Consider the following 64,585-nt stretch of genomic DNA (forward strand, 5'->3'; position numbering starts at 1 on the left):
CTAGATTTGGTAAAATATATTGAGTTATACCTATCATTGTTTTGTTCTGCTTGTTTCACTATAAGCATATGCAAATCATGGATATCATACACTGATGCATTAAGTTTCTTTTTTTTTTGTTCCTATTAAGTTTATTTTTTTGGTTTCTCTCTATTTATGTTGTCCCACCAAATGAATATTGAACACTTCTTTTTCCATTGTTTAAAAAATAAAGAAAAAGGATTGTGTATACACTATATGACTTAACTGCTGCACCTTTTCTTGCTTACCTTTTTTTTGTCTTCTAAGTAATTGCCTAAATAACGAAGTAACGTATATAATAATTAAGAATAAATTACATATATAAGAAGACTATATTACATATGTGTGTATGATTAACAATGTCGTTTAGTAGTTAGGATCATGGAGAAATTGAATCGAAAATGGATGTATGAGAGATTAGAAGGTCGACTACTAATAAAGAAGTTCACAATTGGCGTGCGAGGGTTTATTGATTTTGCTAAACAACACCGTGATTTTCAAGAATCTTCAAAGATCAGATGCCCTTGTTCAAAGTAATGTTTCATTTGTGAGTATAAACTTAGGTTACATCTTACTAGAGTATTGATTCACAAGTTGCCCATGGTTTTCGTCATGCCAATATTTTAGTGTATCTTAATGAGATAGATCGTTAAACTTTGGTAGTTAATTGAGCTTTGGCTTACTATAATGTGCTGTTGTGTAATATCCTGCACTCCTGCAGCCATATCAGGTTGTAAATTAGAAATAAAATTATTTATGTATAATATGCTATTTTGAGTTAAATTATAAACTTTACATGTTAATTCTAATGCAGCGTACATATACTTGGAGACCTGAGTTCGATGCTAAGGCTAGGAGAGAATTTGACAAAAAGGTTGGGGACCGACTTAGGGGCACATTGAACCAAGTTTACAAAATGGCTCTCCATAAGCAAGTTAGTTTCATGACTGACACTGTTCGAGCTGAATTCATAAATAAGCGTAAGCATCTTGATTTTGTAAAACGTTCTAACCAAGCAAGAGATAATCGGTTATTTGGCCAAACATTAGAGAAGTTTGACCCTGGCCATCGCCAAGGTAGCGTATCTACTCCTCAAGTGGTTAAAAAAATGGTAAGTGTATGATTTTAGCAGCAAACTTATGATTTTTAATATAAGATAGAAGCATGTAGAAACTTTTTAGCCACTAATATAGATAACTATAACTGGTCTTTATTACAATTGCTCTGTAGTCTATGTCCCCCTATTTTTTGTTGTTTTTCTTTAAGTGCTAACAACTTATTCTAATACAAGGCAAAGAAAAAGGATGGAATTTTACCAACTGCTGCTGAAGTTTATGAGAGCACTCATTCTGTTTGTGTGGGCAATGATGAAGTTGAATTGATGGGTGACAAGTCTCAAAAAGTCATGGTATGAGTATACTTCTATATTTTTCTAAGATTACAAAAAAATATATGGTAGTTAATGTTTGGAGATATTATGGATTGTTTATTTGTTTGTGTGATTGAGTTGGAGGATGAGAATGATTTGCCGGCATTAATCATATGATTAATGTAGTATGGCATAATGTGAATTGAAACAGGTTTATTTTGAAGCCATACCCTATAGGAGGGAATTCTTCAATTTACAAAGGAGACTCTGTCGAAATTTTTACTAATAACTGCTTACATAAATTATTTTGCTATAAGTGTTGCATCTTTTATTAAAAAAAACAACGATAATAAAAATACCCCTGATCCTCTGTTCCCCAATAGTTATACCATTGTAATCTGGAACATCTATTAAGAGGTAAAATGACACTTTTACCCCTGATCCTCACATTCAGGAATTTCCAAACCATCACCACCCACCCTCAAATTAAATTAAATTGTGTTTTAGAAGTCCAAACTAGTTTTAGGCCCGGACGATGTCCCAAGTCATTGCTTGTATTTTTATCATAGTTGTTTTTATTTAAATGTATTTAGTTTATTTAAGTTTTAACATTTGAGATCATAGTTACTAATACATATCTTAATGCAGGGAGAATATATGGAAAAACTTGAGGAATATAAGAACAAAGGAATTGAGATAAACCTCGACAAAGTTTACTTGGAGGTTGTAGGTGGGCAAAAGAAAGGAAAAGTCTACGATTTAGGGAGTGCTTCACAAATGTATTACAAGAGCGATCCTACTTCTCAATCTACTGCATCATCTTCCACTCCTTCGATGATTTCTCAATTAAGTTCTCAAGTTGAAGAACTAAAGAAGATGGCGGAAGAAAACCATAACAAGGTGGAAGAAAGCCAAAAAATAGCGGCAGAGAGCTTAAAATGTGCTAAGGAATTCGTCGAAAATCATGAGATCGAAAAAGCTACATGGAAGAAGGAAAAATTAGCTATGCAAAAAACATTGTAGGAAATGGCATCACTTGTAAAACAAGTTTACCGTCCTTATAAGCCTCCTACGCCTGCAGTCACCCGCTCTCGTGATACAACTAAGCGATTTTTATTTTGTTGGTGGTAATTTTATGAACAACTGGTCTTTTACATTGTCATTAGTTCTTATTTGAAACAACTTTTTTTATATGGGAGGTGACTTTTGGAACAATTAGTCATATGAGTTAAATATTGTTTTTTAATACATTGATACAAAATTGATTATATTTTGGATATTTGAATAAAATTAACATTTTGGTTATTTGAATTTATGCGTGGGTACCTTTTTTTTTTGTGATTAATATTGGTGGTTGCTTGATTATGGTCTCAAATATTGATAGTTAGTCGCAAATATTTAGCGACTGCAAATTTGGTTTAGAGACTAATTGGTTAGTTGCAAAATCATTAGTCTCAGTAGTCGCTAATCTGTCACAAATAATTAGTTTTGTAGTCGCAAAAATTTGGTCTCGTATGTAGTTGCTAATCCATCGCAAAAACATTAGTCTCAATAGTTGCAAATCCGTCACAATAAAACTAGTCTTCGTAGTCACAAAAGTTTAGTCTCGTAGTCGCAAAAATTTGGTCTTGCAGTCGCTAATCCGTCGCAAAAGTAGTCTTAAAACATTGATCTTTATAGTTGCTAATCCGTCACAAATAAATTACGACGGACAATAATTTAGTTGCTAAAATTTGAAATTTAGTCGCTAAATGATAGTTGCAAAGGAGTTGCAAATCTGTCGCTATATTTGCGACTGTTCAAAAATTAGTCGCAAAAATGGATTTGCGACGAGGTCTTTGGCAACGAACTAAAGTAGTTGCAAATCTGTCGCAAATCCATTTTTGCGACGGATTTGCGACTACTTTGGCCGTCGCTAATTACCATATTTCTTGTAGTGGAGGAAGTTCAAAACTTCTTTCCTTTATTCGCGTCTTTTCTTTTGGGGAAGTTTAAAAAAACTTTTTTCAAAATTTTCTCATCGAGGGAAGTTTGAAAATAAAAGTTCAGTTTTCACATCTTTCTTTTTCGGGAGAAAGTCGGTACCCTCCACTCATGACAAAAATTGACGGAAAATTTTTGCTTTTGCATCTTCGTTTGCTTGTGTCTGCACACACACATATACACACTCACAAGTCATACACATGTCATGTCACATCAACTCAAACTTGGTCAAGTTAGTGGTCAAGTCAATCACAATATATACGAGTCCGATCCATTGGAAAATTTATTTTTGCAGGTCTCATCTACAGCCCACGTTCGGGGACAAGCGAACAAACTACAACCCACGTCCGGGGACAAGCGGACCATCTACAGCCCACGTCCGGGGACAAGCGGACCATCTACAGCCCAGTTCGGAAACAAGCGAACCATTTACAGCCCACGTTCGGGGACAAGCGAACCAACTACAGCCCACATCCGGGGACAAGCGGACCATCTATAGCCCACGTTCGGGGACAATTGAACCACCATCATTTCATGACGCAAGGTTCTCGATACACAGAGACTTGCAATCTCATCATCTGTCGACTTACCTCAAGCATGTAAAGTATTATCCGGTGGATTTCTTCAAGCATAGAAAATCGCCAAATTCCTTTGTCGGCTTTCCTCAAGCATGGAAAGCATTATCGGTGGATTTCTTCAAGCACAGAAAACCGCCAAAATCATAAGTCGACTTTCCTCAAGCATAGAAAGTGTCATCCGGTAGGTTTCTTCAGTTTAGAAAGCTACCAAACTCATCTGTCGGCTTTCCTCAAGCATGGAAAGCATTTCAACAAACCTCATCCGGTGGATTCCTTCAAGCATAGGAAAATACCAAACTCATTTGTCGTCGATATACTGGTGTCAGATAAGCGTTCTATCCCTTTATTCTTTTATCTGTGGAATTAACATTTTTTGTAGGTATCGGTGTATACAGAGTGATTTAGGATCGCAGAACGTCTTAAATCATTCTCCGTCCCTATCGACTACTTTGACTATCGTTTTCAAAACTAACGTTTCTACAAACTCAGTCAAAGTGGGGGCTTCTGTAGACACCTAAAAATGTCTCCCCAAAACCAAACCCGATGATGAACAACCTTTCACCGCCATTATTAGTTGGGTTGAGTATTTAATCTTGGAGTGCTTAAATCCATATTTTCATTTCATAAACCAACCCAACTTCAAGCCCATTTCCCCAAACCATAACTTATTTTCCTCTTTTCGTGTCTTTAAACCCAAAATCATTCATTTCGTGTCCTTTTTATAAAAACGTTTATCTAGTTTATTTTAGCCCATAATCTGGGTCCAATGATTGAATATTTGGATGGGGCTTTAAAAGATCTTTCCAACGATTATAAGGCCAAATCCGAGTTATAACGAATAAGTTATGACAAAAATAATAAATTGAGCCCAAACCGAACCTAAGCCCAGCTTACCTACGACCCAATGATCATGTGGAGGGTCCAAATTATTTAATCCCATTCCTAAACCAATTAGGATTAATTGGAATCTTCTACAAGTTTCTACAAGATCTGAATTATCCTTTTTGAAAAGAAAAGATTAAAGAGTTTGAAATTGAATAAAACTTTTCTTTTTGAAAATCCTATTTCTATCCGAATTGAAAGACGTTCAAAGATAGACAGATATTATTTTCGTTCCTCATATTTTTTATCCAAATTTTATATGGTTGGATCAAACTCTATCCAAAACTGACAGCGTCTCACTATTTCGGCCATATCTTTTGTTCTACAAAATATTTTAATTTGATTTTAATTGAAAAAACTTTTGTATACATCCGATTTACACTAATATTAGTGTACATTGAGCAGTATAAAAGTAAATTTTAACTAATTTTAGGGTAACTTTTTGCTTGTTTTTGGGAAACTTTAAACATAATACAATTTTTATTTAATTAGACAACAAGAAAAGTTTTATAAAGGTATTTTAATTAAATTCAATCACTAATAATTGATTTTTAGTCATTTAAAATGTGATTCGTTACTAATAAAGTGTAGTTAGTTTTTATTTGAATTGAGTTACTTTTATGCATATTGGGGTAACTTTTATTTATTTCATAGGTAACTTTTAATCACTTTAAGCTATCTTTATAATGGATGTACAATAATTATTGTACACCCGATTTTTTTAAAAGTTTGTATTTTAATTGGTTTAGAAAGTAGACTTCAAGATCTTTCCGACATATCTTGTTCATCTTATTCCGATTTCTGGATCAAAAGATATGATAAAAACAAAAACCGCAAAAACTGATGTCTATCGCAAGAGTTTTATCCGATTCGCATTCTTATCTTTTCTTCATTCTTCAACCCCTCTTTTTTCCTTATAAATAGAGGTCATATCTCCCCTTTTTAAATCATCAACAAGCTTGATCATCAAATCCTTCTCTCTTTCTCTCTTTTACACCAAAAATCATTCTCTTCTCTCTCTCCCATATTCTAAGCCTTAAACCTATATTCCTAATTACACCATTCTTCCCTTAAGCACTCCAAGGAGTCTATACTAAACCCGAGGTTCCGTCCTTAAACCAAGTCGTGAAAGGTATAAATAACTGAGGGTTTGGACCAAATCAAATCTATATTTATTTAATTTAATTTTCATTTGCTTTATATTTTTATTGAAGTTACTAACAGTTTATTCATGATGTAGCAATTTAAAGGAACGCGCGGAATGTGAGTAATTAATTAATTTAATTACTCTTATTTTATTTTAATATTGCTAGCATCATGATTAGGTTATTTTATATTTGATTTGCCTAATGATATTATGGTTAAATTGCTTCCAATGCTAATGTTTATTTTATTATATTTATTGATCACAACATTTCATGTTAAAGGGAATATGTAATTGAGAATCACGCCTAATAAGATAATTTGGACAACCGGTTTAGGTTCCTTTTTAATCTTGTTGTTTAATCAAGTGATCACAATATTTTAGAATAATATGTTGCATTAATATTAAACCAATTTATCTTAATAATAGTTTGGAGCAAATTGAATATTTTGTTTGCATGCCTTTGAGATCGCAAGAATCACTTTTCACTATAAGAATCGAGTAGAGGCCAATACGGGCGAATGTGACTCCATGACTAACTTCGTACCATCATCCTCGATCCTCCTTTCGTGGTTCTTGACCATATGGAGTTAGTAATCTCATGGATTATGAATGGGGTGTAACCTTCACGGGTCAATCGTTGTTGCCTTCGTTGTCCCTTTATCGTGGTTGCCTTTTATGATCCGTGAACGGTTTACAAGTTCCCTAAAAACTTGTTGGCGACTCCCTACTTTCCTTGTCCCTAATCTTATTATGTCTATTCCCACTTCCTATGAGTGCCAAGCATATTCACACAAGCTTTAACGTAGGCGCAATTCAAGCGCCGCCTACACAGACGAAGAGGTTCCTTTAGACGAAGACGGTCTAATGCTGAACTGAAAGAGGACCATTGTCAACCCTGGGCAATTCCAGGAAGCTCCTATTCCGAAGAGACCTTGGACTGAAGAGGTGGCTGCTGCTGAACCTCAGGTGGTCATTACTGTAACACCCCCAAATATCTCTCTACGAAAATACCAGTTTAATACGTATAATTATACCGTAGAGATAGACTTAAGCGTATTTACCGCCGCGTGATTACGCAAGGCTACTCAACTTACTTAACAAAACAATACTTTGAAGCGGAAACTTCAAAACTCTTCTTATTAATAATAACTATAAATAGAAACCATTGTCATGAGTACTCAAATTAAATATTAGACCAAGATTCCTAATTTAGTGAAACCAAATCCCGGGACTCCAATGCATCACTTTATTCACTCCACCTGAAATAACACTGCTTACCGTTATGGTAAACAGGGAAAACCAAAACAAATAAGAAGTATGGGTTAGCAAAATATGCTAAGTACGATAAGTGCAAGATAATTAAACTCAATTTATTTGCAAACATGTTTTTGAAATCAATTCCAATAATTAATTCAATAATTCCAACTCATGATTCAAAACCGATTCTCAATATTCCAATATCAATAATCAATAAAACCAATACCAATTATTTTAAAACCAATTCCTCATATTAAAAACCAATAAAACCAATTAAACCAATTCCTCTCCCAAGTGTGCATACCCTCAAGCTAGTATCCTTATGTTACAAGGCTATTTTTGAGGAAAGACCCGGTCATACAAAGTCTAAGGCCTTATCAATAAACCAAATCCGCATAGTGGGATTACTAACATGCTTATAAAGCATAAATAATAAATTAATTCAATGATTCAATAAATCCTCTTTCAAATCCAATAATTCAACCTTTAATGATAATAATTCCAAAACTCCTTTTTAATAAATTCAACATGCTTTCAAAATCAATCCATTTTAAACATGAATAATAAATTAATTAATCAAAACATGTTATAAAAATCAATACTCCAATTCAATTATTAAAACAATCTTTTAAACATACTTTTATTTCATAAACCATGATTGAAGTCAATTTAATTCAAGCAACATAAATCATTCAAACGTGTTCATTCAAATCGATCACTTTCAAGGTATCTAGCCACCTAACGTACCTTGATCCTCGCTTAGCCAAAACACTTCAAAAGAACTCTCAAGTAGCTTGATCAAAAATACCCTACAAATAAATATAACCTTAATTAATATAAGGTTAACAAATAATCACAAATAATTAAATTAAACCCTCCCAACTATGTGTACATGAACCTTTTAAATTAATTCAACATAAACATATTAAAATCTGATTTTAAAACTACTCATAATAATTTTTATATAAATCTCCCATAATAACAATAATAATTGAATAAGAGAAAAAGGACAAGAAAGATAAGAAACTATGGAGAAACACTAGGTGAAAATTAAAACGAAATTGGCACTGGTTCAAAACCCCTCAATGCCACTGGTTTTGAACCGGTGCCAATGTGGGGGGTGCCATTTACTTGGATGAAAAGCCACCGGTTCAAACCGGTGGCAAAATAGGTTATTAACCGGTGCCAAAAATGACCCAAAAAAAATTATTCATTGTTTAACCGATGCCAAAAAAATTTTTTTTTGTCTTTTTCACTTAAAAATTAAATAAACTAAAATAAATAAGAACACAAAATGTAAATTGAATATCAATCAATATAATCGAATCTCTACAATATATAATCAAAAAAAATTTACAATATAGATCAATAAAATAGATCAATTACAACATATAAATAAAATAAAAAATTACAATATAAATCAAAAAAAATTTACAACATATAAATAAAAAATAACCCCATACAACATCTAAATCTATAAACTTGCATCTTGATTCTTCAATCAATATACTTGCACCAATTAAAACAAAAAAAAAAATCGATTAAAAGAAATTACAAACCCAGAAATTCAAACCCATAAATCGATTAAAATAACAAAAAAATCCAGAAAATAACAAAGAATTTAAATCGATTAAATTAAATCCAGAAAATAACCCAGAAATCGATTAAAATACCAAAGAATTTAAATTGATTAAAATAATAAAAAAAAATCGATACAAATAAAAAAAATGATTAAAATAAGTTAAAAATCCCATAAAATAAAAAAAAATCAAATTAAAATAAGTTAAAAAAAAAACCAGAAAATCGAAATCAGTTAAAAACCCAGAAATAAAAAAAATCGAATTAAAATCGATTATAATAAAAAAAATCGCTTAAAAAATCAATTAAAATAAAAAAATCGATTAAAACAAAAAAAATCGATTAAAACAAAAAAAATCGATTAATATAATTAAGCTTCGAGAAAAAAAAAAATTCCAACCCATAAATTTAATCCCAAAAATTCAAACCCAGAATTTTTTTTAAAATGGAACAAAACCCAAAAAAAAATTGAAATCGAAAAAAAACTCAAACATCGAAAAAAACCCAGAAATCAAAAAATTGAAATAAAAAAAACCCATAAAAATAATTGAAATCGAAAAAAAAATCAAAATCGAAAAACAAAAATCAAAATCGAAAAAAAAAACAAAATCAAAAACAAAAAACCCTGAAATTGAAATCGAACGGTCTTGGTGTTGCATGTTGCTGGTCTTCAAATGAAAGAAAGAAAGAAAGAAAGGAGAAGGAGATGAGGGAGAAGGAGAGCGAGAAAGAGAAATCTCAGGAGGAGAAAGAGATTGAGAACGAAAGAGAAGGAGAGGAGAGAGAAAGAGGAGGAGAGGAGGAGAGAGAAAGGGAAACGACTGTGAGTTAGAGTTTTCTAGGGTTGGGGGGGTTATAAAGCTAAGGGCCTTTTTTTTTTATTAAATAATGGCACTGGTGCAAATCGGTGGGCTTTATTTATTGCCACCGGTTTGAAGTGAACTGGTGCCATATGTCTTGGTTCATTAAGCCGCCATTTTTTAAGGCCATTTTTGCCACTAGTTTGGACAGAACCGGTGGCAATTAGGGGGTGCCTTTTTTTTATTTTTTCTACTAGTGAAAGAAGAATTGAATTTGCGTTGGAAAAAGTAGGCAAAACTTGCAGAGGCTATAACTCCTTTGATATAACTCTAAATTGGGTGATTCTAAGCCTAACCTTAAGGATTTTTCGAGAGGAACAATTTCTGTGCAACATCAATTCCCCAAAACTGACTAGAAGTGCCCGAAAATTGGCTTCAAAGATAAACGGGATGATTTGTGTAAAATTGAGGAGAAGAAAAGAAGATAATTGGTGTGAAGAATGTGAGAGGTATGAAGGGGTATTTATAGGCTAGTTCATGCAAGAATTATGGTAGGAAAATGTAGGAGGAATTATGTTAAGTAGGGTTTAAGGGATTACTTGGAGAAATGAGTAAAGATTTAAGGAAAGTTTTGATATTAAAGAGATTGTATATAATTGAATATGAAAGGTATGTATGTCATAAAAAATTAATACGGTAAAAGGGATTACTTGGAGAATAATCAGGGAGAATGAATGACAAGAAAATATGAGGATTAGATATTAAAAAGATGGAGAATTAGAATTTAGGAAAAATTAGAGATTTTAAGGAGATAATACAAATTACCAAAACAATTTTCCTAGAATCCACTTGGGGTGGCCAAAAATTTTGAGCTTTCCTAAGCTCATATTTTCGGCCCTCCTCTTTAGTATTTAGGAAATTATTTTGCTAGTTTTAAGGAATTAAAAATAATTATGTAAATAATATTTATTGTATAAAATAATTAATTAATAAAATACCAATTATTCACCAAATAATTAACTAATAAACTCAAATTTGCAGACTAGGAAATCCGAAATTATTAGTCCATTAAATGGGATTTTCGGATCTTATTAAAATAATAATAAAATATAGCTTTTGCCTTAATTAAAATATCCGAAATATATAAATAATCCGGTTTTTAAAATAAAATAAATGGATAATAAATCTTATCCAAAATAATAATTTGTTTTTAAAATACTTTTGGCGCCAAAATTCAAATATCATTTTGGCTCCAAAATTTAAATAGTAAGTTGCATTACTAAAATACCCTTTTTAGAAAATAATAATTAATTAATTAATTAATTAGGAAAATACGTATGAAAATACGGGGTATTACAGTTTACCCCCTCTCTGAAGACTCTTCCTGCCGAAGGAGGTAGTGCAGAGAAGACTCCTCCCCGAAACGAAGTTCATGGGGAGGACGAGGTTAGCCAACAAATTCTTGAGCCAACAGTTGAAGCTCAGGGTGATCTAGAGATTGTGCTTTCACCTCGGCACACAGCTAATTCTTTCTCGACTGAGATTCAACTTCAAGCTGAGAAACTGGGGCCCTTGGCCAGGGGGGAGAAAGACGATGAAGACGTGGAGATTCTACCTGAACCTCCACGCATTTTTACAGTTAAAGAGTTTCAGGAAACTGCTGAGGAACAATGGGCTGCTGAACAACGCAAGACTTACATGCCCTCTTCCTCAGCAGATGGCTCCTTCGACACCTTCCATTTTCGGATATGGAATTTGGCTCTATCCCAACGGTGCCCCTGCTTCAGCGCACTCGGCTTGTCCTGGACGAGTGGCGCCCTCATGCCTTCTCCTATTTCGACGATCCTGCCAATGCCTCTGAGTTGGACAGGCTAAAGTTTTGGACTTACGGAGCTGCTGCTGGGGCTCCTGAAGTTTCAGATAGGGTGCCTGACCCTTTCCTTGATAGCCAAAGGCTTCTGATGCAAGTAACTCTGTCGGCCTTTCATTCTCAGACTTGATTTCATCATTTTCATTTAATTTTTTTTCACTTTCCTTGTTTTTCGCAGCTATCACATAATCATTTAGTGGCCATTGCCCTGCGTGATGAGCTGGAGGCTAAGCTGGAAGCAGCTGATAAAAGGAAGGCTGAAGCTGAAACTCAATAAAAGAGGGTTAATGCTGCCTTCGATATTTTATGCAAAGAGATAGAGAAGGATGTCCTCCCAGCCTTTGATGAAGGAGAAAAACTCAATGAGTACGGGGCAGTTGACATTCCAACTTTCTAGGCTCGAATTGAGCGAAATATTGAGGCTGAGGCGGACTCTCGGATGGCCAGCCGAGAAGAGAGACTTGAGCAAAAAATTAAAAGTTTAGAGGCAGACATAACGCGTCTGGACCAGGCTGTTGCAAATAGAGATAATCAACTCTTGAATGCTCAACTCGCCGCTGAGGCCAATGACAAGTGGCTGCAAGAGATGGAAGACCAGCTGAAGGAGAAAGAGACAGAACTGACTCAATTAAGCTGCGACTGCAGTAGGCCTTGTCCAAGATCAATTGAAGAATCAAAGGGATGAGGCCACTAAGGTTCAGCTCCAGCTCGATGAGGCAAAAAAGCAACTTGCTAATGCTCAGGAAAAGTTGCAGGCCAAAATTTATACTCAGGAGGAGTACAACCAGGGCTACAACATTGGCTACAAGGTGGCTTGGCGCCTTGCTATTCATGTCAACCCGAAGATAAATTAGGACCTGTAGGGAATACTTCAAGCATTACCCAAACTTGAACCCCACTGTGATCATACACTAAAGTACGGGGGCGTCCAAAGGGAAGGAAGATAGAGCAAAAGAGTCGCCAACAAGTTTTAGGAACTTGTAAACCGTTCACATGGTGAAGGTTACACCCCTTAACGATCCAAGAGATCGTTAACTCCAATAGGTCTGGAACCATGACTGGTAGTTCGGGGATGAAGGTACAAATCCAACCTAAACGAGATTGAACCTGCCCTAATAATAGGCCTCTACTTTAATCTGATCGTATTCATGTGCGCTTTCTGACTAACATGCAATCAATAGGTTTACCCTAAACCTGTTTATCTATGTTGGTTGAATATTAATGCACAAATAAATCTATTATTAATCAAATTAACCTTAAACAAGATTATTAATTATCTTATTAAGCGTGATTACAAGTACCAATTCCCTTTAAACATGCATAAAAGATGTGATCAAGCAATACAATAAATATAACAACATAATAAATCATAATCAATTAATCATCATCAAAATAATAATAATCAAAATTACAATAATCATTATAATAATATTCATGTTAAAGTATAATAATAATAGCAAGACCCTAGGCATGATACTAACAAGATTAATAACACACCCTAACATGTCACTAAACAATAAAGATCAAGGCTTTAACCCTAACATGATACTAACATGAATAAATATTAGGAAGAACATAAAAGACATCATACTTTTAATCAAATTTGATATTAAAGTTACCCTAGCCTAGACATGGTACTAGGAATTTATTGTTGTCACTCTAAACATCAAATTAAGGAAAACATCCTAACATGATACTAGGAATCATAACAACCTAAGCATGATTTCTACATCATAATATCAATAAATCAATTAAAGTACTTACTTGGATGCCTCGTACCTCTTTCTAATAACAAAATACACACGTTAGTAACTTCAAGGAAAATAATAAACAAACAATTAAATTAAAAAACTGAAAGAGATTTGGGACCAAACCCTCAGAAATTAAACCTTTCACGTCTAGGGCAAAGACAACTTTAAATATGGCTAGGTGTAACTAAGTATTGCGAATGCGGAATTTTGTATTTGAGAAAAGGCTAGTTTAGAAAAGAGAGAGAGAGAATAATCAAGAAAATCTTGATGAGAGTTGGTGAATGAAAACGGAGTTTTTAGAAAGCTATTTGTAGAGAAAATCAGCCAAAAAGATAGAAAATCGAGACAGAGTTCTGACGCGCATAAAACTTGATTAGCGCAAGGCGCTAAAGGTTAGCGCCAGGCGCTAATTCTTAGCGTCCGGCGCTAATAATCAGTTTCACGCGTTTTTGTTTTTATCATATCTTTTGATCCGGAAGTCCAAATAAGTCATATAATATATCGTTGGAAAGCTCTTGAAGTCTGCTTTCCAACCCGATTAGAATCAGATTAAAATATTTTGTAGATAAAAAGATATGGCCGAAATAGTGGTAGAGTATCAGTTTTGGATAGAGTTTCATGTCTCATTCATATCTTTTCCGCTATAGCTCGGATTTAATATTATAATATATCATTGGAAATATAAATTCAAGATCTATTCAACCATATAAAATTTGGATAAATATTATGAGGCACGAAAATAAAATCTGAATATATTCCACTTCGTACAAAATAAGGATTCTAAAATGGAGTAGTTTTATTCAATTTCAAACTCTTCAAAACATAATTATCAATCCTAACTCCATTAGGATTTAAAATAACCTTCTAGAATATTCTAGAAGACTATAATAAATCCTAATAGCTTTAGGAATGATAATTAATAATAGGCCCTCCTCTAGATCATTGGGCCGCATATAAAAACCAAACCGGGCCCAGTTTAGTATTTTGGCCATAACTTTCTCATTATTCATCGAAATTGGGCTTATAATATATCGTTGGAAAGCTCTCTTCAAGCCCTATCCAACTATACTACTATTGGACCCATATAATGGACCAACCAAACTGGATTGACTGTTTTCTTAAAATAGGTTTTCAAAAACTGAGAGAAGAGAAAAGAAATTAAAACTATACGCAACACTAAAATTTCCACACTTTCACTTCATTCGATTATGTTTGACGTGAAAGGTACTCATCACTGGGTTTGGTTTTGGGGAGACACAAATGGGTGTCTACAGAAGCCCCACTTTGACTGAGTTTGAAGAAACGCAAGTTTCGAAAATGAAAGTCAAAGTATCGATAGGGACGGAGAATGATTCAGAACGTTCTGCGATCCTAAATCATTCTTGTACCGCCGATACCTGCAAACTAGCGTTAGTTAAACAGATAAAAGAGTTAAGAAACGTGTATCTTGCACCGTCGAGCACACGTCTCTGAAAGTAACCGATTTGCTGCTGCTTCTCTGTTTTGACAACTTTCCACAATCTAGGGAACGCCATCTTGCTGTTTTGATGTTCACTCGTCTCTGAACATTGGAGCTTTTTTGAATTTGCCCACGCGTCTCTGAACAAAGAGCTTTTGAATGATATGCCCACGCGTCTCTGGAGCAAAAGAGCTTGATGATATGTCTACGCGTCTCTGAACAAAAGAGCTTGAATGCTTTCTGAAGACCAACGCTTGTCGATCTCTAAAGCTCGCTTGAACTTTGCTTCCGCTATGCCAGTACGTCGGCGGTTTGCTGCTTGTGAACCATTATGTCGGTGCCTCTGCCGTTTATGAACCAGTATGTCGGTGTCTCTGTTATTTATGAACCAGTACGTCAGTGTCTCTGCGATGAGCCAATGCTTAGGCGCTTTAAGCCAAGTGAGACGATCTTTCGTCAGGTCAATCACTTATTGCAATCGTAATCAAGCTGACTACTTAATCACGTCAAATTGCTTATATGGGCTAACTGGTGTACCAAGGAACCCAAAATTGCTGAAAGAGGTTGAAATAACTACTCTGAGAGGCTTTGAGCTCTGTCGCCGCTGCAATGCTTCTGGCGCCGCGATTTGGCTCTATCACCGGACACTGGGATCTAGCGCCAGGCGCTGAAATCTGTTGCCAGACGCTAGATGTTGTCGTCTGGCGCTGGAGTCGGGTCTTCCCTATTCTGCTGCACCTGTATTTATTTTTTACTATAGAACTTCGCTAATTTCTTTAATCATCTTAGGGTTGACCTTAGGCTTAGCGTTGACTCAACTCATTGACTTGACACGACTCAAGGTATAAACTTGACTCACTGTGATTGACTCGAGGTTGACTCGACTCAAAGTGTTTGACACATGTGTTAGACTCATGACTCGTGTGTGCATTGTATTGTGATCGTGCAACTCGAAAATGCAAAAAAGCAAAAAATTTCCGTCATTGAGGGTACTGACTTTCTCCCGAAAAAGAAAGACGCAAAAAAAGAAAGAAGCGAAGTTTTTGAAGGTACATGTTGAATGAGCTTAGTCAAATGTCATTTGATAGTATCTCTCGAGGTGCAAGGATTAATCCATCCTAGGCTATCTCGATGGTTAACTCAATGATGAAAGTATTTGGGTAACTTAGACACGGAGGCTAAGCACTTCATACTTCGTGATGCAATGACAATTATGATTGATGAGTGATGTTGATATGACAAGGCATGCTTCAGCGTTGTGTTAAGATTCCATGACAAAGGGTTCCTAAGGGAAGTATATTTGGTCATGTATGTGTGGTGTGTGTGATAGTGACACTAAAATTAGGCCAGAAGGGCTAAGTGTGTGGGAAGATATTATTTTTTAGAAGAGTCGAATTATGGTGACTCTTAGGCTAGGTAAGCTAATGATGTAAGGATCAAGCCCCCAAGTCTAGCTCTAAATGAATAGGGATGAGCATAGGGGATCCCTTGATATGATCATGGTGTGAGTGTGTGAATGTGAATATGAATGCATTTTTATTACGGCCGCACCTCGATGTGAGGTTGCCTACGTATCCGTTAGGAATCAGGCCGAACGTAGCTCTAGCCGAACCTCACACAAGTATGTGTATACCTCTAAAAGGTCTTTTTAAAGGTTGTAACGTGGTTAGGCTAAAGGTTATAGAAGAAGGGGATAAAGGCTCAAGACCCTCGATAAGCCCCCAAGGTGTGCAACCTTGCTTTTGAATATTTGTATTTTCATGCTTGAGGTTTTCTACTCATTTTTAGCTCTTTCTTTTGCTTTAGCATTTATTTCATTTTTATAAGTGTGGGCAATCCCGATCATGCGGTCTATCACTCACTTGGCATTCATGTTTCTCAGGCACGGTACCGAGCACTCGATAAGAGACGCAATCTAAGACGTATTCATATCAAAGACATGTTCATGTCAAAGACATTGGAACACTTGCCCTTTTGTACACTTTTATTATTATTTTTTTTTGCTTATTTTTTTTTTGCTATTTTAATCTTTTGAAGTCACTCAAGCTTTTTATGATATTGAAAATTGCATAAGTTGCACACTATCCCATCCCAAGATTAGGTAGATATGGGTTGAAAAATGAAAGGTCTGTCATTAGACAAGGCTCAAAGTGGTTTATAAAAAAAGGATTGTATATTTGAAGGGGGAAATGTGATATGATGTGGCTACAAGAGGTGCCTCAAATCATTGGTATACCTTGTACTTAGTTTGACATGGATTTTTTTTTTTTTTTTTTTATGCAATGCAATGTGATGATCATATGTAAGAGAATAAAATGCTCATTTTATTTAAGGAAAAGAAATAATGATCCTACAAAATAAATCTAAAGAGAATAGAAAGGTGCCTATGCTAGACTTATTGGGGAAAAGGTGAATAAAAAATAGAAAAAAGATCATGAAATCTTGTCGTTGAAGCTTTCTTCCTGTCCCTTGGCTCATCATCACTTGGTGTTCTTGCTGACTGGAGGTATTGGAAGCCCGTTATTGTCGATCAAATATTGGATTGCTTCCTTTAGTTTCCAACAGCTCTCAGTAGTATGACCCCTACCTTGATGGTACTTGTAGCGTACATTTGGGTTCCAACTAGGCAATCTCTTCTCAAGTGGGGGATCTTGAATAGGTCCAATAGGAGTAATGAGTCCCTTGGCATGGAGTCGATCGAAAGCATTATCGTAGCTAGTTCCAGTAGGGGTGAAATCCTTTCTCAGTTGCTTTCTAAATCCTCGATTATCCATGGCTAAGATCTCATTAAGGTCGAAAGTACCAACACTGTTACTAGAGTAGGTGTTTTCGGAAGAAAAAGTATAGTCATTCTTCTTTCCTTTACAACCACTGTTTTTATTGTTACTAATCTTGGCCTTCTTGTCGCGCGGGGGAACATGAAAGAGATTTGAATTAATGAGATCTTGAACACGATATTTGAGGGCGAGACATGCTTCGGTGGTGTGACCACGACCTCTATGGTATCGACAGTAAGAATTTGGATCCCAATTGGGAAACCGTTTTTCGGGCGGAGGGTCTTGACTGGGACCAATGGGGTGAATAAGACCTTGATCGTGAAGATAGTCAAAAGCTTCATTGTAAGTCATTCTATTGGTGTGTATTCTTCAATGGTCCGTTTTGCCCGTGGCTTAGGAGCATTGAGTTCTTCATTAAAACCTTGGCGAAAATTTTGTTCGATAACCGTCACCCGATTTGCTAGTCCTTCTACCACATTCAAGAGCATGGCAACGACATCTTGCAGTTTTCGAACATCCTCTTTTAGACTTTACGAGTCTTCCCTGGTATTATCTAAGAAAAGACTTTCATCCTCCTCAATTATGGCCACTTCATCGAGAGAGGTTATATAAGTTGTCTCGATCATGGGCTCACCTACAGGTGTGATAATAAGTGATGGATCGAAGTATGTTTGATCTTCTTCAATGGCTAGAACCTCGGAAGTTTTATTGTCATCGATCAGATCTTGAATAGCGTCTTTGAGTTTCCAACACTCCTCAGTGTCGTGACCCTTTCCTTGGTGATATTTGCAGTGCTTATTAGGGTCCCACTTGGGTGGCCTGGCTTCTGGAACTGGATCTTTGATGGACCCTATGGGCATGACTAGTCCTTTGTGATGTAGCTTCTCGAAAGCTGTTTCATAACTCATACCGAATGGAGTGAACACTCTTTTTGACCTTTGGATTCGCGATTTAGAGGCGTTCGTAGCATGTACCTCATTAATGGGAGAGGAAGAAGAAGGATGGTCGTTCTTCTTTACTCTCGCACTATTATCTTTTAGAAGGTCATCTTCAATGGTAATGCCTATATTATACACAGCCTTGAAAGTATTCAAGTTGTGTTGGTATTTTAAGTGCTTTGAATACTTCCCTTGGAGATTCTTGATAAACATCCTCACAGATTCTTTTTCGGTAAAAACCTTGACCATATTAGCAGAAGTTTCCCTCCATTTGTTGAAGAAAGAAGTGAACCCTTCGTTTTCTTTTTGTTTTAACATCTCAAGTTGTCTGTGGTATGTTTCGTCTTGGATGTTGCACTTATATCTATCTATGAAAGCATTTGTCATGGAATCCCAAGAAGAGGTTTTCTCTTTGTCAAGGGAAAAGAACCATTGTTGACAAACAGTTTCAAGAGATAAAGAAAACAAGGAATGAAAGACTTTCCTATCGATCCCCTTAATGCTCATTATAGTTTCAAAGGCTCTTAAGTGCAGATAAGGGTTATCTGTTGCCTTGAATTTTGGGATGTCGTTGGCATTGAACTTATGCGAAAGAAGTTCCTTATCCAGCGAGACCCCTTGTGAACTAATGCCCTGAAATTTATAGTCACTAGATAGCTTGCTCAAGCTTTCTTGCATGATGTTCATTTGTTGTTGCTTCACAAGGTCATCAATTTTGAGGGTTAAAGCCTTTAACGCCTCAGTCACGTCAGTCAATTGACTCCTAAGTTCATTGACCTCTTCTTGACTTGCCATTATCTTTTTAGCTTTCTTCTTTTGACGGATCGGTTTATCAAAAAGTAAGACTTGAATAAAGAGGTTGTCCTTGATTAATCGCCCTTCTCTCCTCGACCAAATACTGTGGAAAAGGAATTTGGGGATATTCATTGTTAATTATTTGACTCAAACTCTATTCAACATGAAATGGATGGAGGAAGGTAGGAAGAATAAAGGTTGTAATGTGAATAAAGCATGTAGAGAACGGAAACATGATGTAGATGGAGAAATATGAAAAAATAAGGAATAGAATGTACCCCCAACTCAAATGACGGAGAAAACCGACTCATGCATAAACCTAAGACATGGTCATGGTGTATATACATATTAGTGGGTGCTTTATTGTGAGTGCAAGTGACATGTTAAGACTCGTGTCATGACCATGTGGCTAGACTATGTGACCACACTCGAACAAAGACTAAGTTAAGACCTCACGTATATGCATTAAACTGGACAGGCTGTGGTATTTTAGTCATAACTTTTTATCTGTGACTCTGATTGGGATGGAACCAACTCGAAATTAAAGATAAAACTCGGGGCTATAGATCCATAGGTTGTACTACTCGTAGTTCTTCCTAGAACTCCATCTATGACCAAAACAAGTTGACGTTTGTGCAGTATACGGGAATAATAATCCGGGTTGATTTAAAGGAACTATGACTCGATTTTAGGCATATTTATTAGCTCAAATTAATTAGTCAATTAATTAAGCAAAGTCCTTTAGTTATTAATTAGTTTATTTAGGCTTAATCACAAGTCAAACCAAACGGTTAGGAAAAAACACATAGAGTATGCACAACAAATAATGCACAATTAGTCAAGTAGGCACAATATGATGCAATGAGTTTGCAACCTAACCATGGCTCTAGTTCTCTAAAGTTCGGGATATGGGTTAGTCAATAGAGGGTCCATGGTTAATTGTCCGGATGCACCGTGCGGAAGCCTAACCGTGAAGGGTTGGCGCGAGTGGATGGGACACCGCGAATTTAGAAAAAAATTCGCTTCCATGGTTTGGTGAATTCAACATTCTCGGATGTACCCTTTGTTGCTCAGAGCGTTCAATTAGGTAGATGGAGTATGAATTCCCAGAGGGTTATGTCCATATGTAGAACACATATGGGTTTCAGAAAAGTGAGAAAAACTCAATCAGGAAGTAGGATCGAGCAAACAGTGCTAAAAACTGGTCGAAATTAGAACGCATAGTTCTGGCTCGGTATTGGAAAAACTTGGCGCCAGCAAACAGAGGCCAGCGCCATAATTTGGCTTTAGCGCCTGGCGAAAGAAGTTGTCGCCTAGCGCTAACGTCAAATTGTTTGCGCTAAACTTTATTCGCTGACGCTAGTTCCTACATGCCTCAGCAGCTTTCTGTGCTTGATAAAATTTTCCAGTTTCGCGCAGCATTATTTCGATCCTAGTTGTGAAAGATATTCCTCAAATTTCCTATGTGTAAAAACCCTATGTTTTAACTCATTACGGATGATCTTTCCAATGAGATCTTTTTTATGCATATGACAATAATGTTAATCAAAATTACGCACATGAAATACTTAGAACGTTTTGAGTCTCATCCACTCATTCTAAATCATTGCCGAAATAAATTTCGGAATTAAAATTGAAATCCTTCCCACTGGAGTCGCTAAAAAACTGTAGGGAATATTTCAAGCATTACCCATACTTGAACCCCACTGTGATCATACACTAAAATACGGTGGCGTCCAAAGGGAAGGAAGATAGAGCAAAAGAGTCGCCAACAAGTTTTAGGAACTTGTAAACCGTTCACATGGTGAAGGTTACACCCCTTAACGATCGGAAATTGTTAACTCCAATAGGTCTGGAACCATGACTGGTAGTTCGGGGATGAAGGTACAAATCCAACCTAAAAGAGATTGAACCTGCCCTAATAATAGGTCTCTACTTTAATCTGATCGTATTCATGTGCGCTTTCTGACTAACATGCAATCAATAGGTTTACCCTAAACCTGTTTATCTATGTTGGTTGAATATTAATGCACAAATAAATCTATTATTAATCAAATTAACCTTAAACAAGATTATTAATTATCTTATTAAGCGTGATTACAAGTACCAATTCCCTCTAAACATGCATAAAAGATGTGATCAAGCAATACAATAAATATAACAACATAATAAATCATAATCAATTAATCATCATCAAAATAATAATAATCAAAATTACAATAATCATCATAATAATATTCATGTTAAAGTATAATAATAATAGCAAGACCCTAGGCATGATACTAACAAGATTAATAACACACCCTAACATGTCACTAAACAATAAAGATCAAAGCTTTAACCCTAACATGATACTAACATGAATAAATATTAGGAAGAACATAAAAGGCATCACACTTTTAATCATACTTGATATTAAAGTTACCCTAGCCTAGACATGATACTAGGAATTTATTGTTGTCACTCTAAACATCAAATTAAGGAAAACATCCTAACATGATACTAGGAATCATAACAACCTAAGCATGATTTCTACATCATAATATCAATAAATCAATTAAAGTACTTACTTGGATGCCTCGTACCTCTTTCTAATAACAAAATACACACGTTAGTAACTTCAAGGAAAATAATAAACAAACAATTAAATTAAAAAATTGAAAGAGATTTGGGACCAAACCCTCAGAATTAAACCTTTCACGTCTAGGGCGAAGGCAACTTCGAATATGGCTAGGTGTATCTAAGTATTTCGAATGCGGAATTTTGTATTTGAGAAAATCCTAGTTTAGAAAAGAGAGAGAGAGAATAATCAAGAAAATCTTGATGAGAGTTGGTGAATGAAAACGGAGTTTTTAGAAAGCTATTTATAGAGAAAATCATCCAAAAAGATAGAAAATCAAAACAGAGTTCTGACGCGCATAAAACTTGATTAGCGTCGACGCTGGAAATTAGCGCCAGGCGCTAAAGGTTAGAGCCAGGCGCCAAGCCTTAGCGCCAGGCGCTAATGCTTAGCGTCAGGCGCTAATAATCAGTTTCACGCGTTTTTGTTTTTATCATATCTTTTGATCCGGGAGTCCAAATAAGTCAAATAATATATATTTGGAAAGCTCTTGAAGTCTAATTTCCAACCCAATTAGAATCAGATTAAAATATTTTTTAGATAAAAAGATATGGCCGAAATAGTGAAAGGGTATCAGTTTTGGATAGAGTTTCATGTCTCATTCATATCTTTTCCGTTATAGCTCGGATTTAATATTATAATATATCATTGGAAAGATAATTTCAAGATCTATCCAACTATATAAAATTTGGATAAATATTATGAGGCACGAAAATAAAATCTGAATATATTCTACTTCGTACAAAATAAGGATTCTAAAAAGGAGTAGTTTTATTCAATTTCAAACTCTTCAAAACATAATTATCAATCCTAACTCTATTAGGATTTAAAAGGGGCCCTCCTCTAGATCATTGGGCCGCATATAAAAATCAAATCAGGTTCAGTTTAGTATTTTGGCCATAACTTCCTCATTATTCATCGGAATTGGGCTTATAATATATCGTTGGAAAACTCTTTTCAAGCCCTATCCAACTACACTACTATTGGACCCATATCATGGACCAACCAAACTTTATTGGCTGTTTTCTTAAAATAGGTTTTCAAAAACAGAGAGAAGAGAAAAGAAATTAAAACTATCCGCAACAATAAACTTTCCACACTTTCACTTCATTCGATGTGAAAGGTACTCATCACTGGGTTTGGTTTTGGGGAGACACAAATGGGTGTCTACAGGACCAAGCTGAGAAATAGGCCATGGCCAAAGATGATTATTATATAAGAACTGCCCACCCATCTGAGAGCGAGTTCGTGGTTTGTTGGGATGCTAAGTTGGCCAAAATGGCGTCTAAAGCTACTGAGAAGGAGAAAGAAGCTGAGGCCTAGAAAAAAAAAGAAGTTGAGAAGACTCCAACTCATGTTGCCTTGTCCTCCCCTGGCATTAGGGGCCCCATTGATTCCCGCTCAGCACAACCAGAAATTCCTGAAGCATAGGAACTCAGGCATCCATCCTCAGAGTCTTGCGGATCAACGTGCACTTAACTTTAGACTTGTTGCAATCTCACTTCAGCATTTTTTTGCGTTAGATGTTTTTTGCTTCAGCTTGCCTCATTAAACAAACTTTTAACCTTATTTTTGTTTATGGTTGTACTTGATTCGACGGCTGTAATTTTCCGCTTGTGGGCGGCTGCCGACGTTATTTCTATGTTCTAAAACATTCGATTTGTTTGTAGCTCGAAATTCGAGCACACTTTTCATGAATCTATTGCTTTTCACTCAATTGCCTTACTTTAAACTTTGTTCATTTTGCTTTTATGGTTTTTCAAAAAAATTTACAAAAATCTTTTAAGTAAAAACTTTGGCTTAGGAAATTTCAGCTGAATATACTTTGTGCTTGTACACTTGTTGCTCCCCTCCAGAAATCTGAAAAAGCTATGTTCAGATTTCTAAAATGATTGCTTTCCCTTTTTGGACTCACACGAAGCTCTTTAATGTTAACAATATTTTTAATACTTGTGCAATTTTTCTGTGTTTTTGTCTATCCGAGAAAAAAGATATCAGAGACACAAGGCTAATTTAAGGCACACTATAGTTTATGCCAAGCACACATGTATATATACTTAGCTTTTGAAAACTTTTATCTATAGTGGCCAATCTATGCCTTTATTTCCTCTAACCTTTACTGGAGCTAATTTGCTATGGCAATGTGTGCCTTTTGATGTAGTTAATATAAACACTCATAATCCAGGCTTAGATTATTGCACTTATCTATTGAACTGTATTTCTATGCATGCTATTTCTGTTTTCATCCATTCTTGTTGGCCCATAGTTTCAGCTTCCTATTTACCTGATCAATCCTTTTAAATCACAAAATTCTAATAGCTTCAAAATATTACTGAGTTTTAGATAAATCAAAGAGTGTTCTTTGCTTTCCTTCAATCTTTAATTTTTGAACTGAACACTTGATTTGTGTTCAGTTAATCTTATACTTCTGCCAGAATACACTATAAGATTAAAATGTGAATTTAATTAAGCATATACTTCCTGCTGCCAAATTGCACCACAAATAACCAACCCCAAAGCAAATTTCATAACAAAATAATTCAGTACAGCCTGCAAGCATCCATTTTAACAACAATCTCAAATTAATCAAAAAAGATATTTCTATAAACTATTGTAATCAAATTATGATACTTAGTATACTGCTAGCCTCTTTGTTGTCCTGATCCTTTTCTCTTTCAAAAACTAAAGGCCTAGAAAGATTTGTATCTATGGCAGCCATATCTATCTCACATGAATCCTTGACAATCTTATAAGCCAATATCATCAAGATCTAAAATTCAAACATATTCATATTTTTATAAAGCAGCAACATCTCAAAAAGTTTTTAAAATAACAATCAGAAACTAAAATTGAAACCACATTATTTCCTAGCAACATCAGGATCATTATAGCCAAAAATTTCATGATTAAATCATTAACAAGATCACCCCCATCAGATTCTTCTTCTGTGTATTATCCCCAAAACCAGTAGCCAAAAACTACATCACTCTCCACTTTTGCCTTCAACAATGTTATTTTTCACATCTTCCTTACTTGTACCATCACCTTAACCCTTAACAACAACCACAACATCTTCACCAAGTGCTATCTTCAGCATTTTGGTCTTCTCTGACTGCACCATAGGCATAAACTCATCAACATGGCTTGCAACATTCTTTCGAACTCTTTTCCCTTCACCAAAGCTCCTGATTTCCAAAATCTCATTTGATAGCTCATCGAATTTCCTCTTTAACTTGGTAACCCTCTTACCTACATCAGAATGAATGGTCATTGCATCAGATAATTTTCCCTGTAAATTAGCTTCCCTAAGCTCTAGAACTCGAAGTCTAGCTTCAATATCGCGTTTCTGGACTGCTGAATATTCATCCCCATTTCCTGCCATATTCAATTCTAAACTAAAACAAGAAGCAAAACTGTGAAAAAAAAATAACTTCAGATTATTGTGAGGCTACAACACAGCTATCTCAATCAAAGTAAACTAAGCTAATTTACAAGATTACTCTTGACATGAAATCCTATAAAATTACAATTCCAATATATAGCCTCTTCACTTTTATACTGAATAGACTTCTTGCTCTCTAAAAGGTAAACTATCTTACTAAAAAGAGAATAGAGAAAGATAAGGGCTAGGAAAAATTTAACATACTATTGCTCAACAACAATGAAAACCATATAGATAATGACTTTGCAAAAAATCTTTCTCAATGTGGCATTGTAATAAACAACTTTACTTTGACACACAAAACACTTCAATGCTCATTGTCCATGAGACAATGACTTGCTACATAAATACTTTATACCTACATTTATCACATAGTAGAAATTAACCATATTCTTATTTTCTTTTTACTACCAAAGACCATCAAGTCTCCACCACTTATATTAAAGAATACATTATTCTTTTTTAAGATATAATAATCATTATTATTATACATGATCATCAAGTCTCCACCCTTATCAATCGTTCAAGTGTGCCATCGGAATTTAGCTTGACCTTGTACACCCATCGGCATCCCAAGGCTTTCTTTCCCGGAGGTAATTTTTCCATCACCCATGTTTCATTATTTTCAAGAGCATTAATCTCTTTTTGCATGACCTCTCGCCAACCCTCGTGCTGCATTGCCTCATGAAAATTACGAGGCTCAACCAATGTATCCACAGCTGCAATAAACACAAGGTGTCGCAAAGAAAATTTATCACAATTCAAAAAATGTGCTAAGGGATAAGGAGTACCCGAGGAGCTTAAAGTAGATGGTGAACTCGGAGTGATAGATGGATTAGAGAGAGATATAGTATGTGCAACGTAATCACGGTGCCACCCAGGAGCTTGTCGTGGCCTTTGACCACGACCCAACTCAACAATAGAAGAAGGAGGAGAGCTTGGAGATGCGGTAGGGCTGCTTGCCAAGGAAGAGTAATGGCTGGTAGAGGGTTCCACAGCGTATCTGCGGTGCGTGGGAGTGGCCGGAGGTGAGGTGCGGTCTAGGCTACCTTAAAGGCTAGCGGCAGGTGGGGGTAGGTGCTATAGGGGAAGCAGCAGGTGGCGAGGCAAGGGATGTAGGATCAGCAACAGGGTCGTGAGTTTGAGGTGATGTTTCGGGCACAAGAGAGTCTTCACCTACCTCTAACACATACTCCAAGTCATCAATAAAATCATGGTCAACACCAACATTTTCATTAGACACAATCTCGGCACCCACAGTACTAGAAACCGAATCACCATCTTGCACAAACGGAAAGTCATTCTCAAAAAATTTAACATCACGGGAAACAAATATATCACTGGTTTCCAAATCATACAACTTCCAACCCTTTTTACCATGAGGGTAACCCACAAACACACACTTCCTACTCCTAGGAGCAAATTTGTCACCTTTGGTTTTTTGGTTATGAGCAAAACAAAGGCACCCAAACACACGCAATTTGTCATAATTAGGTTTTTTTCCCAAAGACATTTCATATGGAGTTCTATTATCAAGTCAAAGAGAAGGAGTGTGGTTAATAACATAAACCTCCCCAAGAACACACTCTCCCCAAAAAGTAATCGGCAAATTGCCTTGAAACATCAATGCACGACTGACATTTAATATTTGTTGGTGTTTACGCTCTACCCGACCATTTTGTTGAGGGGAACCGACACAAGAGGTTTGAAAGAGAATGCCATGTTCATCAAAATACGGAAGCATAATTTTGAATTTCGTACCATTAGTACTCCGTACACACTTAACAGTAACATCAAATTGATTTTTAACCATAGCAAAGAAAGAACAGAAAGAATAACAAATTTCAGTTTTATCATTCAGCAAATAAACCCAAACACCTCGTGAAAAATCATCCACTATAGTTAAAAAATAATATAATGAGCACCATAAGTAGAAGCTGTCTTATACAGTCCCCACAAATCACAATGTATCATTTCAAGAATACGAATATCACTATCAGGAAAACTGGCTCGGGTTTGTTTAGCTAGAGGACAAATTTTACATTCTTTATGTAAATACTTAGTGGCAGTATTACCTCGAATAGCAGGAGGCAATTTGACAATTTTCTCCGACGGATGCCCCACACGACGATGCCACAACTCAAATGTAGAAATCTCCGGACCCGTGAGTGCACATAATTTTGAGATACGTCGGAAATAATATAGTCCATCTATTCGTTCATCGCCTCCAATTAAGCTCCCCGAGGATTGATCCTGTATGGCACAAAGAGAATTAGTGAATCGGACAAAGCAATTAGAATCATCAATCAGCTTAGATACCGAAATCAAATTGCAATTCAATTACGGAACAAAAAGAACATGTTCAAGAGTAATGCCATCCGCCAAGAAAACACGACCCTCCTTTGTAGCCATGGCCTTAGCACCATCAGGAAGACCAACAGGACAAAAAATAATACAGTGAGCATCGTGTAAAAATGTCTCATTGCTGGTAACATGATTGGATGAACTAGTGTCTATAATCCATGACGATGATAGATAAGCGTCATTAGTTAGGTTGTAGGATTAATAGCGGAAATAGAATACAAAGGCATAGTAGATAAGGCAGTAACCGCGGGGTATACCCGCGGTCTGACAGTAGCTGCGAGGCTGGTGCAGCAATCGCGGGATGTCCCCGCAGCCTGGCACAGGGTGCGACGCGGAGGCATTTGCAGGTAGAGCAGTAGTAGGCAGAGTAGCAGCAGGTAGAGCGGTAGTAGGCAGAGAATAAGAAGCAGCCGTAGAAGACAATCGGCCATACTTGTTCAACCACCATTCGATGAGGCCATGAACCAGAAAACAACCACCATAATCGTGACCCATACGATTGCAATGAGTACTAAATAAACCCGACCTTTGACGTCGCTTGGACAGAAAATGTTCAGTGGGCAGAGTATCATGGTGGCCGAATACAGTAGAAGGGGAAACAATGGTGTCATTCGCCATTGTTAATCAAGTAGTAGGAGAGTAGAAGAACAATAGAAACCCCACGAACTTAGCACGGCAGAGCGTGAAATTAAATCAGAAAATATCCCAAATTAGAAGAAATTGAATAGTAGTGCGCACAACACTAATCACGAAGCAACCAAAAAAATAAATTAGAAGAAATTTAATTGGGGATTATCCTAAATTCGAACCAATTTTTTTTTTTTTAGTGAAATTGATGGTAGAAATTGATTTTAGGGATTATAGTGATTTTGGCTCCGATACCATGTCAAATTAGAGAGAGTAGAGAGAGTAGAGAGAATAGAGAGTTGTATTTCGTATTAGCGTATACACAAGTATATATATACAACCTAAGAGATTAGGGCTCAGAACTTAACAACGGCCCATTAGCTATACATATTATATATATGGCCTAACAACAGACAAACATGAATTCCACTGTTTTCCATCAACAATTTCAAGGGGAGCCCTTGAATTTGAACTCTCAATCTGGTTCCAACCTTACTAAATCTGATGAATTGGGTTTATTAGAAAGGCCTTTGTTTGATGCTTAGTCAATGGGTATGGCAGGAAATAATAAGAACAATGGAAGTAGTAAACTTTCATTGTCCTCATCAAATGGAGGCTATTCCAATGTTATTGATGATGAAATGTGCCAAATTCATATGGGCCTTAGCCTTATTGTTTCAAGGGTTTGTTCTACCACCACACCTGGTGGTCCATTGGCCGAAGTTCTGCGGCCGAGTAATTTGGCATTGTATGATGTTAGTGAGGTGGAGTTTGTCACTCCACCGGCGAGTGCGATCTCATCGCCTTTTGGGGTTCTGCAGAAAACTCTTGCTACTTTTTCTGATAGCATTGAGCAATAATAGTCCTACTACTACTACATGCCACAGCTCCGAGGCAAACTCTGATATGCAATTCCACTAGTTGAACTAGTATGTTTGTTTTTCTGTTGAAGCGCCTTTTGAGTTGTTTAAAGGTTTCAAGTGGACTAGAATCCAAGATTAGCTGGATGTTTTTTATAGCTAATTAGCTGGAAATTTTGTATGCTCTTTTAATTACATTTGTTCTTGATGTATTTTAATGTGTATGAATTTCAACTATGTAGTACTTGATGTTCTGTTATAGGAAGTGCAGAAGTATTAGATATTTTGAGTTCTGAAGAGTTCAAATATTGTTAACTGTTTCTTGTTATTTTGTTGTAAAATGTCAGAAAACTCCTGCATCTCTAGAATTAAACTGAAGTAGTGAGTATATATCCAGACTTAAAATTACATCAGCCTATGAATTTCTACTTAAACTTCAATGAAACACTAGATAAAACAAACTACCAATCAAATATACAAGAGTTTATCTCTGCGCCCTTTGAGTATTTCTCTGCATCCTTTGAGTATTTCTGCAAGATGGTGAAGTACCTCATTCGATGATCCAAAAAATAAGCGCGTTTTTGGAATTCCTATCCCTTCTCTCTCTGGTGTGGAAGGCCTTTGTTCTCTAGGAACACTTTGTGATCTAATTCAAGCCTTAGCAGATGATGTGTCTGCCATGTAACTCGACACTACAGTGTTATTTCTGTAAGAGCAACTCAAGCACGGTGTCTAGGACTTTAAGTAGATTGGTTCATGTTGTCTCATGCAACGGGGGCTAGTAGAATGAACTCGTAAATGTTTGAGTTTGGGCTGGTATGGTTTGATGGGTGTTTGGAAAGACGAATAGGGACTTAATTTGATCTGCTGTTAAGGATTTTCCCCTGATTTTGAGAAAACTTGACTTGCGATTTGCATTTTCTACTTGATGTAATTTGATGGAAGTCTTTGATCAGAAGAGTACCTGCCTGGTCTTTCCCACAGAATCGTTTCCCTCCAATCCACATCTCCATCTAGTTTTTCGTCAGAATCACATTCCATAGCCAAACTGCAATATAAGACGAACTCCAATTTCAAATTGCCAACTTCTATAACAGAATTCACTTAATCACTCCTATTTTAGATACCAAACTGAGAGAACTTACAACTGAGCATGCATCAATATAAAAATATTAATGGTTACCAAAATAGAATGTGAATGCTAGGAAAGAAGCAGAAAATTTGTATTATGCAGTCTATTCAAAATGAGAGGGGGGAGGGGAAGGTATTAACAGTTCATACTCAATAGCAGATGCAACAAAGGTAAAAAGATTCCAACACTTATCACTACAGATCAAGAACATATATACCTTCAGCAGAATTCACTTAAATAAACAATTAGAACAAAGGAACAAGCAATTTTTAGCAATGAAAGAAATCCAATTTCAAATTGACAACTTCTTCACCAGAAATCACTTTACTCGATCACTCCTATTTCAATTCAACAACTACAACTACAACACATACACTATCCAACCCCCCCCCCCCCAATTACAGAGCATTTTGATAATTTAGACCCTTCCCAATTTCCGTTTGCTTCACTCCATTCCAATTCCTTCACTCCATTCCAATTCCATATTCGATTATTTGGAAGAACATTCAATAAAATCAACAACATATTACCCACCTAATATCTGTATTTTAACCCAGAACAAGCATTGTTGGAGTTTAGGTAGAGAACTCCAAATAAATTGTGCTTCAAAAGAATTAATTTCCCATTTGTCAAAGATTGCATTGTATAAATTGGTTCCTAAAATTAAGTTGGTTCCTTGAAAAATGCTCAATTAGTCAGTCGTTTTGGACTTAATTGGGGGATTTAGATGTTAACCATTTTTGGTCTAAATTGGTGACGAACTTCGTTGTACCTTATTCACTCTCATTCGTAACCAGATTCGTTGTATCTAGTTCACATTCATATACTATATAAACATCTCCTTTTGTCCCTTTCCGAACACAGAAAAAAAGGGAATTTATCCTCTCTTACAATTATTCTTCATGACCTCCTTTTCTATTGAGCATTGTTCGAAGGTGTTTCCAATCTAACTCTCCGTAGTACACCGAAGAGTTAGAGTCGTGTAACCTTGGAGGTCGATTCCTATGAGTCCGTGTGTACCTGTGCAGGGCAAATTCGACTTTAGGGCAGTGATCGATTGTCACGCCACGACATTTTCTAGATAAGTCATTTAATTATCTTAATTGCTATTAGTCAAATTTCCTACAAGCATATCTTTAACAATTGCAACAAACGACATCAATAATTCACAAAATTAATAGAAATTATAGGGTTTGCAAAAACTAGGGTTTTCAAGATAAGAAAATTTACCAATTCAGCTATACCACTTTCAGATCTATGCACCAAGTACGCTCACGACATCAAATTCGTATCTCGCTATCTCAAACTCTGACAAAAATGGAGTAGAGAAAGAGGAGTGCTTGTTGATCATGTTGTCGATTCCTCAACGACGGGGTGAAGCAGAGCTTGTGATTCCCAAAGTCAAGACAAAACGGGATTGAAATTGATCGTTAACCATGCTCTAACGTCTAGAGTTAAGTGTTATGTCAGCTAAAAAGCACGAAAACAATAAAATACTAGATGAAACCCGTGCGATCCACGGTTTGTTAATTTTTAAATAACTTTTTTATATATATTTTTTATGTGCTAAAATTTGTTATATATTTAGATAAAATTCCTGATATCAAAAGATATTATTTTATATTTAATTAATTTAAACTGAAAATCTCATTTGCCAATTTTTCTTACGTGTCATTTAAATTATTTAATTCTAAAATAAATTAATAATCTCGTATTTAATTGGCTACCACTAATATATATATATATATATATATATATATATATATATATATATATATATATATATATATATATATATATATATATATATATATATATATATATATATATATATATATATATATATATATATAAGATTGAAATATGCTTAATAATATTGAAAATTCCATCATGTAAACGAAAAACGTTTATATGCCATATTAACTCGTAAGTCGAATGAAGATAATTCCAATATGGAAAACGATGTGATGAATGAAGATAATTATATTCCAATATGAAAAAGGATGTGATTATGGAACAAAATCTGGAGGATTTGGAGGAGAATAATTTTGGAAAAGATTATCATGTGGATCTAGTGAATGATAGAATTTTGAATAATAATAATATCCTTGGAAATAATTTTAATCGGAATAATGGAAATACTATCTTGCCTAATTTAAGTAAAAAAATATGAAAATATAATAGACTGCCTTTGACTTCCAAGAATAAGTTCACTATTGCTTCGAAGTCAAATTTTAAGAAATCAGACTCAGCCTCTCCGTACTCTAAATTAATTGGAGCTAGGGGTAAGGAAAACCGTCTGCAGTCGAACCTTGAGGGCTCTCAGCATGTTCCCAAATCAAGTGCCTATGACGATGGAGTTGAGAATCCCTCCGAGTTTCGAGATGTTCGTGGATTACCAAACGGAGGGACCTTACTTGATAGTGGTACACCCATTAGCGAACAAGGCAACAATTCAATTGGACACCTATGTTCAACCGGAGCACAACCCTCGAAGCATGATGGCGAATTTTACCTTACCAATGGAGACAGAGGGGCCAATGAAGGCACTTAGACAAGCTTTCCTAAGCTTGATGTCTAACGTTCCTCTGAACGTGTGTGATATGTACCTTAATTTTCCAAATTTTAATATGTCTATTAAAATTTTGTGTTGGAATGTAAAAGGTGTTGGGAATAAATTTTCTATCATTAAGGAACTTAGTAGAATTAATGATCCGATAATATTAGTGTTAGTTGAGACTCATATGAGTGGTGACAATGCTCAACAAATTTGCAATAAAATTGGTTTCTCGGGTCAGCGTCAAGTAGAAGCTCATGGATTTAGTGGTGGGATTTGGTTATTCTAGAGGATGGAAAAAATTGCGGTGACAGTGTATGGAGAGCATTCTCAACATCTTACTGTTGAACTCAAAAAAGATGGTGGAGACCCCTGGCTGTTCTCTGCTATTTACGCTAGTCCTGGAAGTAGTTTGAGGAATGATCTATGGGCGGAGTTGGAAAAAATCAAGGATGCTTACTCGGGACCTTGGTTATTAGCAGGTGATTTTAATGAGACTTCGAGTATGGATGAAAGAAACGGTGTTGGTGGATCCGAAATGCAGAGGAGATGTAGGGACTTTGCAAATTGGATTGAAAACACGGAATTAATTAACCTTGGATGCTCGGGCCCAGCTCATACCTGGTTTCGAGGTTTGTCTCAAGAGACCTTCAAATCAGCTCGGCTCGATAGAGGGTTAGTGAATGAAGCCCGGAGATTAAGGTTCGATGAAGGGGCAGTTCGCAATCTGCCAAAATCAGCCTCCGATTACTGTCCAATCCTAATTAGTACTTCGATTTTTGCACCTATCCCAAAGATACTAAGACCTTTTCGGTTCCAAGCAGCCTGGCTTACACATGAAAAATTTGAGGAATTTGTGTACTCGAACTGGAGGAGTGATGCCCCTGTTGTTCCATTTTTGAAAGATCGATTTTGCTGACAAATTGGATAGATGGAATAAAGAAGAGTTCTACAATATTTTTAGAAAAAAATCTGAATTATGGGCTTGCCTTGAAGGAATCCAATCTGAGTTGTTGAAGGGTGGTAACCGGTACCTTATAACCCTTGAGAATCAACTGCGCTAACAGATGGAATAGGTTCTAAATGCTGAAGAACTTCTCTGGTTTCAGAAATCAAGAGCTGATTTGATATGTGATGGTGATCGGAATACCCGTTACTTCCACCTTTCGACAGTCACTTGAAGAAGAAAAAATAGGATTGAAACTCTTAGAGGCAATGATGGCGAATGGAAAACTAATCCAAGTGAAGTCCAAGGTTTGATCCTCGAGTACTGGAAAGGCCTATTCTAGGAAGAACAGCAAGCTCGAGAACAAGTGCAGCTCCTTCATGATTATTTTCCAGAAATTTTAGTGTCGAGCATGGAGACTTTGTCAAGGCCTTTTAGTGCTAGTGAAGTGCAATAAGCACTAAAAAGTATGAAACCATATAAAGCACCTGGACCGAATGGTTTTCAACCGATATTTTATCAGAAATTTTGGGATCTTGTGAGCCCTAATCGGGTGAAATTGGTGAAGAATGTGTTGGAAGGTCGTGAGTTTCCTGATGGGTTGAATGATGTTTTCCTAGTGTTAATTCCTAAAATTGATACTCCGGAGAAAGCGAATCAATTCAGGCCGATTGGACTTTGTAACATAACCTAAAAGATTGTGACAAAAGTCATTGTTAATCGGCTCAAGCCCGTACTCCCTACTCTGATTTCCCCTACTCAGTGCAGTTTTGTTCCAAGGACGCAAATAACTGACAATATAATTATTGTCCAAGAAATGCTCCATAGTATGAGACACAAGCAAGGTAAAGTGGGATGTATCGCAGTGAAAATAGATTTCGAAAAAGCCTATGACAGGCTTAGATGGAGTTTCATAAGGGACTCACTTTTGGAGCTTCGACTACCTCAATTGATGGTCGACTTGACTATACAATGCATCACCTTAGCGAAGTTGAAAATTTTGTGGAATGGAGAACCCATGGAAGCGTTCATGCCAACTCGTGGAATTAGACAAGGAGACCCCTTTTCACCGTACATTTATGTAATTTGTATGGATAGATTGGCACATTTGATTGATACAGAGGTGAGGTTAGGAGGGTGGAAACCAATTCGTGCAAGTCGAAATGGGCCATCGGTTTCAAACTTAGCCTTGGCCGATGATCTAATTTTATTTTGTGAAGCCTCGACAGAGCAAGCGCAGATTATGAAACATTGCTTGGTTCAATTTTGTATACCTATAGGAGTAAGGTTAGTATTGAAAAATCAAAGATTTATTTTTCAAATAATACTAACTTCGACACAAGGGATAGAGTGTGTGAATGTCTGGGCATGGATCAAACTGAGGAATTCGGAAAATACTTAGAAGTTCCCACAATCAATGGTCGTACCTCTAAGCAGGAGTATCAATATTTGGTTGAAAAAATCAATGGAAAACTAGCGGGCTAGAAGACCAAGACTCTATCAATAGCTGGTCGATCAACACTAGTACAGTCCACCTTGAGTACGATTCCCTAGTATACAATGCAATCGATAAAGTTGCCTAGATCAACCTGTGATATAATCGACATGAAGAATACGAACTTTCTATGGGGTGAAAGTGAAGGCAAGAGAAAGGTGCATCTGATTTTGTGGCAGAACATCACTCGTCCAAAAGCTGAAGGTGGGCTGGGATTTAATTCGATGAGGGATGCCAATAAAGCATTCCTTGCTAAGTTGGGTTGGCATTTGTTAGCTGAACCCAATGCATTGTGGTCAAGAGTTGTAAGAGCTAAATATTGCGACAATCGTTGTGACCTTGACATGTTCAAGGACAAAGTGAATGCCTCTAGTACTTGGAAAAGTATTATGAGTAGTGTGGACATAGTAAGGAAGGGAATGAATATGGCTGTCGGGAATGACTCTCGAACTTTTTTCTGGCATAATAGATAGGCTACCTCACAGCCTCTATTGGAGTTGGTGAACAGAGAACCTCCGCTACAAGTGCAGGATATGACAATTAAGGAAATGTGGGACAAAAATGTGGACTGGAAGCTTGAGCTTTTCTCAGATTACCTTCCTGAGAATGTATTGGTAGAAATTGCTGCACATTCTGTTATTGATGATGAGGAAACAGTGGATGAAATCTACTGGAAAGGGTCACCAACAGGGGGATTCACAATAAAATCAGCTATTGCTATAATTCGTGTAACTGAAAAATGAAGATGTGAATGGTTTTCAAGGGTGGAAAATAATATGGAGGCTTCCAGTTCCTCAAAGGATACGCTTCTTCTTCTGGCTAGCTACCCAAGACAGTTTAATAACAAACAAAAATCGATTTGTGCGAAACTTAATAGAGGATCCTCGATGCTTAGCCTGTGGAACAAATGATGAAGATACTGAACACATACTTTTCATGTGTCCTACGCCCAGGTATGTTTGGCAAAAGCTTGGGGCTGGAGAGAGTCGAGAAGATGCTGAGATTCCTTTTGCAAATTGGATTTTGAAGAACATTGCGGGTGGAGATGCAATGAGAGGAGAGGAATGGCCGAGAGTCTTTGCTGTAACATGTTGGTGACTTTGGAGATGGCGCAATGAAAGAGCTTTCAACCCAGAACCGAGCATACCAATAGACCAAGTGAGCTTTATTTTTGCAAGGGTTGGTTTGATTAAACAAGCTATGGAAAGCAGGGCTTTGGTGATACAAGAGAGGGGAAAACGCAAGAGGCAATTAGCATACATTCGATGGGTTGCTCCGAAAGTTGGGTGGGTTAAGTTAAATACTGATGGGGCTTCGAAGGGTAATCCAGGGGCAGCTGGATTAGGGGTGTAGACACCTAAAAATGTCTCCCCAAAACCAAACCCGATGATGAACAACCTTTCACCGCCATTATTGGTCGGGTTGAGTATTTAATCTTGGAGTGCTTAAATCCATATTTCCATTTCATAAAACCAACCCAACTCCTATCCCATTTCCCCAAACCATAACTTATTTTCCTCTTTTCGTGCCTTTAAACCCAAAATAATTCATTTCGTGTCCTTTAAAATCATTCATTTCGTGTCCTTTTTATAAAAACGTTTAATCCAGTTTATTTTGGTCCATAATCTGGGTACAATGATTAAATAGTTGGATGGGGCTTGAAAATATCTTTCCAATGATATATTATAAGCCCAAATACGAGTTATAACGAATAAGTTATGGCCAAAATATTCAGCCGAGCCCAAACCGAACCTAAGCCCACCTTACCTACGACCCAATGATCATGTGGAGGGTCCAAATGATTTAATCAAATTCCTAAACCAATTAGGATTAATTAGAAGCTTCTATAAGTTTCTAAAATATCTTAATTATCCTTATTGAAAAGATAAGATTAGCGAGTTTGAAATTGAAAAAAACTTTTCTTTTTGAAAATCCTATTTCTATTAGAATTGAAAGACGTTCAAAGATAGACAGATATTATTTTCGTGCCTCATAGTTTTTATCCAAATTTTATATGGTTGGATAGCCCTTGAAATTATCTTTCCAATGATATATTATAATATCAATTCGGAGCTATAACTGAAGAGATATGAATAAAATGTCAAACTCTATCCGAAACTGACACCGTCTCACTATTTCGGCCATATCTTTTATTCTAAAAAATATTTTAATATTATTCCAATTGGATTAGAAAGTAGACTTCAAGATATTTCCGACGATATCTTATTTATCTTATTCCGATTTCTGGATCAAAAGATATGATAAAAACAAAAACCGCAAAAACTGCTGTCTATCGCAAGAGTTTTATCCGATTCGAATTCTTATCTTTTCTTGATTCTTCGACCCTTTGTTTTCTCTATAAATAGAGGTTATATCTCCCCTTTTTCAATCATCAACAAGCTTGATCACAAAATAATTCTCTTCTCCCTCTTTAGCCTAAATACTAGCCACCCTATTCTCTCAAAATACTTCCCCTAATTCAGCACTCCAAGGAGTTCATACAATACCCAAAGTTTTATACTTAAACCAAGGCGTGAAAGGTATAATTAACTGAGGGTTTGGACCAAATCAAATCTACATTTATTTAATTTAATTTTCATTTGCTTTATATTTATTGAAGTTACTAACAGTTTATTCATGATGTAGCAATTTAAAGGGACGTGCGTAATGTGAGTAATTAATTAATTTAATTACTCTTATTTTAATATTGTTAGTATCATGATTAGGGTTATTATTATTTTATTTGACTAACAATTTATTGTTAAATTGCTTCCAATACTAATGTTTATTCTATTATATTTTTTATGATCACCATTTTGCATGTTTAAAGGGAATATGTAATTGAAAATCACGCGCGCCTAATAAGATAATTTGGACAACCGGCTTAGGTTCCTTTTTAATCTTGTTGTTAATCAAGTGATCACGATATTTTATAATTATGTGTTGCATTAATATTCAACCAATTTAGCTTAATAATAGTTTGGAGAAAATTGAATATTTTGTTTGTATGCCTTTGAGATCGCAGGAATCACTTTTCACTATAAGAATCGAGTAGAGGCCAATACGGGCGAATGTGACTCCATGACTCACTTCGTACCATCATCCCCGATCCTCCTTTAGTGGTTCCGAACCATCTGGAGTTAGTAATCTCATGGATTATGAATAGGGTGTAACCTTCACGGGTCAATCGTTGTTGCCTATCGTTATCCCTTATTCGTGGTTGCCTTTTATGATCCGTGAACGGTTTACAAGTTCCTTAAAAACTTGTTGGCGGCTCCCTACTTTGCTTTTTCCCTAATCGTAATGTCAATTCCCACTTTCTATGATTGTCAAGCATATTTACACGTGCTTTAACGTAGGCGCACTTCGAACGACGCCTACAATTTGGCGACTCCAATGGGGAGGATTCTTGGTTATTTATCTATTTGAGTGATCGGTATTTAATTGAGATGAGTGGATGAGACTTGAAAGATTCTTGAATTGTATTCCTGCGATTTAATTGGCATTGTCACATATGCATATGCATTTTAGCTTACCTATTTTGCCACAATAGTACATGTTCTACGTATATGGCTAGCCCGGGGGATTTATGGTCTATCAACCTAAAAACGCTCATGGCAATAAGGGTTCATCCGAGTTTTTAAATCCACCCAAACCATGGAGTCGAGTTCGATTTCATCACGAACTCGCGGAGCCGCCCGTTGGCATACACCCTCAAGGGAGGCTGCCTTGCTAACGCGTCCAAACTCTTAACCATGGTACCCTTTGACACCCAAAAGCTTGACCATAGTCGAACATAGAACTTGACTTTAGGTTGCGAACTTCATTGCATCATGCGTGACGATATGCTTATGTGTGCATTTTTTTTATTGACCTTTTATTAATTATTTTTTTTCTCTTATCAAACCCTTTTTTTTTTATTATTAGAGTCGAGCCATAGATTTTTTTTTTAATTTTTGAGTCACCCGGATTTTTATTCCCGTATATGATGTGTCTATTTTATATAGTATTTTACCCCCGTCCCTTGGTCATAATTAGTAGTGTTTTTGGCTCTTTAGAGCCACTTTTATTACTAATTGGTGTTTTCTAGTGTTTTCGTAGATTTGGTTGACTTTTGCAGGGATTTATGCTTTTAGAGTATTTTCCCGGGATATTTTAGAGCAACTACGGAAGCTAGAAGGACGCGACCACTTTTGGGGCCCAGGATCGGTGAGAGCCGGTGATTAAGGACTCAGTAATTGGGATCCCAAGGCGTTTGGACCAAGTATTCGAGACCCGAGAGGAAACCCAGATTGGGCCGAGAAATCTAGCCCAATCGAAGTCCAAGCCTCAAGAGGAGCAAAGACCCGATCGGGCAACCTCTAGCCCGATCGGGCGCGGCAAACCATAGGGCTGCATGCTAAGGCGCGCCCGATCGTGCGAGCATCTAGCACGATCGGGCGATGCTGCTTGGGAAGAACGCGAAGAAAAAGGCGCGCCCGATCGGGCGGCCCTTCGCCCGATCGGTCGCGCGTTTCTGGAAGACCTGATTTAGTTTAGTTTTAATTCTTGTTTTAGAAAACGTTTAAATACGATTTTGTACGGAATTATTAGACGACCTTCTTTCTTAGATTTTCTCTCTCTACTTAGTATTTTTCTCTCTCTTAAATTCTCTCTAAACTTTTGTTCTTAATTCTTCCTTTAATTCCAGATTTATTTTTGGTAACAATTTCTTCCCTTTTAATTTCAGTTAGTTTATTTGTTTTCTTGATTATGTTTTTATTTATTTACTTGATTAGTTTAGTCATGATGATTTGTGAGTAGTTTAATTTCTAGGGTTTATGGGGATCTATAAATAATATGAAGGGGTAATTTATTGTTGTCGATTATCAATGCTAGATTAATTTCCTATTGATTGATTTAATGCTCTGTGACTAGATTTGCGCAGATCTTTTATGCATGAGTTTGACAATATTGATTCGAGATTCGACAGATGAGAATTAATGTTTAGGTCTAGTTTCAATAGGCAGGTTAATTTATAAATGGTTAGGTCGAGATTCGAAAGATGAGATTTAATACCGGTAAATTAATTGTGTGATTGTAATACGTAGCGAAAGCCCTTTACAATCTGGTTAATTGATGCATTGATGATTGACTATTATTGATTATTGGTATTGCATGATAATTTCTTATTGAATTGTTTTAACGTTTTACAATTACGGCTTGTAAAAGTATAGCAATATTAAATTGATGAATCGATCAGATGTTAATTTGATATTAAAGACTATTTTCAATAAGAACTTAGATCTAGTAAATTGCGAGAGCTTGTTAGATCTATGTTGATTAATAAATTGCGAGAGCCTGTTAATCGTGTTATTTATGCAATGTCAATGATTGATTACTATGTTTTACCCTGGAGTATTATTTATTGGTGAACCTATGCCCTAGATCCTTTTATATATTGTTTTCTCCCTATTCCTATTCTTTGTAGTTTAGTTTCATACTCAAACATAAATATTGGTTACTTAGATCATTTAGATTATAATAATTAATTAGGAGTAAAAAGACTTGTTTCCCTGTGGAGATCGACCCTACTTCCCTATCTACTTTAGTTAGAGGATTTAGATATTTACTTTTGATTAGGGGATACGACTTTACCCTGTCAGTATACTGCACAAAAGTCAACTTGTTTTGGTCATAGCCGGATTTCTAGAAAGAGTTATGTGTCGTAAAACCAATGGATCTGTAGCCCCGAGTTTTATCTTTCATTTGGAGCTGGTTTCGTCCTAATCAGATTCACGGATCAAAAGTTATAACCGATATACGACAGCCTGTCTAATTTAGGTTTTTTTAGCGTCAATTTTCTTTTGTTTTTTTAATTTTTATTTATATCTCTTCGTGTCAAGCTAGTCTTAGCCAAGTCCTTTAATCTGTGTCAACTCGTATAACATAGGATTATAGATTTTTATTTTTATTTATTTATTTATTTTATACCCATGAGTCATAACTATTCTAGATTCCTAGTCCTCTTCCTAGTTTCTTGTGATCGATTTTCGTGTTAACCTTAACATGTGTTCTTTGTCTTTGATTGTGGTTGATATAGACACCCATTTGTGTCTCCCCAAAATCAAACCCAGTGATGAGTACCTTTCATGTCGAATCATAATCGAATGAAGTGAAAGTGTGGAAAATCTAGTGTTGCGGATAGTTTTAATTTCTTTTATTTTCTCTCTGTTTTTGAAAACTTATTTTAAGAAAACAGTCAATCCAGTTTTGTTGGTCCATGATATGGGTCCAATAATATTGTAGTTGGATGGGGCTTGACAAGAGCTTTCCAACGATATATTATAAGCCCAATTCCGATGAATATTGAGGAAGTTATGGCCAATTTACCAAACTGGGCCCGGTTTGAGCCTTATATGCGGCCCAATGATCAAGAGGAGGGCCTAATATGATTTATCATTCCTAATGCAATTAGGAATGGTTTTAGTCTTCTAGAATCTTCTAGAAGGTTCTTTTCATTTCTAATTCAATTAGCATTGATAAATTAACTTTTGACTTTTCAGAGTTTTAATTAAAATCAAATAGCATTTTCGAGGAAATTATATGATTTTATCCTCCAGTACGGCAAACTTATCTGATTTTCGAAAACGCGTTAAAACCAGGCTTGGCGCCTGACCCCAGGCACTAGCGCCTGGAACCAGGCCTGGCGTCTGGCGCTAGCCATTGGCGCCTGGCGCCAGTGTTGGTGTCTGGCGCCAGTTAGCCAGGGTTTGCGCCAACTCTGTTTTTTGTGCGTCAGACTCTGTTTTGTTTATTTTATCTTTTTGGCTGATTTTCTCTATAAATATCGTATTAAAAACTCCGTTTTCATTCACCAACATTCACCAATTCTCACCGATAATCATCTACAATCAGTTTTAATTAACATTCTCTTCTTTCATTCATCTTTTTCTTTATTTCTTTAACTTTGTTTTTTATACAAAATTCCGCATTCGCAAGATCTAGAAACACCTAGCCATATTCGAAGTTGCCTTCGCCCTAGACGTGAAAGTTTAATTTCTGAGGGTTTGGTCCCAAATCTCTCTTTCAATTATTTAATTTAATTGTTTTGATAATTATTTTCCTTGAAGTTACTAACGTGTGTATTTTGTTATTAGAAAGAGGTACGAGGCATCAAAGTAAGTGCTTTAATGGTTTTAATTGATGTTATGATGTAGAAATCATGTTTACATTGTTATTATGATATTCCTAGTATCATGTCTAGGGTAACTTTAATATCAAATATGATTGTTACGATGCTTCCTATGTTCTTCCTAATATTTATGATTCTTAGTATCATGTTAGGGCTAAAGATTTGATTTTTATTGCTTAGTGACATGATAGGGTTTGTTATTAATCTTGTTAATATCATGCCTAGGATCTTGCTTATGTTTATTATGCTTTAATATTAACATGAACATGATTATGATTATAATTGTTATAATTTGTGATGATTATTATTATTATTATTATTATTATTATTATTATTATTATTATTATTATTATTATTATTATTATTATTATTATTATTATGTTGCTTGATGCTTATTGTTATTGCTTGATCACACCTTTCTATGCATGTAAAGGGAATTGGTACTTGCAATCATGCTTAATAAGATATTAATAATCTTTTTAGGGTTAATTGTGATTATAATTCAAGTGATCGCCAATCATAGTTTATTTGTGCATTAAATTCAACCAACATAGATAAACAGGTTTAGGGTTAATCCTAATGATTGCATATTAATCAGAAAGCGCACATGAATACGATCAGAATAAAGTAGAGGCCTATTATTAGGGCAGGTTCAATCTTTTTTAGGTTGGATTTGTACCTTCATCCCCGAACCCTTATTTGGTTCTAGACCTTATAGAGTTGACGATCTCTTGGATCGTTAAGGGGTGTAACCTTCATCCTATGAACGGTTTACAAGTTCCTAAAAAACTTGTTGGCGACTCTTTTGCTCTATCTTCTTCCCTTTTGGACGCCACCGTACTTTAGTGTATGATCACAGTGGGGTTCAAGCTAGTGGGATTAAGGCTTGAAATTATTCCCTACAGTTTTTGGCGACTCCACAGGGGAGGATTTCTATTTTAATTCCTGAATTTGTTTCGGCAATGATTTAGAATGAGTGGATGAGACTCGAAAAGTTCTAAGTATTTCATGTGCGTAATTTTGATTAACATTATTGTCATATGCATAAAAAAGATCTCATTGGAAAGACCATCCGTAATGAGTTAAAAACATAGGATTTTACACGTAGGAAATTTGAGGAATATCTTTCACAACTAGGACTGAAATAACACCGCGCGAAACTGGAAAATTTTATCGAGCACCGAAAGCTGCTGAGGCATGTGGGAAGTAGCGTCAGGGGCCAGAGCATTGGCGCCAGTATTTTAACCGTAGCGCAAGACACCAGTATTGGCGCCAGGCGCTACAGCTAAAAGCTGGCGCCAGTCTCTGATTGCTGGCGCCAATTTCCCCCAATACCGAGCCAGAAATATGCGTTCTAATTTCGACCGGTTATTCGTATTGTTTGCTCGATCCTACTTCCTGATTAAATTTTTTCTCACTTTTCTGAAACCCATATGTGTTCTACATATGGACATAACCCTCTGGGAATTCATGCTCCATCTACCCGATTGAACGCTCCGTGCAACAAAGGGTACATCCGAGATGTTGAATTCACCAAACCATGGAAGCGAGTTTTTCTAAACTCGCGGTGTCCCATCCACTCGCGCCAACCCTTCACGGTTAGGCTTCCGCGCGGTGCATCCGGACAATTAACCATGGACCCTCTATTGACTAACCCATATCCCGAACTTTAGAGAACTAGAGCCATGGTTAGGTGGCAAACGCATTGCATCATATTGTGCCTACTTGACTAAGTGTGCATTATTTGTTGTGCATATATATTCTATGTTTCTCTTAACCGTTTGTTGACTTGTGTTGAGACTAAATAAATTAACGACTTAAAGAACTTTGCCTATTTAATTAATTAATTTGAGTCAATAAAGTCTAATTTTTAATCGGAATTGACCTAGTACGACTTTAGGCATACCCCAATTGACTAATAACACCGAAAACAGTCCCAGATCGAAGCTCCAATATTGGCGCCAAGATTTGAGCTGTAGCGCCACATTATGGAGTGTAGCGCCTGACGACAGCTATGTCGTCTGGCGCCAAGCTCCACAGTACAACGCCAGTCCTGTCGTTTGGCCGACAGTTCGGATTATTGGTCGAGTCATCACCTAGGGTCTAATTAATCAGTTTTCTAATTAATTAGGTTAAATTTTGCTGTCAATAGTACTTATTTGAGTCAATGATCGAGTTTAGGCACTAATTCCCATGGTTTTACACAAGAGTCCAAGCATGCCACTTACACTCAACGCACACACCAATACACATACTTTGACCATGTTTAAGAGAGTCTTGTGTGCGCGTTTTTTCCGTCATTTTTTTTAAGGGGGTAAGTCGGATATTAATCCTCCAATAAAATAAACTATACTTAGTTCCCTAAAAATATGTACAAAAATATGCACCCTTTTCTTTTTTCTTTTCTTCCTTAAAGTAAACCGTAAAGTCAAGTCGATTCGAGTCGAGTAATTAAAACGCAAAATGGTTAATTTACAGCGCGTGGTCAAGAAAGGAAAGACGGTTAATCAAAGACAACCTCTTCGTACAAGTCCAACTTTTCGACAAACCCATAGCTCGCAAGAGGAAAGCTAAGGTTATAATGGCAACACAAGAATAAGTCAATGATCTTAAGAACCAACTGGCTACCGTAACTGAGACACTGAAGTTTCTCGCACTCAAGATCGATGATCCCGTGAAGCAACAACAGATGGACCTCATGCAAGAGAGTTTAAGCAAGTTGTCTAGCGACTACAAGTTTCAAGAGCTTACATCACAAGGGGTCTCGGTGGACAAAGATCTTCTTCCGCAGAAGTTCAACGCCAACGACATCCTAAAATTCAGAGCAACTGACAACCCTTACTTTCATTTAAGAGCATTCGAAACAATAATGAGTATTAAGGGTATCGATAAGAAAGTTTTCCCCTCTATGTTCTCACTATCTCTCGAGACCGTTTGCCAACAATGGTTCTTTTCTCTCGAGAAAGAAAAGACCTCTACCTGGGAGTCCATAGAAAACGCTTTCGTTGATAGGTACAAGTGTAACATTCAAGTCGAGACTGACCATAGGGAACTTGAAATCCTCAAGCAGAAAAAGAATGAAGGCTTCACCTCTTTCTTTAAAAAATGGAGGGAAACCTCAGCTAAGATGATTGAGGTACCAAGTGAAAAAGAATCTGTGAGACTGTTCATTAAAAATCTTCAAGAAAAATATTCCAAGCATCTCAAGTATCAAAATAATCTCCATACCTTCAAGGTCGTTTATGACATTGGGATCAATATTGAAGGTGACTTGGCTAAGTTAAAAGCTGCCAACAATAACTCCAACAGTGGCTGGAAAGGAAAGAAGAACGACAATCCTTCTTCTTCCAAAACCGCCCACTCAAACAATGTTAGCACCTTTAATTTAGGAGAAGTCCATGCTATGAACAATCAAGGACAGAAGAAACCATTTAGGAGGAACTTCACTCCTATTGGCATGAGTTATGACACCGCATTTGATCGATTAAATGCAAAGGGTCTTATAACTCCTATTGGACCATTTGGGGACCCACCAGTTGAGAAGAGGTCGGCTAATTGGAACCCCAATGCACACTGCAAGTATCACCAAGGTAGGGGCCATCTCACTGAAAACTGTTGGAAGCTTAAGGAAGCTATCCAAGACTTAATCGACAACAACAAGCTGCTGTTGCCCCCTGCCAGTAAGAAGCCAAGCATTGACAATGCACCTCTCGCTCATACCCTGGCTATCTCCGATGAGGAAAACGAGGTTGACCCCTCATCTCTCATTAGACCTGTCAAAGAAATCCGTGCCATAGAAAAAGAAGAGGAAATCTCTTTCGATGTCAAGGATAACCTTCCAGAACCGGCAAATAAGGAAGATATACAATTGCTCACACTGTTTATGAGGGAGGTATCGCAACTACTACGTGAAGCTCTCAAAGCTATGAACGAACTCCATAAGAAATATGATGAGCTTCCACTCCCGAATGATAAAAGAGAATTCACACCCATAGGAATGACCTATGATGCTATTTTTTATCGTCTCTATGATCAAGGACTAATCAAACCTATTGGTCCAACAGAGGATCCAATATTAGAAAAGCGATCTCCAAGGTGGGATCCCAAATCCTACTGCAAATACCATCGAGGAAACGGTCATACCACTGATGAATGCTACAGGTTTCAAAACCTCATTCAAGATCTTGTGGAAGCTAATAAGATCTCATTACCTCTAATTAGCAAGGCAACGACTTATGAGGCAAAGCATTTTCCCTTACAAGTCACTGAAAAACCCAAGAAGAGCAATAGAATCTACACTCCAATTGGGATCCCATATGCACAAATGTTCGAAATGCTCTCCGAGAGTGGCGAGATCAAACCTCTCAAACCGAGACCATTCGAATCATTGAAAAGGACAGATAGATATTACTGTCAGTATCATCAATCAGGGGGTCACACTATAGAAAACTGTTTCAAATTCAAGGATTTGGTTTAGAAAATGATTGATGAAAAGAAACTAGTCCAAGTTCAACAAGAAGAGGATGCAACCATTAATGGAGCTTGGGACAGTGATGAAGAAGATGTCTATCTGAAGGATGTAGTAGGACCTACACCTTCTGTGTCATACACCACATATGACATTTGGGCGGAAGAAGACTCATCGATAGACGTCCTCACAAGATTCGGGAGAATGCAACCTCCCGTTTCAACACAACCTATGCCAACCACACAACAAGTTCCCATACCTATCATTGAAGACAATGATATTGTTAAGCAGTTTAAGAAGACAAAATTGAGATGAATGTATGGAAATTTCTGGCAACATCTCGAGAACATAGGTTGGCTGTAATGAATGCCTTGGACAAAATTGGGATAGACTCCGACACTACTCCTGAGGGACTAGCCAACTTCCTCACAAGTGACCTTCCTAGCCCGATTAATTTGATCACCTTCTCTGACAAAGATTTACCCCCAGAAGGTGACAAACACTACAAGGCATTAAACCTCACGGTAGTTTGCAAGAGGATGAATGTTCCTATGACTCTTGTAGACAATGGATCATCCATCAACGTCTGTCCACTTAGAACTGCGAGGATGCTCGGCATAAGGGACGAAGATTTAACTCCGTCTACGCAAGGAATAAGGGCCTACGACAACACTCGTCGTCAAGCTCTTGGCAAGATTACCCTAAATGTAACGGCAGGAGCAATAGAACATGCTACTACTTTCCAAGTAGTAGATATTAAAGCTTCATTCAACTTGTTGTTGGGACGCCCTTGGCTTCATGATCTAAAGGTCGTCCCTTCATCTCTCCACCAACAAGTAAAAGCTATAGTTGGGGGAATTCCAATCACCATCGATGCCTCGCCCATGAGAATCAAATCCATAGAGAATCCAATCATTAATGTGGAGCACGACGAGGATGATGAAGATCTATGGGGCTTTAACGAAGAAGTCTCCTTAATCCAGGAGGATGAAAGGACCCCTCTTTTCCATGACCCCCATTCCAACATGATCGTCAATACCATGCTAAAGAAACAAGGATACTTTCCTGGGATGACCCTAGGAAAGAAGAAAGGAATGGCAAAACCGCTGGAGTTACCTGGCCTCCCTAAGTTAGACACTTTCGAACTTGGTTTCGAACCGACTCGGAAAGATATCAAGCGAGCCCAGGAAAAGGCAAAAGTACGTAGGGACGCTAGCATTCAAAAGAAAGCAATTCCAATGGATCAGTACCCTCTTACGCTTAATGGTCAGTTTATAAAAGAAGGAGAGGACTATCCATGCCATGAATTTCCCGAGCCATTTGTTGTAAACAGCATACGACAACCGGGATTCGAGATTTTCTTGGATTGCTACTTCACTGATGAAATCCCAACTCCTGTCCACAAGGAAAAAGCACCTCCATGCTTTGACTTTAACGTCATGGGATTACTGTTTGGGCGAGAAAAGAATGAGCCAACTTATAAAGAGGATAACTCCTCACTCATTCAAACAGTCCTACAAAGTGAAAACTTCGATCCCTAGAAGCTAATTACTCCAGCTGAAGGATCATTACAAGGGTGGTGCAAGACTATCAAGGTGTCTACTCCAAGCGGAAGGAAGATATCCATCACGACAGGACAAGGGCCGATGTTTGAAGAGTCGTCTGAGTCAGAGTCCGAGTCAGAATCCTTCCCTCTAGAGTCTTCTAAGTCTTTAGTAGTAGCACCTCCCCCTCTTATTTCTTCTCCTATGATAGTTAGTGATCCAGTCCCTGAGGACATATCACTCTTTGAAGTAATGATCTCAGAGTATAATAATATTTCTCGTTCCCCTTACTTCTCGTGTTCTTCTCTAACCCAAGATGACGAGCATTGCTTAGCTAACGATGAAAAAGACAAAGAAATTATTAAATCAATGGAAACACACGAAAAGAAAACACCGATAATTGAAGAAACTGAAACAGTTGATATCTCAAATGATTCAACTCATAAAAGAGAAGTTAAAATCGGATTAACACTGAATAAACAAGAAAGAACCGATTTAATTAACTTACTTAAAGAATTTATCGATGTATTTGCTTGGTCATATGAAGATATGTCAGGCATTAATAGAGAAATAGCTCAACACACTATACCACTAATTCCAGGAATGAAACCTGTAAAACAAAAGTTACGTCGAATGAAACCCGACGTAGCCCTTAAAATAAAAGAAGAAGTTCAAAAACAGATAACTGCAGGTTTTATCAAGGTATCCAAATACCCCGAATGGGTCGCCAACGTCGTCCCAGTTCCGAAGAAAGACGAAAGGGTAAGGATGTGTGTCGACTATCGAGATCTAAATAAGGCAATTCCAAAGGACGACTTCCCTTTGCCACACATCGATATTCTGGTAGATAACACGGCAAATCACGCGCTTCTTTCGTTTATGGATGGATACGCAGGTTACAACCAGATTCTCATGGCAGAAGAAGACATGGAGAAAACAACCTTTATAACGCCATGGGGCACTTACTGCTACACGATAATGCCATTCGGGTTGAAAAACGCGGGTGCTACTTACCAACGTGCAGCAACTGCCTTACTCCATGACATGATGCATAAAGAAGTCGAAGTATATGTCGACGACGTGATTGTAAAATCAAAAGACCGTTCAGGCCATCAAGTAGCCTTAAGGAAGTTTCTCAAAAGGCTAAGAAAATATAATATGAGGTTGAATCCATCTAAGTGTGCTTTTGGAGTCACCTCAGGCAAGCTCTTGGGTTACGTTATAAGCTCCAGAGGAATAGAGGTAGACCCAACCAAGATCAAAGCAATCATGTCAATGCCACCGCCCAAGACCGAGAAACAGATTCGAGGATTTATTGGCCGGTTGCAATACATAAGCAGGTTCATATCAAAACTGACGACGATATGTGAACCAATGTTCAAAAAAATCAAGAAGAATGTACCAGTAATATGGGATTACGAGTGTCAAAAAGCCTTTGAAAAGATCAAATCCTATCTCGCAAATCCTCCCGTATTAGCACCAGCACTTCCCGGAATACCTCTTAGGTTATATTTGACGGTTACCAAAGAGACAATGGGAGCTATGCTAGCACTAGAAGTAGAAGGCAAAGAGAACGCAATCTACTACCTAAGCAAAAAGATGCTCGAATAAGAAGCACGCTATACACCGCTCGAGAAGTTGTGCCTCGCCTTGGTGTGGGCCACAACTAAGTTAAGACATTACATGCTGGTGCATACCGTCTTCGTAGTCTCCCGGTTAGATCCACTCAAGTATCTATTCGAGAAATATACACTCAATGGACGCATATCAAGATGGATAGTCAATCTAGCCCAGTTTGATGTAAGGTTTATGCCACAAAAAGCTATCAAAGGGTCCGTGGTGTCAGACTTTCTAGAAGATTTTCCAATAGAAGACTCGACGCCAATGCAAGATAATGAATTTCCAGATAAAGACCTAATGGTTACTGAAGATGATACTTGGACCTTGTACTTCGACGGAGCCTCAAACCAAAAGGGATGTGGCGTTAGAGTGTTACTAGTATCACCTAAAGAAGAGCATGTTCCAATCTCCATAAAGCTTGATTTCGACGTTACCAACAATGCTGCTGAATATGAAGCATGCGTGGTAGGCCTTGAAACAGCTTTGGCATTGGGAGTGAAAAAGTTAAGGATATTCGGAGACTCTTCTTTGATCATCAATCAGATATCTAAAAGGTGGAAAGTAAGGAGCGAAAGTCTAGCCCCTTATCAAACCTATCTGGAAACTCTTACCGATCAGTTAGACAAGGTAGAATATACATATCTACCTAGAGAGGAAAATCAATTTGCTGATGCCTTGGCAAGATTAGCCTCAATGGTTAGGATTCCCACGGAAATTGAGTAAATGCCTCTAACTATAGAAAAAAGGCACAAACCAGCATACATCCAGGCTATAGAAGACGACGAAGTAGTCCAAGGTGAAGAAGAAGAAGAAGAAGAAGAAGAAGAAGAAGAAGAAGAAGAAGAAGAAGAAGAAGAAGAAGAAGAAGAAGAAGAAGAAGAAGAAGAAGAAGAAGAAGAAGAAGAAGAAGAAGAAGAAGAAGAAGAAGAAGAACCGTGGTACACGGACATACTCAATTATGTCACCAAAGGAGAATACTCTCCTCATGCTGACAAAAGAGCAAAACGAGCATTGAGGCTTTTGGCTTCCCAATATGTGCTCATAGACAACGAGCTATATAAAAGGGTACCTAAAGGTCGAGCTCTCCTATGTGTAGGAAAGAAGGATGCACAAAGAGCAATGAGAATAGTCCACGAAGGAATTTGTGGCACTCATATAAATGGCAAAATGTTAGTCCAAAAGATAATGCGAGAAGGATATTATTGGACTACAATGAATAGGGATTGCCATCAATACGTAAAAAAATGCCCTAAGTGCCAAATTTATGCCAATTTACAACATATCCCTGCTCTACACCTACACATCGCCATGGCCATTCTCTACATGGGGAATTGACATCATTGGCAAAATTACTCCCCCAGGAACAGGAGGCCATGAATATATCCTAGTAGCAATTGATTACTTCACAAAGTGGGTCGAAGAGCAATCGTACACTAAACTCACTGCAAAACATGTAGCACTCTTTATCGAGAGAAATATTATTTGTCGATACGGAGTCCTACATGAAATGATAAGTGACAATGGAACTCACTTTCAAGCTGAATGTGAAGAATTGCTACAAAAATATAGCATTCAACATCACCATTCTTCCCCTTATAGAGCTCAAGCAAATGGAGCAGTCGAGGCAGCTAATAAAAATTTAAAGACTATCATCGAGAAAATGACGAAAAATTATAAGGATTGGCCTGACAAACTTCACTTCGCATTGTGGGGTTACCGCACGTCAATCCGTACATCAACAGGAAATACGCCATTTTCCTTGGTATAGGGAATGGATGTCGTACAACCTGTCAAACTAGAAATACCATCTCTACGCTTTGCGTTAGAGAGTAAACTCGATGAAGTTGAATGGCCTAGGGCAAGATATGAAGAATTGATTCTACTCGACGAGAAACGACTAGAAGCTCTACATCACACTCAGTGTTACCAGACTCGCATGGCTAGGCATTTTAATAAGAAGGTCAAGACAAGAAATATCAAAGTAGGAGACTTGGTGTTAAAAGCACTAAGGAAAAATGTTTTAGATCCAAGGGGTAAATTTAGACCTAATTGGTCTGGACCCTACATTGTCAAAACAATCCTGTCAGGAGGTGCAGCAAAACTAACTGATATGGATGGCAATGAATTCTCAAACATGACAAATCTTGACCAACTTAAGAAATACTACCCATAATTACTTAAGTAGGATACTCAAGAGAGCTACGTTCGGCCTGATTCCTTAAGAAAGGATACGTAGGCAACCCTTTACGGGTGCGGCCACTTTATTTTTTGACATCTCCGCGTTCCAGAATTAATTAAAAATTCAACAGAAGATCGGCAAATTATCGGCGTCACAGAGAAGAACCTGGCGCCAGCCGATGAAATTGGCGCCTGGCGCCAGACTTCAATGATAGGCGCCAATTGCAAATAAGTGGCGCCAATTTGAAAATAAATTCTGGGCAAATTTCGGTGTTTTTTCGGAAAATTTTCGACTTCCGTACTCGAAGAATTTCTGGAAAATTAATTTTTTTTCGGTTTTCATTGCTTTAATAAAATAAATTTGAAGTAAATAATTTAATTAAAAGCTGAAATTTCATTAATAAAATAAAATTACATTATTGATGGAATTTAAATAAAGCTGAAATAAATTAACTTTAAATAAAAAAAATAATAATAATAAAAAAAAATAAACTAAGTCTAATAAATTGAAAGTCAAGAAATGCTCCTAATCTTTCTTTTCCTTTCTAGCCCTTTTCCAATTTTTGTCTGCTTCCTCCTCCTCATCCATAACCTTAGCTAGTAGGCACCCTTTAGAGGACCTACATTCAATTTTAGAGTAGATAGTCTCCCCATCAGCTAACACTCCATGCTTCTTTTCCTCCCAAGCCTTTTTATCTGTGGTGTCAACTTTCCTTTTCCCTTTATCTTTGGTAGCATTTTTCTTCCTAGGCATTGCAGGTGTTTTGAATTCAATTCTTGCACCTAGGCGTTCCTTGGCAGGAATCACCCTGTCACCCAGACGACTCTTCACATCAGTTTTACCCTGATCTTTATTCGAACCCTTCGAAGGTTTATTCAGCAACCACTTCTTCACATCATTGGGCAAAGAAGGAGGAACCTTTTTTGTAATCACTTCCCATAAAGGTCAAGCACTCCAGTAAGCATCAAATCTGTCTACTTCTTAAGAAACAGGGTACTCATAAGGTGGACGAAGATCCCCGGAAGGAATATTCTGAAGCAAGCCGTATTGTCTCTTTACCCTGCAGGGGTAATAATAAGTTACACGAGACAAGCTTGGAAGACGGTAAAAAGGTTGCTTGTTAACACCAACCATCCTTTCTATTTTCCACCATGGGACGACCCACTTGATAGCAAAATCACGTGATTCGAAGACTTTTCTCCACCCATGGCGCCCAATCTTAGGGAAACGTTTCTTCCTTCTCACGAAGCAATTGGGAGTATACTTCTCAATATCGTCCGGAGGGCTAATTAATCCTAGTCTTTCCATTAGCCACATCTGTAAAAATTGCAATGCAAATAAATTATTATTACAATACAAAAATATATTTTTTTATTTCTGTAATTAAAAATATTATTTTTCTACCTGTAATAAAATTGGAGAGCCGCGAAAAGGTGCTTTTGGGTCCCTTTTCAGTTCATCTAGACTAATCATAGTCTCTCCAACTATCAGTGGCATTGGATTTCTCCCTGACTCAATTTGTTCTAGTACAGTGGTTATAATTGATTGGCCTTCATTATTTTTACCACTACTAAGAAAAAATTGGTTAAGCATGCAAAATAAGAACGCCCTTCTTCTATATATATGAAAAGATTCAGAAAGAGGTTTATCAAAATAATGGCGTGCAAATTCTTTCAAATTAACTATGTTGCCATCTACTATTTTTGATAAATCCCTTTCTTTTAAATTAAAGAAGCGCTCAAAATCCTTATAATAGTATGCATCTACTCTAGGGATTACTATAAGGTCTATTGCAGGGAAGCCTAAAATAGCACCAAATTCCTCTGGCAAAGGGCTAATCTCATCATACCCTATTCTGAAACAATGAGTATCAACATTCCAAAATTCTAGAGCGGTATGTATGAAATCTAAGTAAAGATCTACCCCTTTGATGCCATAAATTCCCCCCAAGTGAAACAAATCTAATTCTTTCTTGACTCTAGCATTAAGAGATCGACACCATTCATGAGTATATTGGGTGAAGGTTTTGGCGACTAAAGACATGGTTATTATTTTTTCTAAAACAAGAATTATTTTATTTGCTGGAATTGTGAGAAGAATCGGCTGGGCAGGGGGCTATTTATACACAAATTGCGAGAAATTTTAATCAGAATGAAATACGGTATCAGCGTCAATTGGCGTCAAAACCCTGTAATTGGCGCCTGCCGCCAGCGCTTGGCGCCACACGCCAAGTGTAGCGCCCGGCGCCACGCGCCATATTGTGGCGCCAGCTGGCGCCAAGTTGTCACAACAGACGCGCGTGCTTAACTTGCGTTTTTATTCCTAAACTCGAGTCGACTAATGACTTTATGGCTCCGTTTATTTTTTCTAAAAATTTTTTATATCCTTTTTCTTAATTAATTAAAATAGCCATTATTTTTAATTATATTATTCTTTTTTGGACTTTATTTAAATTAAATTCCAAACATCCGACATTTTATTTGATTTTTTCCTTTTTTATTTTTTCTTTTTGGGGGAGAGAGTCGGATACCCTCCATCAATAATAAAAATGACGGAATTTTTTGCGTAAAATCGTTTGTCACACTTCTCTTGCACACACGAACATACACATAATAATAACAAACAATATAAACTCAAAATAGCATAAATATACAAAATGTGTCTAAAAATAATGAGTCTAAGGCAAAGTTCTATGAAAAGTCAAAATAAAATATACAGGAACAAATTACGGCGCTGGAGGACGTAGGCCCATCATATCGTAAAATTGCGCCGTACGAGGAGTCACCTCTCCACCAGCTCCAGCTCCAGTCTCTGTAGGAGGAGGAAGACTCAATGTAGGACCACTCCACCCAGGATCAACCTGAGGCTGAGGCTGCGGAGGCTGCTGCGATGACGAGCTTACCTCGTACATCCCACCACCTCTAAAAGCCGAGGTAGCCTCTCCTACCGATGCAGCATGAGCACCCTCAGAAGAAGATCCCGAGCCCTCTGCAACGTCAGCACGAGCAGCCTTAGAGCGACCACCTCTACCCCCTGACGAAGTACGACGGCGCCTCGAGCTAGACCTCGCCGGATCCCTCTGCCCCTCAGGTCTCGTGCGGGTGTGAGAAGAAATAGGCTGGCCCTGCAAAAAGAATTAAATCAGAAACAAGGCAAAATTGAAGCGGTAATGCAAAAAATATATATAAAGAAAGACTACCTCTCGAACGATGTCGTCCCGACGGCAAGTGGCCGCATTTCTCATCCGGACAAGCTGGCTCCGGAAGGCATCTATACATCGTGCCATCGCCGAAACCACCTCGCGCGAAAACTGTCAGAGAAATAAGTCAGTAAATATGCATGATATATGGACAAAAATTGTGAATAACTAGGCTTACTCGAGTCTGGTGCCGAGGAATCGACCGCTCTACGAAGCGCTCGCCCTCGGGAGCAGAGGAATCATCTCCTCAATCGGCCCATACATCCCCTGGTAGTGGATGGACATATGAGGTGGCACGAACTCAGCAGCACCGCCCTGATAAAACAAGAAAAAGTTAGTAAAACATTACTTGGTGGCTACTTCATGGAAAGTAAAAGCTGAGAAATGTTACCCTCACATCCTCAGCCGGTACGGGGGCTGGAGCTAACAAAGGTAGTAGCTCCTCAGCATAGCACCACCCGAGGATCACATAGGACCGCCAAGAGGTACCATCTCCCTCAGATATGCTCGACAACCGCGCGTCATCGAACATATGACGTGGTGGAGGAGTAAGAACGACGAAGACATCAGAGGAATGCTGTCTAGCAACCCTCTCTCCTAAGTACGCGATCGCTTCATAAGTCCCCAAGAAATAGCGACGCTCAGCAGAATACTGTGCGGCTAATCCAGGGACTGTTCAACCGCCCCACGGCCGGTACACCACCTCAGGCCCCTGCAAAGAACATCAATCAGGCGAGAATATACCTAAAGCACCGCGAAAAAGCAATAATAAAAGTCGTACCGCGATGATCCAGTTCCGGACATGTGTAGTAGACATATCCACATGGTGGCCGCCCCAAGAGGCGCTCACTGGAAATCCCCGCGGCGATGGTCTCGCCGGCGCAGCAGAAGGGAAGTGCTCGTAGAACCAGATCTACAAAGAATTAAAATTGTGAGTAAATGTTAACTAAAGTGTAGAGCTAAACGTTATAGGGAATAATGTTTACCTCTACGACCTTCCAAAAGGCAGACAAAGCAACGTTCGTCCCAAAGGATCGGTGTCGACACGAGTCCCTCAGCGCACGAACAAAGTCAGCATAGGCCAAGCTGGCCCAGTCATAAGTCCCGATCCGGTGAAGATCATGGATAGCAGGAAGATAGTAGAGCAACGCCCTACTACCTTTGTCAGGAGAGAACGTCCCTGACAACAACATCAGCGCAAAGATACGCACCCGCTGCTCTCGGGTGGTCGCATCATCATCAAGAGCCGCTGCCAGCGTCGAGCGGCGAATTTCCCTAGCACTAAACTGAGTCGTCTCGACCTCAGCTCGGGCCCGAATAGCGATCGGCCCCAACAGCTCCTCGACCTCCGAAGAAAAGACGTCGATTCCACTGTCTAACGGCAGTGGCACAGAGCTGAACTCCAGTCCTGTAATGAGACTGAAGTCCGTAGGCGTGACCATCATCTTGCCCCAGGGGAAATGGAAAGTGTTGGTGGTGTCCCAGAAGAACTCCACCAAAGCGCGCACTACATGGTGACCCCCGCTAGAGGCAACCATAGCCTTAGAGGTCTCGAACAGAGTAGCTAGTCCGCAAGACTCCCATAGGAGTCTCGTCTCAAGATCCCTGGCGATGTACATCTTGTACAAATCGCCCAAACCATCACAGCCGGAACCATAATGCCGCATCCTCCCGACCGTGATGCCCCGTCTCACCCTCTCAGAAATTTGGTGGACGGGGGCGAAGAACAGGGTCCGCTCATCCCACTCCGGAAGTCGACCAAGCGAAGTGGAAGGCGTGACGTCATCCTCTACGGGCTCATGCTCCCGTCTGGTGTTTCGGGACCGTGAACCCGAACCTCGTTGTCTAGCCATACTACATTGTGCAAAAACATCATAAATCAAGGTTCTATAGTATCTAAGGTTCGCCTAGCAGCATGATACTATGTTCGCAAAAAACAGAGTACGTAGTACTAAAACAGAGCACAAATTCAAATTGAGCATAACAACATTTTTCAAGCAATCACACAATTTCTTGCAACAATATAGTAATTATTGTGACAAATTGGACAAGAATTGCTAGCAAAAACATCAAGAACAAACCACATTGTTCTTCACGACCTTAGGAGGTCCAAAATGGCAAATTGCTCATTTCTTCACCAAATTAAGTCAAACAAGTCTCAAATTACTCCCAAGGAAATATATAAACATAATCAAGCAATTTCATGGCATAAAACTTGACAAACAAAGCAAAGTGAGCAATATAAATTTCGAATTCTCATGAAATTCGTGAATAAACATGCCAAAAATTCATAAAAACCGATGTGAGTTTGAAGAAAACTTACATAGATCGAGAAAATAGATGAAAAGAGCTTTGAATTGCAACAAATTTGAGCAAATTCGCCTGAGAAACGAGCAAGAACCGAGCAATTGAAGTTTTCGGATTTTTTCGAGCAATTTCGCGACGAGCATCCAGCAAAATGAAGAGGAAAGGGGTATTTAAGGAAATCCCCGTGCTGGCGCCAAGCCCTATGCATTGGCGTCAAAAGTTTGGCTTGGCGCCTGGCGCTAAGACTAATTAAGTGGCGCTGATGGCTTTTCAGTGGCGCCAGAGCACCCAGCCACCTGATGGGGTTGTTCTACCTTTCTGCAACATATTTGACATGATTTGACATGATTTAGTAATTGGCTTGATTACATAAAGTGATCGACCTGATGAAAGATCGTCTCACTTAGCTTAAAGCGCCTAAGCATTGGCTCACTAACAAAAATCACCGGCATATAGGTTCAAAAGCAAAAGGGCACCGACATACAGGTTCAAAGCGACAGAACCGCCGACGTACAGGCAAAGAGGAAGCAAAGTTCAAGCGAACTTTTAAAGATCGACAGGCGTGGGTCTTCGGTAATTTCCTTTGGAAAATTATCGCATCAAATGAGGATGACTTCAAGTGAGGATATCTTCGACGGCATTCCCTAGCTTACGAAGAGTTGTCACAAACAACTGGAGGTAATTTCGGGCGAAGTTGTCTTCGATCATGTTCCCTTAGGCATGGAAGATGGTCATAATGCGGATGGAGATTGTTTCAAGAGAAATAATCTTCGATAGTATTCCCTTGGATGTGGAATATTATCAATGCGGATGGAGATTGTTTCGAGAGAAATAATCTTCGATGGTATTCCCTTGGACGTGGAATATTATCATAGCGGAGGAGGATCATTTCAGGCGAAGCAATCTTCTAATTGGAAGCAGTTAAAGGCGTAGCAGTTTTCAAGCGGGATGGAATTCTCTAGCTTGTAGGAGGTCATCAAAACAATAGTGAAGCGACAGCAAATCGGTTACTTTCAGAGACGTGTGCTCGACGGTGCAAGATACGCGTTTCTTAACTCTTTTATCTATTTAACTAACGTTAGTTTGCAGGTATCGGCGTTACAAGAATGATTTAGGATCGCAGAACGTTCTGAATCATTCTCCGTCCCTATCGCTACTTTGACTTTCATTTTCGAAACTCGCGTTTCTCCAAACTCAATCAAAGTGGGGGCTTATGTAGACACCCATTTGTGTCTCCCCAAAACCAAACCCAGTGATGAGTACCTTTCATGTCGAATCATAATGGAATGAAGTGAAAGTGTGGAAAGTCTAGTGTTGCGGATAGTTTTAATTTCTTTTCTTTTCTCTCTGTTTTTGAAAACTTATTTTAAGAAAACAGCCAATCCAGTTTGGTTGGTCCATGATATGGGTCCAATAATATTGTAGTTGGATGGGACTTGACAAGAGCTTTCCAACGATATATTATAAGCCCAATTCCGATGAATATTGAGGAAGTTATGGCCAATTTACCAAATTGGGCCCGGTTTGAGCCTTATATGCGGCCCAATGATCTAGAGGAGGGCCTAATATGATTTATCATTCCTAATGCAATTAGGAATGGATTTAGTCTTCTAGAATCTTCTAGAAGGTTCTTTTCATTCCTAATTCAATTAGCATCGATAAATTGACTTTTGACTTTTCAGAGTTTTAATTAAAATCAAATAGCATTTTCGAGGAAATTATATGGTTTTATCCTCCAGTACGGCAAACTTATCTGATTTTCGAAAACGCTTTAAAACTAGGCTTGGCGCTTGACCCCAGGCACTGAACCAGGCCTGGCGCCTGGCGCCAGTGTTGGTGCCTGGCGCCAGTTAGCCAGGGTTTGCGCCAACTCTGTTTTTTGTGCGTCAGAATCTGTTTTGTTTATTTTATCTTTTTGGCTGATTTTCTCTATAAATATCGTATTAAAAACTCCGTTTTCATTCACCAACATTCACCAATTCTCACCGATAATCATCTACAATCAGTTTTAATTAGCATTCTCTTCTTTCATTCATCTCTTTCTTTATTTCTTTAAACTTTGTTTTTTATACAAAATTCCGCATTCGCAAGATCTAGAAACACCTAGCCATATTCGAAGTTGCCTTCGCCCTAGACGTGAAAGGTTTAATTTCTGAGGGTTTGGTCCCAAATCTCTCTTTCAATTAGTTAATTTTATTGTTTTGATTATTATTTTCCTTGAAGTTACTAACGTGTGTATTTTATTATTAGAAAGAGGTACGAGGCATCAAAGTAAGTACGTGCTTTAATGGTTTTAATTGATGTTATGATGTAGAAATCATGTTTACATTGTTATTATGATATTCCTAGTATCATGTCCAGGGTAACTTTAATATCAAATGTGATTGTTACGATGCTTCCTATGTTCTTCCTAATATTTATGATTCTTAGTATCATGTTAGGGCTAAAGATTTGATTTTTATTGCTTAGTGACATGCTAGGGTTTGTTATTAATCTTGTTAGTATCGTGCCTAGGATCTTGCTATGTTTATTATGCTTTAATATTAACATGAACATGATTATGATTATAATTGTTATAATTTTTGATGATTACTAATATTATTATAATTATTATTATGATTATTATGTTGCTTGATGCTTATTGTTATTGCTTGATCACACCTTTCTATGCATGTTTAAAGGGAATTGGTACTTGTAATCATGCTTAATAAGATATTAATAATCTTGTTTAGGGTTAATTGTGATTATAATTCAAGTGATTGCCAATAATAGTTTATTTGTGCATTAAATTCAACCAACATAGATAAACAGGTTTAGGGTTAATCCTAATGATTGCATGTTAATCAGAAAGCGCACATGAATACGATCAGAATAAAGTAGAGGCCTATTATTAGGCCAGGTTCAATCTCTTTTAAGTTGGATTTGTACCTTCATCCCCGAACCCTTATTTGGTTCTAAACCTTATGGAGTTGACGATCTCTTGGATCGTTAAGGGGTGTAACCTTCATCCTATGAACGGTTTACAAGTTCCTAAAAAACTTGTTGGCGACTCTTTTGCTCTATCTTCTTCCCTTTTGGACGCCACCGTACTTTAGTGTATGATCACAGTGGGGTTCAAGCTAGTGGGATTAAGGCTTGAAATTATTCCCTACAGTTGATCTTATGACTAACGATTGCCAATGGACCGTTTTCACCTAGTAAATAACATAAACATTAAAATTGGACAAAATTAATCAAGTTAGTTTGTCTTTTAGTTTTCCATGCTATTTGGTCATTGGGTCTTTTGTTTTTCACAACGTCCTCATGTCTAGCCATGCGATCATACCACGAGTCTTAATAAACTCACCTCATCACACATGTTGAGTCGTTGCACACACTTTGTCTTCGAGTAACGCACTATATTGTTTATGATCGTATACTAGGACCATGCATGCGTCGTTTTTCGTCGTAATAAGAATGAGTGGAGTACTTCCCATTGGTTTTGAAAATTCTTTCATACACTCTTCCTTTCCAGTTCGAGTATTGAGTCAATGCATTAAGTGAGCTCATTTTGTTCCATAGTACTTGAGTTCAAAAATCACTAGGTAAGAGTTGGAAGAATAAGGGGAACGTCATTCCTTCCTTCTTTTCTTCTAATCAAAGCATCAACAACAACAAATTTCTTGTCCTCCCTAGCGGTAACAAGTAATTCATAAGCAACCATGAAGACGAAGCACAAGACAAGTTTCCATACCAGATTTCATGCTTTTTTTTCTTCTTTTGTTTCAACCCTCTCCCCTAATAAGTCTAGCATAGGTTCCCGTTATCCATGTGTACTGTCTATGTGTCATATTTCTTACCTTTTCCATCAATGAGCAATCCTTTCCTTTGCAATCGATCATCGAATTCATTCGCAAAAAAAAAAAAAAAGAAAAAAAAAATCAATTACCGAACTAAACACAAAGTACACTAATGATTTGAGGCACCTTTCCAACCCTGTCATTCCCTGTTAACCGTTCAATCACATTCCATTTCTTCATCAACCACTTTGAGCCTCGTCTAACGTTTGACCTTCATTTCTTCAACCCGCATTCACTTAACCCTGGGATTGGAATATGTGTAATTTGTGTAACATTCAAAAAGCAAGTTAAAAAAAAAAAGCAACAAAGCAAAAATAAAACAATGTCTAAGGGCAAGTGTTCCAATGTCTTTGATATGAACGCGTCTCAAATTGCATCTCTCATCGAGTGCTTGGTACCGTGCCTGAGAACACATGAATGCTAAGTGAGTGATGGACCGCATGATCTGAGATTGCCCACATTGATTCAAAAGAATGGAAAAAAAAGCGAAAAACAGAAGAAAAAATGAAAATAAACTTGCAAAATTCAAAACAAAAAAATATATGAAAAATAAAACTTGCAAATTCTAATACACAATTGCATATCTTGGGGGCTTCTCTCGGGTCTTGAGCCTTTTACCCCTTTCTTCCTTAAACCTTCAGCTTAACCACCTTACCACCCTTGAAAGACCTCTTTGAGGTGTACACACACTTGTGCAAAGTTCGGTTAGAGCTACGTTCGGCCTGATTCCTAACGGATACTTAGGCAACCTCACATCGAGGTGCAGCCACATTCATTTTCACATTTATATTCATATCCATGCTTGATCGATTCAAAGAATATCCCATGCTTACCCCTACCCATTTAGAGCTAGAATTGGGGGCTTGAACCCACATCATTTAGCCTACCCAGCCTGAAGAGTCATCATCTTTGACTCTTCTCACATATATTTCCATCACCATAACCCTTGCAGCCAGCCTTAGTATCACATTCACACACTTCACTCACACATCCATATCCATATCATCCTTCCCTTTAAGAACCCTTTTTCATGAAATCTTGTTTCAACACTGTGCATGTTTCATCATCTTTTAAGACAACATTCATCAGAAGAAACGTTGTATACTTGCTTAGCTTCTTGACCTGAGTAATGTTCATTGTTTCATGCATCGCGTAATGTGCTGAGTAACATTTCTATATCAATGATTTGTAATAATATAAAGCATATCTTTCTTAGCTCCTTGACCTAAGCAATGTTCATAAATCAATTCATCTATATACGTGCTTAGCTTCCAGACCTAAGAGACGTTCAAGATCGTTTCTTTACACCATATATGATGCTTAGCTCCATGACTTAAGTTCATTCATCTATCGTGTCACATGATGTAATTGTCCTTAGCCTCCTGGCTTAAGAACATGCATACATTATTTTCAGGACAAGCAATTCAATCCATACGATTCATTTCATCTTGCTCAAGGAGGAAGTTCAAAACTTCTTCCCTTTTTCATTATTTTATTTTGGGGAAGTTCAAAAACTTTTTCAAAATTTTTATCGAGGGAAGTTCGGAAATAAAATTTCATTTTTCACGTCTTTATTTTTCGGGAGAAAGTCGGTACCCTCCACTCGTCTCATGACAAAAATGATGGAAAATGTTTGCTTTTGCATTTTCGGTTGCTTGTGTCTGCACACACACACACTCAAACTATACACACACAATCACAAGTCATACTCATGTCATGTCATGTCGTGTCAAGTCAAACTTGGTCAAGTCAGTTGGTCAAGTCAATCATAGTCTATACGAGTCCCCTGGCAAATTTTATTTTGCAAGTCTCAATTATTACAACCCACGTCCGGGGACAAGCGGACCATCTACAGCCCACGTTCGGGGGCAAGCGGACCATTTACAACCAGCCCACGTCCGGGGACAAGCGGACCATCTACGGCCCACGTCCAGGGACAAGCGGACCATTTACTGCCCACGTCCGGGGACAAGCGGACCATCTACAGCCCACGTTCGGGGACAAGCGAACAATCTACAGCCCACGTTCGGGGACAAGCGGACCATCTACAGCCCACGTTCGGGGATAATCGAACCACCATCATTTCATGACGCAAGGTTCTCGATACACAAAGACTTGCAATCTCATCATCTGTCGACTTTCCTCAAGCATGGAAAGTATTATCCGGTGGATTTCTTCAAGCATAGAAAACCGCCAAATTCCTTTGTCGACTTTCCTCAAGCATGGAAAGCATTGTCGGTGGATTTCTTCAATCATAGAAAAACTCCAAAATCATATGTCGACTTTCCTCAAGCATGGAAAGTGTCATCCGGTAGGTTTCTTTAGGCTTAGAAAGCTACCAAACTCGTCAGTCGACTTTCCTCAGGCATGGAAAGCATTTCAACAAACGTCATCCGGTGGATTCCTTCAAGCATAGGAAGCTACCAAACTCATTTGTCACCGATAAACTGGTGTCAGATACGCATTATATCCCTTTAATCTTTTATCTGTAGAACTAACATTTTTCTGCAGGTATCGGCGTATACAGAGTGATTTAGGATCGCAGAACGTCTTAAATCATTCTCTGTCCCTATCGACTACTTTGACTATCGTTTTCGAAACTGACGTTTCTACAAACTCAGTCAAAGTGGGGGCTTCTGTAGACACCTAAAAATGTCTCCCCAAAACCAAACCCGATGATGAACAACCTTTCACCGCCATTATTGGTCGGGTTGAGTATTTAATCTTGGAGTGCTTAAATCCATATTTCCATTTCATAAAACCAACCCAACTCCTATCCCATTTCCCCAAACCATAACTTATTTTCCTCTTTTCGTGCCTTTAAACCCAAAATAATTCATTTCGTGTCCTTTAAAATCATTCATTTCGTGTCCTTTTTATAAAAACGTTTAATCCAGTTTTATTTTGGTCCATAATCTGGGTCCAATGATTGAATAGTTGGATGGGGCTTGAAAAAATATTTCCAACGATATATTATAAGCCCAAATCCGAGTTATAACGAATAAGT

At 37.6% G+C, this 64,585-nt stretch overlaps 2 protein-coding genes across 2 annotated transcripts; both read left to right on the plus strand.

The window, feature by feature from the left end:
• Positions 1–840: 840 nt before the first annotated feature.
• Positions 841–2,501, plus strand: LOC145616577 (uncharacterized). Its single transcript, XM_081671360.1, has 3 exons — positions 841–1,132; positions 1,313–1,429; positions 2,039–2,501. The coding sequence occupies exons 1-3, from the start codon at positions 938–940 to the stop codon at positions 2,411–2,413; spliced, it is 687 nt and encodes a 228-aa protein (XP_081527486.1). The 5' UTR covers positions 841–937; the 3' UTR covers positions 2,414–2,501.
• Positions 2,502–33,099: 30,598 nt separating this feature from the next.
• LOC145636927 (uncharacterized) lies at positions 33,100–33,726 on the plus strand. Its single transcript, XM_081688463.1, has one exon. It carries the CDS (start codon positions 33,100–33,102, stop codon positions 33,724–33,726), a length of 627 nt encoding a protein of 208 aa, XP_081544589.1.
• The last annotated feature ends 30,859 nt before the right edge of the window (positions 33,727–64,585 follow it).

The sequence above is a fragment of the Chenopodium album genome, chromosome 1, assembly GCF_948465745.1.
Source record: "Chenopodium album chromosome 1, dcCheAlbu1.1, whole genome shotgun sequence".
In the NCBI taxonomy this organism is placed as follows: Eukaryota; Viridiplantae; Streptophyta; class Magnoliopsida; order Caryophyllales; family Amaranthaceae; genus Chenopodium; species Chenopodium album.

Excerpts from the sequence above, each read along its gene's own strand:
- LOC145616577 (XM_081671360.1), top strand. The coding sequence starts at position 938 with ATGGCTCTCCATAAGCAAGTTAGTTTCATGACTGACACTGTTCGAGCT. Across the intron at positions 1,133-1,312 it reads CTCAAGTGGTTAAAAAAATG|GCAAAGAAAAAGGATGGAAT; the intron begins GTAAGTGTATGA and ends TTCTAATACAAG. Across the intron at positions 1,430-2,038 it reads ACAAGTCTCAAAAAGTCATG|GGAGAATATATGGAAAAACT; the intron begins GTATGAGTATAC and ends ATCTTAATGCAG.
- LOC145636927 (XM_081688463.1), top strand. The coding sequence starts at position 33,100 with ATGGAAAAAATTGCGGTGACAGTGTATGGAGAGCATTCTCAACATCTT.